This window comes from Lactuca sativa, chromosome 8 (genome assembly GCF_002870075.4).
Source record: "Lactuca sativa cultivar Salinas chromosome 8, Lsat_Salinas_v11, whole genome shotgun sequence".
In the NCBI taxonomy this organism is placed as follows: Eukaryota; Viridiplantae; Streptophyta; class Magnoliopsida; order Asterales; family Asteraceae; genus Lactuca; species Lactuca sativa.
The window spans coordinates 14,333,447-14,405,535 of NC_056630.2; the positions used below are offsets into that span (position 1 = coordinate 14,333,447).

General features: G+C 35.9%; 2 protein-coding genes across 3 annotated transcripts; both read right to left on the reverse strand.

Annotated features, from left to right (window-relative positions):
* Positions 1 to 31,788: 31,788 nt before the first annotated feature.
* On the reverse strand, positions 31,789 to 34,564 carry LOC111876372 (uncharacterized Rho GTPase-activating protein At5g61530). 2 transcript variants are annotated; one of them, XM_023872884.3, is made up of 8 exons: positions 34,408 to 34,564; positions 33,693 to 33,764; positions 33,354 to 33,616; positions 33,197 to 33,278; positions 32,944 to 33,120; positions 32,604 to 32,848; positions 32,364 to 32,526; positions 31,789 to 32,168 (listed from the first exon to the last, which is right to left on the reverse strand). In XM_023872884.3, exons 2-8 carry the CDS (start codon positions 33,751 to 33,753, stop codon positions 32,023 to 32,025), a joined length of 1,137 nt encoding a protein of 378 aa, XP_023728652.1. In that variant the 5' UTR covers positions 33,754 to 33,764; positions 34,408 to 34,564; the 3' UTR covers positions 31,789 to 32,022. The 2 variants fall into 2 exon arrangements, with proteins under 2 accessions (XP_023728652.1, XP_023728653.1); XM_023872885.2 differs by having other exon boundaries at positions 33,693 to 33,757; positions 34,408 to 34,542.
* Positions 34,565 to 35,788: 1,224 nt separating this feature from the next.
* LOC111876373 (putative kinase-like protein TMKL1) lies at positions 35,789 to 37,977 on the reverse strand. The gene is made up of 2 exons (XM_023872886.3): positions 36,839 to 37,977; positions 35,789 to 36,765 (listed from the first exon to the last, which is right to left on the reverse strand). The coding sequence occupies exons 1-2, from the start codon at positions 37,323 to 37,325 to the stop codon at positions 36,179 to 36,181; spliced, it is 1,074 nt and encodes a 357-aa protein (XP_023728654.1). The 5' UTR covers positions 37,326 to 37,977; the 3' UTR covers positions 35,789 to 36,178.
* Positions 37,978 to 72,089: the final 34,112 nt, after the last annotated feature.

Here is a 72,089-nt window from a genome sequence, read left to right on the forward strand (position 1 = left end):
AGGGGAGGATTGTTGGGGTGCAAACCTAATCCCACATTGGTAAAATAAGAAACTAGATGCTTGCATATAAGGAAAGGGGTAATCCCTTCTATCACCAATTGGTTTTAGAAAATGGAACCTCATTGTTCTTCTATGTTGGCATGGTTGGGCTAGTAGCAATCCAAATGATACTTTTCTTAAATTGGTAGTCATGCTGTGTAAAACGAACATCTACGTTGTGGGAGACACTTTTAGGCGTGTTTTCCAAGTCTTCGCAGATCATCGAGAAGCTTCTAGTTGTCCATACCATGGTCCTACAACTTCCACATCGTGGCATCTTCTTTCATGCACGTTTCTTCTTCTCTTTTCCCTTTATGCAAGCTCCAGCCTCTAAATTTCCATCTTGTCCATTTTTAGTCCCTCTTCTTGAGAAAGTCCTTCATTGGCTACAAAATAGATTTTATAGTAATTAAGCACCAAACATCTTTGTAATTAACCAAATTAAAGCTAAAATATACTTAAATAATGCATGAATATATGTATAAATATAGAAATATCAAATATACATTAATGATGTTGCATGCCTTATTTACTATGTCAAGTACTATATGTAAGTCGTATATACATTCATTAAATTGATATCTTAAAAGGTTTCATGATTGTGGATAAATGAATATGATACTGTGGAAACATTTTTCCTCATGAACTTATGCATCTACTTAGATAATTTAAAACTTTAGTGTCCAATAAATTTTGTGGTAAATTACAAAACTAATAATACAGGATCACTATCCTTAGTGATGGTATTCTATAAAGACATCACTTAAAAACGGGGTTAGCTACCTCATCTATGGTACTTGTAACGGTATCATATTTGTACCTTATAAAATATTGATATGATGAGTATGATGGGTTTTAGCCAAAAGAACATCCTATGTGCTCATGCAAACTTGATGCTTGGATCTAGGTTTCTCTATTATACATGCAATTCATCCAAGACTTACAAACCCTAGATCTAGTGTATATATTTCGAAATTGATACAAGAAATCAGATCTAGATGATTACCTCTTCTTCAAAGTTTGAATGTTATTGTCCTTGGAGCTTAGAGTCATAAGTGTCACTCCTCTAATGGCTTACAAACACCACAAGCAAGAGGATGCTGATTGAGAGAGAGGGGAGAGGCACAATTTCGGCTATGAAGACTCCTAGGGTTCCAGTGGCCGAAAATTGGATGTCTTGGGGTCCTATTTATACTGGTGCTGCTAGGGTTTCAGTCAAAACCCTAATGGATAGCTTAGGCCTTAAGCAATCCAAGGAAGCTTATGGAATAGGGCCTCTTGGCCGAAATTAGGATGGACACATCCCTAATTTCGTCCAAGCCTAGTTCCATGAGCCTTCTCAGCCCAATACTCAACTATCACACATTTGATAGTTTAAGTCCCCTTTATTTAATTAATATCTTTTAGCTACAAAATTAATTCTTGTCTAATATTAAATAAACTATATGATTTCTCCTTTAATATATTATTCATATAATATATTAATAAACCATAATAACCTCTCACTCAATAAATCATCCTATCATGTTGCTTTGGTGAAGGCAACCCAAAAGGACCATGCACAACCGGGTCAAGTACTTACCAAATATAGTTACGGGCTTAGACACTAATCCAACAGTCTCCCACTTAGATAAGTCTAGTAACTATAAATGTAACTACAATCCAATTAGCAATCATAGCTCTCAAAGACGCTGCCAAACTCTGATCTTATCAGTAACATGTCCTTTAGATAAGGGATCATATAGTCCTCCGTTCTAGATATCGTGCAGACAATTACATGGAACATAGTCATACTTATTGTCCAACAGTTGTTTCTTGATCTCTGATTCGTCTGACATAGAACTTAATCGAACACATCAATTCAGTCCTGACCGGGCCCGACACATAAGTCAAAACAAATCATCGAGGGGCCCTGATATCGCTTTTACCCTCTTAGGATAAAAGGAACAGATAAACTTCGACTTATACGCATTTACTATTCACTAATTAAATCATACATAACAATGCATTTTATAACATCAAGTTACTGATGCATTTACGCATTATCAATGCACAGCCAATTAGCAAACAATAAACCATATATCTAGGTTTTAAGACCATATGATATTATCGTCTTGCGATCACTCGAGATAAATTCCATGAAGTGATTCTAGCAAGTATGGGTTTAATCCAATGCTCAAATCAAGTTCATAAGCACTCATGAACGTTGCAGCAAACCTTTGCTATGTCTAATACACTTTAAATAATCTACACGCCAATTCATGACAAGCTTCTTTCATACCTACTCCCAAAGTATGAGTGATTCTGTAACATTCGAATAATCTTATTATTCAGGAAGTCAAAACATGCAAAGTGAAATAATAGGTAAATAATCAACATAAGACAGTAACATTACTAATAAATAATACTCTTTTATTTAATCATTGAATGTTAATTACAATTTATCTATTACACGTTCCTAAACTATCTAATCTAAAGTATATCATCCTTCAGCCCGATCCTCCTAGTGTGCTGCAAGTGCTTAACCCTACACAATCCCTTCATAAGCGGATCTGCTGAGTGATCCGCCGACGATACCTTCTTCACTACCGGGAGTTCTTCTTCCACCCGATGCCGAATAAAGTGATATTTTCTGTCGATATGTCGAGATCAGCCATGATCCCTCAGTTCCTTGGTTAAGGAAACCACTCCTTCATTATCACAGAAAATTTCCATGGGCTCCTTTATGGCTGGCACAACTCCAAGGTCTCCAATGAAGTTCTTCAAGCATATTACCTCCTTTGACGCTTCGCTCACCGCTATATACTCTGATTTGCACGTTGAATCAGCTATGGTCTCCTGCTTGGAACTTTTCCAAGTCACTGCTCCTCCATTTAGGGTAAAGACCTAGCCAGACTGCGAACGGTAGTTCTCTCTGTCGGTCTGAAAACTGGCGTCACTATACCCTCGCACCCTTAAGTCATCACTCCCACCGAGGACTAGAAACCATTCCATGGGTCCTCCGAAGGTACTTAAGAATATTCTTGATTGCGGTCGAATGTGCTTTGCCAGGGTTCCCTTAATATCTGTTGACCATGCTCAAAGTGAAGGCCACATCAGGGCGAGTACAAGTCATAGCATACATAATCGATCTAACTGCGGAATCGTATGGTAGTCGGCTTATTTCTGCTATCTCGGCTTTGATACTCGGGCTTTGAGTCTTACTCAAATTGGCATTACTTTGAATTGGTAACTCCCTCTTCTTTAAATTCTCCATACTAAAACGTTTTAATACCTTGTCCAAGTAACTATTCTAACTAAGTCCTATTAGTCTTTTACTTCTGTTTCTCACTATCCTTATTCCCAGAATATAGGCAGCCTCTCCGAGGTCCTTCATAGCGAAGCACTTCTCGAGCCAGGACTTGACTTCCTGCAGCGTCGGGATGTCATTTCCTATGAGTAGTATGTCATCGACATACAATATAAGGAAGCTTATTATACTCCCACTAGCTTTGACAGATACACATGATTCATCCTCACTTCGTAGAAAACCAAACTCTTTGAATTTCTCATCGAAACAAAGATTCCATCTCCACAGTAGTATGTCATCGACATACAAAGATGCTTGTTTCAGTCCATAAATGGACTTCTCAAGCTTGCACACTCTATCGGGATGCTTTGGATTGCCAAAACCCTCTTTTTGAGCCATGTAAACATCCTCAAACAACTTCCCGTTAAGGAAAGCAGTTTTGACATCCATCTGCCATATCTCATAGTCATGAAATGCAACAATGGACAACATCACCCTAATAGACTTTATCTTCACAACCGGTGAGAAGGTTTCATCATAGTGAGTGTGAGTGAAACCCTTCGCAACCAATCACACCTTATAGGTGTGTACATTCCCATCCATGTCGGTCTTCTTCTTGAAGATCCACTTGCACCCGACTGTCTTACGACCTGGTACATTGTCAACCAAATTCAAAACCTGGTTGTCATACATGGACTGAATCTCGTTGTCCATAGCCTCCTTCCATTTTGCATACTTCGGGCCTGTCATGGCTTCCTTATAGCTGTTAGGTTCGTCCAAATTCACTAGTGTACAATCACTAATGAACGTATTCCCTACTGTAGTAACATGAAAACCATAAAACTGGGGTTGAACTCTAACTCTTTCGGAATATCTAAGAGGTAAGGACTCGTCAATCGGTTCAACCGGACTTTCCTCCTCGAGTTGAGCGCCAGCGTTAGAGGTTCCTTCATCGCTCGACTCTTGAATCTCTTCAAGATCGATTTGCCTCCCACTGTCTCCTTGGCTTATGAGTTCTCGCTCTTAGAAAACCCCTCTCCTCGCAACGAATACAACATTGTCACTTGGTCTATAAAAGAGATATCCAAAGTATTTCTGCGGGTAGCCGATGAAAATACACCACTCACTACGAGGTTCGAGCTTGTTGTGAGTCTCTCGTCTTACGAAAGCCTCGCAGCCCCAAACCTTGATATGTTCCAATGAGGGAGCTTTCCCTGTCCACATCTCGTGAGGTGTTTTGGCAACCTTCTTCGTAGGGACTAAGTTAAGGATATGGGCGGCAGTCTCTAAGGCATAACCCCAGAATGATATAGGTAGCGAAGCACGATTCATCGTGGAACGAACCATGTTTATCAAGGTTCGATTATGCCTCTCAGCCACACCATTCAACTACGAAACGATTCTACATTTCTTGAGGTAGTCGTGGAATTCAAGACTTAGGTACTCTCCACCTCAATCAGATCGAAGCATCTTGATTTTCCTGCCCAATTGATTCTCCACTTCTTGTTTAAACTCTTTAAACTTTTCAAAAGTTTCAGACTTGTGCTTGATTAAGTAGATATATCCATATCTGCTATAATCATCGGTAAAAGTCACATAGAAGCGGCTTGCATCCCTTGTGGTGGATCTAAAGGGCCCATACACATCGGTGTGTATGAGATCCAATAAACCCTCACCCCTTTCACAAGTGCCAGTGAAGGGTGACTTAGTCGTCTTACCAAGTAAACAAGACTCTCACACATCATCGTCCCTATGGTCGAATGACTCCAACACTCCATCCTTGTGGAGTTGGGCTATGTGTTTCTTGTTGACATGTCCAAGACGACAATGCCACAAGCATGCTTTATCCAAACCATTGGAAGAATCAATACACAACACATCATTTCCTAAATTGTATACAACCATCACAGTTTCATATATTCCATTACAAGGCAATACTTCAAAATAAAAAACACCATTAAGATAAGCATTAATAGAACCTTTTACATTGTCCAATGAATATCTAAAATCTTGTCTATACAAACCATTAAATGAAATGATGTTTCTTTCCATATCTGGTGAATAGCAACAATTATTTAAATCTAATCCTAATCCACTATTGAGCATCAAAGAGTAAACTCCGATCTTGGTGACATGCGACGATCTTCTGTTCCCTATGATCAAATTTATCTTCCCATGCTCCACATCCCTATTTCTTCATAGGCCCTGAAAATAAGAACAAATGTGAAAACCACATCCTGTATCAAGTACCCAAGAAATAGCATGTGATGAATCATTAGATTTAATAGTGTGTATACCTGCGTAGGATGGCTTGATCTTCCCATCCTTGATTGCTTGCAGATACTCTGGGCAGCTTCGTTTCCAATGTCCTATCTTGTGGTAGTTGTGGCACTCTGCCTCCTAGGGGTTGGAGTTGCGTTTAGCAAAACCAACCTTGGTTCCACTAGAAGAGGTACCGTCTTGAGACTTTCCCTTATAGTGGCTCTTTGAGGGAGCCTTTCTCTTCTTACTCTTCCCCTGCCCAATTCCCAAGACTAGGGCAGCAGCGGGAGAAGGAGATGATGCAACAGACTTACCTTTGAGATTGCTCTCAGCAGTCCTTAGCAAGCCTTGAAGCTTGCTCAAGGTTACCTCTTCCTTATTCATGTGGTAGGTCATGCGAAACTAGTTGTAGCAAGGAGGCAAGAACTAAAGGATGAAGGCAATTGCCAGCTCTTCATCAAAGTTAACATTTAACTTTAGCAGGCGATCAACATATCTCCACATCTTTTGCAGATGAGCGGTAAGGGACTCTCCATTACCCATTTTGGCAGTGATCATCGAAGTGATGATCTCGTACCTTTCTTGCCTAGCGCTTTGGTGGTACCGGTCCAGCAAATATTGATGCATCTCATAGGGATACATGTCCTCATAGGACTTCTGTAGTTCTGCAGTCAAAGTCACCAGCATGATGCAATGGACTTTCGTAGCATCACACTCATGGGCCTCAAAGGTCGCGATTTCTTCAGCAGAGGCAGTGCTGATGTTGATTTCCTTCAACTTCACATCGAGGACATACTCTTTGTCCTCGTAACGAGTGACCATTCAGATGTTGCAGATCTAATCATTGAAATTGGACCCGTCAAATTGTTGGGTTTTTTTAGCATTCTAACACTCCTATGGTGTACATGCAACCCTATAAACCTTGGATCTATTTTTTCTCTATTATACATGCAAATATGAACTTTCCAAGGCTTTAATCCTAACTAGCATATTATGAAGCTCTTATACTACAAAGTACTAGTTAGATGACATACCTTTTGATGTAGCTTGATTTCTTCAAGCTTTAAGAGCTTAGCCCCAATAGTGTGGAAGCCTCAAGTGGAATAACAAATCACCAAAACACCTTGGAAGACTTTGAGAATAAGAATACTTTGGTTCTCTCTAGTGAAATCGGCTAGCCCTTCTTAGTGTACCCACACTAGTGCCCAATTTCACCAACCAATGACATCTTTATATAGTATGGAGACTAGGGTTAAACCCATGACCTTTCATTTCATATGATCCATGGGTTAAACACTCCATGGACTATCCATGAAAGCTTAGCCCAACCTAAATGAATTTGGCCCATTCCATATATATAAGAGTCCATGTTTAATTAGTTCATTTTGATCACTTAATTAATTATAAATTGATTCTTGATCAATACTAATTAAATAATATGATTATATATTAATATATTAGAACTTATAATATATTAATATAAATCATAAATGTACTATTCTCAAAAGATTATCCATATAAATTGTGTCGGTGAAGTGCAACCCAAATGGACCATGCCGAGTCGGGTCAAGTACATACCAAATATAGTTATGGACTTAGACATTAATCAAACACAAATATCACTCTCTCACACCAGTTCATGAGTGAGAACGAGCCGGAGAAATTTGAGCCGGAAGCGTTGTTGTTGACGTTCGACATCAGAAAAGGAAAAAGAACAAAGTTTGATTAGAAATGAATCCCCAATTAAACACCCAAATGAGAAATTAGGGCTAGGATCCAACAACATTATTTACAAGTTAGAAGAGGGAGGTCGTAATCTAACAAGTAAATAATTTGAAGGTAAGTGAATGACGATTCACTAATTTTCCACCATGAAAAACGAAAAAAGTGATTAAGTTTTAAATGTATAGAAAACTCCTAGATATTTTTAGATTCATTGAACTTTTCAATGACATGTTTAAATCTCGATATGCCCCTCAAGTTTGTGATTGGGATGCCCAGGATCACAAAGCGGGTGTGAATAACCATGCAAATGTACATGGTGCCCTCATTGTTACAGTCACCTATTCGATGTTCCGGTTAACCACACACGCTTCATCGAACTATGACAAACAATGAGTCACCCTTTTCCACCTTTGTTTAGAACCCAATTAGTGTGTCGGTTAACTACACACGCTCCACTAACATCTTAGCAAGGGTACAAAGTGTAATTTCATTGAATTGCATCTATTCACTTTTGCCTAAAGTAACTAAGACTGGGAATTTTGTAAAAAAAAAACATTTAGTTACTTTTATAGATTCATTATACTTTTAATGAGGAAAGAGTTGCCCTATCCTGCCCGTTCGGCTAACGACCCTCCACCAATCAAGGAAGCAGTGGGTGAGAGTGGACACCCATTAAACGGCCATTTTATATATTAATCTTATAATATTATAAAGTATATGGTTGAATTTTAAACTTGTAAAATTCTAGGGGTTGAAATTTAAATAGTTCAAATTAAACTTTTAATCAAAAATTTAAATTTCAAAACATGAGGGCAAGTTTTGAACTTTTTCAAAACACATAGGATCAAATAGCAAATAATTTAAATTAAACATTTAATTTAATGATTATCTAAATATGATTTATTCTATTTTAATCACAAGATAATTTTTCAAATAATCAAATAATCAAATTTTATCACATAAGGAATTTATTATTCAAATAAATGGTAATTATCTTTTGTTTTGGTAAGGAAAAACATATAACAACAATAAAATTCGGATTTTATTAGTCAAAAACGATTTTGGTAATTATCCTTCAACAAAACATCAAGAAATTCTGAAAATCCCTCTGTCTGACGACCCGACTCGTCGAGTCCCCTTATGGACTCGTCGAGTTCATCCTACTCGTCGAGCCCACATTGGGACTCGCCGAGTCTGTCATGCAGAAGACCCAAAAACTCGATTTTCAAGCAATAATGAAACACAAAGCATTAAATACAATAGAAGCCAATCAAGGCTATGATACCACTGATGGGGTTTAGCCAAAAGAACATCCTATGTGCTCATGCAAACCTGATGCTTGGATCTAGGTTTCTCTATTATACATGCAATTCATCCAAGACTTACAAACCCTAGATCTAGTGTATATATTTCGAAATTGATACAAGAAATCAGATCTAGATGATTACCTCTTCTTCAAAGCTTGAATGTTATTGTCCTTGGAGCTTAGAGTCATAAGTGTCACTCCTCTAATGGCTTACAAACACCACAAGCAAGAGGATGTTGATTGAGAGAGAGGGGAGAGGCATAATTTCGGCTATGAAGACTTCTAGGGTTCCAGTGGCCGAAAATTGGATGCCTTGGGGTCCTATTTGTACTTGTGCTGCGAGGGTTTCAGTCAAAACCCTAATGGATAGCTTAGGCCTTAAGCAATCCAAGGAAGCTTCTGGAATTGGGCCTCTTGGCTAAAATTAGGATGGACACATCCCTAATTTCGTCCAAGCCTAGTTCCATGAGCCTTCTCAGCCCAATACTCAACTATCACACATTTGACAGTTTAAGTCCCCTTTATTTAATTAATGTCATTTACCCATAGAATTAATTCTTAATTAATTCTTTTCTAATATTAATTAAACTATATGATTTCTCCTTTAATATGTTATTCATATAATATATTAATAAACCATAACAACTGGGACATTCTCGTCTCCACTACGGGTTCTCGCCATTTTGATCTTTACACCGAATAGGGTGAATTTAGATCTTTACTTAGAATAGACGTTTAAATCATCATTATCCCTCCGAAACGTTTACATGTTAGTTCTAATATCGTAGTCGTACGTTTAGAATCCTAAACACATAAGGTTTCCAGATCCAGTCGGCAACAGACCATAGATCCGAACAAATAACAACATACCAGGCACAAAGCATTTAGCACATAAAAGCATTTTAGACATAATTCCTAAAATCAGCTAGTGCTCACATCTCACAATCATCGCTTAGCATTCTAAGTTTAAGTCTAGAAATCCTACAAATTTCTAGTTCGCTTAAACTAATGCTCTGATATCAACTGTGACATCCCCATTTTCACGGCCAGAAAAGATCGATTTGTTTGTGCTTTATTTTGAAAATCAGAGTATCTTTTAACGAAATGTGTTGCAGAATTTGTTCCCAAAACAAAATATGATAAAAACTTATCAAAACATTTCCGTAGAAATGTATTTCATTAAAAGACTCGGAATGTCATGTTCGATACAGATCAAAAGCATAAACAGTACAACATAAGCCATACTACATTATTTCGTATTTACAGGCTTATAATCCCTTATCTCTCATCCAAACATCTATGCTCATGCGCCACTACCTGCAATACAAGAAACAGAGTGGGTCAGGCTTGGGAGCCTGGTGAGCACATAGGGTTTTCAACCCACAATAAATAATTTTATTATTTTCATCAACCAAACAAACCTGATTATTACATCCGTAAAACATCTAACACAAGGGACCTAGCCTAAGGATTTTCATCGGGATGACAACACATGCTTCGGGGGTTCCTCAGTAATTCATGTCAAATAAGGCAGCCATGTGGGGGATGGAGTACTGCTGGTGAGTACATAATTCAAATAAACACCTACATGTTGCGAGCCTGCTAGCGTTCCACTTGACTGTCTAGAATAGTTCGTGGTCGTCATCTATACTTCGTTAGATGACTAGATCATCAATAACATCTATACCGAGGCCTCTCATTATTTTATTTTGTCACACAACAACTATTACATCTACCCATGTTTTACCCGACCTATTTTGTAGATATAAAATACATATACAGTTAAAATCGTTTAAAACATGTATAAAATCATTCATCCAGCATAGATAACAAGTATACAGATAATATGCACACACAACACGTACTTTATATAAAATACTTCATATCTATGCGTAAGATAAAAGTAACTATGCACTCACTTGAAAAGGTGGTGACTCGGTACTCGAACAACACTTCGTTATCGCAAAACAATTTTCCCTTGACAAAACCTAGTATCAATACCACTAGGGTTTAGTCTAATATTTACCGAGACTAATTAATAGTCTATCCATTATTACTATTATATAAGCGTTAAGCAACACTCTTATATAACTCACAATAATAGCCCAAATAATTATTTTAAGGTCCTAATAATGTTACTATAATTAATTAGAATCTATATTAAAAATAGTGTAGGCGTAGCTCACTTATAGCGGGTTTTCTCAAAAACCGGGCTTCGCTTGGAGCAACGTTTCTAAACCGAAAGACCCTTTTTCTCGAGACTCCGGGAGCCTCGGGGCTTCCTTCGGGTGGTAGGGGGTTTACCTAGGCTTGGGGGGGGGGGGGGGGTTAGGGATCTTAGAGAGAGAAAGAAGTTAGAGAGAGAATTGGAAAATGTGTGATTTCTTCGGCAGCCCTCGCAGCCTATTTATAGGCGCGAGCCTTCGGTTGTACGTTGGGTGTACAACATCACTATGCGGGGCGTAGTTGGATAGGGACACCAGCTGGCTTCGTACGAGGCACGTGGCAGGGTTTCGATGGTGCGACGTAGGCAAAGCTGGACCGAGGAAGGGTAAGGCATACGTAGCGCATTCCGAGATCAGATGTTGGGCGTACCGAGATGCGACGTGTCTTCATCCGAAGCGAGTTCTGAGACCATCATCGAACGGCTGTGGTTCGGCCGTGTCACCATCTTCGCAACAGGTCTCGCAAATTTACTTTCCGACTTCTAAAAATCATAACTTTCGCATACGAGCTCCGTTTTTGATGTTCTTTATATCCACGCGTAGACAGAAACGTACTCTACAATTTTCATTTAGACTCCATCGGCTAATTTTGACTTTATTTTAAAAGTTATATTTTTAATAGGCCGGGACAGGGTTGGTCCATTAAAATCCATAAATCCTTCATCCGACGTCCGTTCTCGTCTGTCTTTATATTGTTAGCTACTATTAATGAGATCTTCGATTCTCGTTTAGGTTGTGTTAGCTAAAAATCGCTCGATCTAACATTCGAACTCCGGGTTGTATCCCGCTAAGCCGAAACTTCGAAAAATCATAACTTCTTCATACGAAGTCAGATTTGGGCATTCTTTTTATGGACGCTCTCGGTTTAACATATTCTATGACTTTCGTTAAGATCACTAAGTCTAAAAACCGCTTTATCGTAAATTCACTATTTACGCTTCCCGGTACCGTGTCGGTTCCGTCGCGAAACTTCGACGGGTCATAACTTCTTCGTTATAACTCAGATTTTGGCGTTCTTTATATGTACGAAATCCTTATAGCACATACTATAACTTGGTTAAGATTAATCATTCTAAATAACATTCCATCAAAAACTCATTTTTGATGCTTATTGTCTCTAAATTGGCTAGCCCGAATTTGCGGGCATTACAATTATCTCCCCCTTAGGATGATTATGTCCTTGAATCATCAACGAAACAGGGTAGTATAATGACTCCATACGTTATATCTTCATCCTTGGTAATAATCGTAACTTCTTTGTTCCTTCGAATAAGTATCTAACTCTTGGACTTCTTACTACATACAGTGCTCGATCTTGCACCCGCTCTTCATACTATGTTGTAACCTTCGAGTTACAAACTCAATACTTATTGGAGACTCTTTCTTCTTCTTAATGAACTTAAGATAAGTTCTCTAATTACTACAATGGACCGACGTGTCATATTCTAATGACCTATCATCGTGTGACAACGTTTAGACTCAGGTCTCTTAGAGTCGAATTCCATAATGGAATATACCCCCCTCCTCATGTCCTAATGTGATATAATCACCTTTTAGCATGTAGCATTTCTAGCTACAAGTTTATTACTTTAACAACGATCACAATCGCATTGATTATCTTTCATTTTAAACTTCTAGCTTAAGTTGGATGCTACATCAAACTTGCTTCTCTGAACCACGTAACACACTCATCTTAGTCGGACTCGATATGCTATGGCCTCTAGGGTCAGAATAACAATCATCTTCCCAATCATTACCGAAACGATGGTAACGGCATACTTGAATAAAACAAAATCAATTACTAGCTTCTTGGTAACCTTGTGACTTTCCCTGATCCAAGTGTGAGTCCTATGCTTCTAGTAGTATAGGCCTCTACTACCTTTCACACCTACTCATACTCGTCCCAAGTATTGTCTCGTAGTTCACCCAAGTCACCATACAAGAAAATCACATAACAAATTGATACATCAGATTATAAAACGAAGGTTTTATATTATTCCTTGAAATGATTACATAGGTGTTTAAGTTCAACCTATACTATGCCTCTAATAGGCTATACCACGTGGTACTATCTACACGACTACTTCATAGATCCTTATTCCTGATCCCTTTCATTGCCATCTGCTTTGTCAAGGATCATATGGAACACTCTTGCCTTTGGTTTTGGTGGAATATTGGGCCTTGTCGCTTATTTCTTCTTTGGGAAATCCTTAGCAACACGCCCTTCTTCACGACATTTATAGCACACCCTTTTGCTGGTGGTGCACTAATTGGCGTAATGCCCGGTCTTCTCACACTTGTAGTAGGTCACTTCCTCGCTACATTTCTCGAAGTTCTTCTTCTTTCACTTCTCGCACCATTTCACTTCGTTTCCTCCTCCACTAAACTCCTTTGATATGAGTAGTTAATGTGGTTCTACCGTGGAAGAAATGGTGTAATCCACGAAGAGAAATAGACAACTTGTGTTACTAATCAACAATCAAATAAGGTTTACAAATCACCTACAAGCAATTAAAAAATGAAACCCTAAATCTTGAAATCAAGTTCCAAGGAGAAACAAGGCCATACACTAGGTAAAAATGACAATAAGTTCCTTAAATTGGCCAAACAGTAGCTCGCCACTACATTCGTTGCTAGATCAAGTCACATACCATGTAGCGTTGAAGGGGGAAACTAATTAATGACTTGATCAACTATCAGGCCATCCAACATAGACCTGAATTTTCTTCTTCCTTCCGGAAATGCTCAAATTTGCGAATGGTTATGAATAATAATTATTACATATCACCAAAACGAAAATAAATAAATATAAATGACATAACCAAGTTACAATGGCATGACAATTAGTCTAAAAAATCACATACACCGTGTTATTGTCCACTAGATCAAGGCTAAGCATACAATACATATCAAATTTGGTTAGAAAGATACGAAATACATTGAAAATCCAAAACAAAGACAAGACATACAATTGGTATATACAACAAAAGTCAAAATTATATATTAAAAAAACACCATTAAACTCATATTTTTGTTCAAGAAATGTCATTTTGACATGTTATTGCAAGTCTAATCGATTTACATGTTCGAAAAACACCATTAAACTCATATTTTTGTTCAAGAAGCACCATTAAAGTTACATTTTTATATAAGATTTACCATTAACTATTTCTTTGTACACATGTAGTCACTTTCATCTTTTCCAGTCTAATTATTTTTTCGGTCATATTCTCCGAACGACACAATTCTAAAGAAAGAAAACATCATTTTACCTATTCATTTTAAAAACATTGCAAAGTACATGGTCTTATCCTTTTCACATCTGGTTAAAACGCCCCGCCCCTCCATTTACTACCACCAAAATTCGTCTTGTCGTCGCTCACATATTTTTCTACTCTTCTCCCTATTTAGCTAGATTATGAAAACCATCCTCACACACATCACTTTATCACACTCTTTCTTTTTGAACAATGTCAGTGATAATCATCTTCGTTCAAGGATGCAATTACATTGTTGGAATCTGAGCTTAAGTTTAAACTAACTTGAGGTTTGAATCAGTTTTTTGGTTGGAATGTAAGTTTGAGTCGATGGGAGGTTTTAATCAATTTTGTTGCATGTTGAGGTTGACTGTAGATAGTTTTTTGGTGGTGGCGAATGATGGAGATGAGTGGTTGTGGTGGCAAATAGTGTTGATAGAAAGTGTTTTTTCTTTTGTTAGAGGTGGATGGTAGGGGTGTAAGTGAGACAAACCAACTCGCGAGAAACTCGAGACCGACTCGGAAAATACTCAAAATTAACTCGACCTTAATCGAGCCGAGCTCGAGCTCGAGCTACTCGAGTACCTTATCGAGCCGAGCTCGAGTACAAAAATACTCAACTCGTAAGGCTCGCGGGCTTAGGCGAGCTTAGTGTAATTTACATATATCCATTTCTTTATAATTGTTCATTTATAACATATATGTCATTTCTTTATAATTATTCATTTATGACATATATGGTTGATGTTATATTGATATTAGGTGATTAATAGTGGTTTTTTTTGGTAGTTTGGACATTTACATGTGGAATGTTTAATATTTTCTTACTCAATTTAGTGATTTAGATTTTTTTTTTAAATATTAGTCGAGTCGAGCCGAGCCGAGCTCGAGACTGTCGAGTATTTCACAAGCTCGAGCTCAAGCTTAAAATCAAGGCTCGAGTCGAGTTCAAGCCGAGTTTCAAGCTTGAGTATTTTAGTCGAGCCGAGCTTCGAGCTTGGTAGTATTCGGCTTGACTCGGCTCGTTTACACCCCTAGTGGATGGTGGTGATGGGAGGTGAGTGGTTTATGTGGGAGTGGATGGTGTTAGTCACATAAAATTAATGAAACATGGTTTAACGGTAAATCATATATAAAAAATATTAACATGTGATATCGGGTCAATATAATAGATTTTGAATAGTTTTAAATTTAACCGTACAAAGGAATATATATATATATATATATATATATATATATATATATATATATATATATATATATATATATATATATATATATATATATATATATATATATATATATATATATATATATAATGGTTGCAAAAATCGCTAATCGGCCGTTAATCGGTGGACTAACGATTAGGGATTAATCGGCTAGGCGGGGATTAATCGAGAGATTGATCGGGGACCATTAATTATTAAGAAGATTATTCAAAAATTTATAAATCTAATTTTAATCCTACAAAAAAAGTGATTAATCGGCAATTAGGTCCGATTAGGGCCAATTAGGTCCAACTTTGACCTGTGTTGACCAAACCCGATTAGGTCCGATTAAGTCTGATCAGGTCCGATTAGGCCCGATTAGGTCCGATTAATTCCGACTTTGACCTGTATTTACCAAACCCGATTATAGTGACCGATTAGCAATAAATCTCATCGGTTGATGTCCGATTAGCGATTAATCGGCCGATTAGGCCGATTTCTGCAACAATGATATATATATATATATATATATATATATATATATATATATATATATATATATATATATAATTATTGTGTTATTGTATGCATGAATGTGGGCCAATTAAATTTACTTATTTTAAGAAAGTGATTAATATATATTATTGAATTAAATATAATTGAAAAAATCATCTTAATTATTACAAGGGTAATTTAGTCAATTAATATAGATTTAATGAAGGAAAATTGCATTTTTTAAGGGATCATAGATTCTATTAATTTTAAAAATCCGATTTTTCGAATTATAATTCTTTTAATTCAGACATTCTGACAGAATATGTTTATGAGTATTTTCAAAAATAAAAATATTCTTGAACCATAAATAATAAAAATATTCTTGAACCTATTTCTTGATGATGACTTTAAAAACTTCTTGAAAAATAACAACTTCTTGTAGAATAACAAAATGTTGAACAATCAATTGAATAATAAAAACAAAAAATACATTATTTCTTATAGAATGCGGGTAACAATTGTTAAGAATTACATTTATTGTTAAAGAATAAAACTAAAAAAACAATCAAAACGGGGAAGAAAACATCAAAATCTAACAACGACTAATACATTCTAAAAGAATAATGTGGTCCTTTCTTCAAGCATCAACTTCTGTGATTCCAACAGAATTGGAATTCGTCATTCTATTCCAACAGAATTGGAATTCGTCATTCCATTCCAATAGAATTGGAATCTCACCAATATCATCCATTGAATCATTTACATAAATGAATAAGAGTATTCCAAGATTCACAATGTACAGAAAGCCATACAGGATCTGAAATAACAAGAAAGATATTAAGCCAACAACAAATTTATGTAATTGTCAAATACCAAATGCAAGTAAAAAATCACCTGGGCAGGATACAGCTGGCCTCCTGTTACATATTGTATGTCACCTTCCTTCTTTAACAACAAAATAGATAAATAATGTTTAAAATATATATGAGAAAATGAAAGAAAAACCATTGAAATATGAATTTAAACCTTAAAACGGGTTCTTGAGCTTTTGTTCTATTCTTTGACATTTTATGGTCAACCCATTGAAGTCTGAATTGAGTCCACCAAAGTAGTCCTGTTTTCAGAAATGGCATAACGAATTACAATCGGGACCTGTATACTAAAAATAATGGAGAAAATGTTTGGTAGATTGTTTTAATAATTATTGTTTTTTTAAGACTTGTGAGAAAATATCAATAACTACATCATACGTTGTGATGAGTGAAACTATGAAAGACATTGCATTGTACCCATTAGGTTCACTGAGTCGAAATGAAAACACCACTTAACAATGTCTTTTTAGTATAATAAATCTAGAAAAGTAAGAAACTTGCCATGATTTATGAATTCAAGCTCGATGATGTTGCTTCCAGTGCCACTAAAGCGGCTGAGACTATGAGTCGATGTACAGATACTGATCTCGATTTGGCCTCTGATCGTTTCAACGGATTCGGAATTTGGATCGTTCGGGTCGATTATGGACCTATCGAGAATTGAATTTGCAGGAAGAATTCTTTCTTGGGTGTAAGAACCCACCTCCGGTCTTGCGTAATCCACGACATCTCCAACTTTGCAGAAATAGGTTCTTATTGAAAAAAAACGCAGAAATCGACACAGTAGAACCGTAGGCGATGGAGGAAGAAATCGACATTCGAAGTAAGGAAGAAGACATGATGATCAGTAAGGAAGAAAGGGAGAACATCGATTACCACCACTAAGACCACCTATGTTCGATGCTTGATCGCTCGATTCTTCCCTCTCCCGATCTATGAAGAAGACGATGAAGGGTCGTTGGTGTCGATTTGTTCAATTTAGGGTTTTCAGAATCGGTTTTTAGATAAAGAGGAGAACGCGATTTAAACTGGAGAGATACCATGATTATAGGGATTATTTTTGGAATTTATTTTACAAATTACTAAATTACCCTTATTTATTTATTTAATTATTTAATTTTGATTGGCCCACATTTATGCATACAATAACACAATACTTAGTTAAAACATTTGAACCTAGCTCTCTCTCTCTCTCTCTCTCTCTCTATATATATATATATATATATATATATATATATATATATATATATATATATATAAGTAGTAGTCCAATTACCAACAAAGTTATATTTCCTTGGCACATTGTTTTGAAAATACATATTTTTAGCAACAATTTTCAAAGTCATGAATAAGACCATCCGTTATACCCACCACATACCACATATATGGTGGGTGCCACATCAGCACCACAGTCCACTACCACTAACATGGGATACCTACCACTAACACACCACTCCACATCATTATTTTTATTTTTTTTAATTCAAAAATACAATAAAATTACTTTTTTTTAATTCAAAAATTACAATAAAATTACATTTTTTATAATTAAAAAGCATTCGTTTTTTTAAAACTATTTTTTCATTAATTATAAAAATAAAGTAACAACTTTAAACTACATTACTTAGTTAATCTAGAAAAAAAAAACATTACATTAATAAGAAAACGAACAAACGTACATATAAAAATCATAATCGTCGTTCATGCTATGTTGGTACAAATGTTCCGCGACATCTTCTCGAAGATTGAAACACGTTTCACTGTTATGAATTTCAACAACTCGCTCTAAAAAAGCATTCGTTCCGGGTACGAACTCCTCAATTGGAACGACAATGTCGTTCGGATCATACGTGCAAATCGCTCGACCTTCATCTTCAATAATCATATTATGCATTATAATACATGCTAGGACCATTCGTTTAATTCTTTCTTTATCCCAGAGTCGTGTAGCATATTTCACTACATGTCATGTTTGCTTAAGGACTCCAAATGCCCTCTCGATATCCTTTCTCGCCGATTCCTGTTTTTTTGTAAAAAATTTTGCTTTTTCACTTCGAGGAACCTAGTATGCCTTCATCAATGTAGAATAATCCGGGTATATCCGATCACCAAGGTAGTAACCGTATTTGTACGTGTGCCCGTTTACCGTGAACGTCATATCAGGTGCTTTGCCGGTACAAATATCGTTGAAAAATGGAGACTGACCAAGAACATTAAGGTCGTTGTTAGACCCCGCTACTCCAAAAAAGGCATGTCATATCCACAAATTTTGAGATGCAACAGCTTCTAGGATGATAGTTGGTTCACCTATATCTCCTCGAGTGAACTGACCACGCCATGCAGTTGGACATTTTTTCCAAGTCACATGCGTACAATCTAGACTGCCAAGCATACCAGGAAATCCATGCCTCTCTTCATGAGTCGAATATAATCTCTCAATATCACGTTGAGTAGGTTTACGCAAATATTCTTCGTGAAAAACCTCATAAACACATGCAGAAAACCAATCTACACATTCAACTGCGGTCCTCTCGGATACTTTCAAGTATTCGTCAGATGCATCAAATGCTATACCGTATCCCAAATACCTAAGAGCAGCCGCACATTTTTGTATACTACTAAAACTCATTCTTCCTCTAGCGTCGGATTTTTGTTTGAAAAAATCATAACGAGATTCTAAAGCATTACTAATACATAAAAATATAGTCTTATTCATACGGAAACGACGTTCGAACGAGTCGTCATTATAAAGACAATTAGCGGCAAAGTAATCACGTACCAATAAGTCGTGTGCGGCTTGGTGATCACGATTGACGACCGCCCTTGTACGCGCTGCATTCGAACTTTCTTCGGCATGAACGTGTTGCACAACATTGAAGAATGTCTCGACGAATTCTACGTCGTCATCCGAGTCAAAACTTTTTAAAAATTCCATATGTATTGTGGGATCCATGTGTATGTATTTTGTGGTTTAGAGAATAGAATGTGTTGTAATAGAATGTGTATGTGTTTTGGTAATAGAAGTTTATTTATAATTGAGTTTGAAAAAAAAAAATAAAAAAAAAACGTCCAAAATAGCCGTTCATCGGCCAAAAACCAAACAACCAATCAAATGTCTCGTTTGAATCCGTTGTCCCGAGCACGAGTAACCACGAGCACGACCTACCACGAACCACCGGGGCGGTGTGCACGTCCGTGGTTCGTGGTCACCTCAACCACGAAGTGCCTCGTGGTTAGTATACCATACGGCCTAATAATTTTGAAATCAGTTAATATCCGTTGGTTAAAGATGCACCGTGGCACATTGTTTTGAAAAATACAGATTTTTTTAGCAATAATTTTCAAATTCATCAATAATGATTTTCAAGTCAGTTAATATCGGTTGGTTAAAGATGTACTGTGCCGTCCTTACTATTTCAAAGTTTGAAATTTAGTAAAAGGGCGAAGAAAAAAATAAAATCAAACAAATTTTATATCATTAAAACAAATAAAATATTTCCCAATGATCCTGCCGTTAATGGTGGTTATTGGTCGTTGCTTTTACTCTCAACTCATATGACGTTTTTGTCCGTTTTCTAGTTGGGTTTCTAGTTACATCTTTTTAAATTTATTAATTTAATAATTCATTTGATGTGAAATTAGCTTGGATTTTCATGTATAAATTCAACTATTTAATTAGTTTCAACAAATCCTTGAGAAGGAGATTTCACCCACCGAATCTTTTTGCTCGCTTTGTTTAAATAAAATATTTATTTTTCATATTTTCTTACGTTTTCATATTTGTCGGCAGAAAATAACAATTTTTTTTTTCCTTTTTAAAATTTGCAATACTTATATTTTTTTCTTAAATAATCTAACAAAATATGCTATGAACTCGTGTTGTTTGTTTCAAACTGGAAAAATATAATTTTGTAATGATAATATCCGTATTAAAACATAAAATATGGAGCTAGTTAGTAAAAATAAAGATGATTGATCTCGGTTCGTGAATGAATAAGATTATATTTTCAAACACAAATATATTTTAAGTGACATAAACATCATAATTTTGTATTATTTTAATGAGGTTGGAAAAATCTTTAAATTGCTTATCATAAATATTTTTCTTGAAAATATAAACAAACTCAGGTGCATCAAAAATGATTGATTATATATACAATTAAAAGACAATAGGCTTATAAACAATAACCGGTTGAGTTGGTTACTGTTCATCGGCTCAGGCTAAAAGTGACGGCTCATCAACTCCATACTCCATTGTTCGTCTTCTTCAGCTTTGCCTCCTGGCTATCTCTCTATTCCAGGTGAAAGCTTACAACACCATCTCAAAACGTATTAACTCATCAATACATCCATGTTACACAGATTTTCCTCCAATCGACACCTAAATACCTTTTCCTCACAACACCTATGGTTCGTTGATGCGCTCCAAACTTCCAAAATTGACAACTTGATTTGTCCATGTTCATTCAAGATTGTAATTAAGGGTTATCGGCAAGCTTATTGCAACTTGCTTCATTTTGAATGTTTGTATTCCGTCATTTCTTCTTTGGTTTGCCCTAATCTTCTTTCTTCAATGAAATTACATTTTTTTGTTTATGTTTTGATTGTTGTTAATGTTTTTGGTTTTAGCTTTCTGTTTTACCAAAATTATGCGATAGTATGTGCATAAATTGTATTTCGATGTTTATTGTTTGATTGGTGAATTGTAACTTACGATTACCATTGCATTTAAGTTATAATAGATACAGATACCTCTCGAATACCCAGTTATCTTCATTAATTACATGCTCTGGTATATGTTTTTGGCAGTGGCTTTCACTATTTTTTTAATGGTAAATACAAATATATACTAAACTAGTTTATAACCTGTAAGAATCACGGTTACAAAATTAATTAAATTTTCATAGTGAGAACATTTGTAGGCATAAAAAGTAGGAATCAATTTAATTTCTCAAATTATTAATCAATTATTTTAAATAAATTATTAATTAAAAGATATTTTTCTGTTATATCAAATTATAATAGTTAATTTAAATAAATATGTGAAATATTATATCATGTATAATTTGTATTAATTTTATTTTAATTTTATTCTATGTTATTAATTTAATTTAATTAGAGTGAGAAATTTAAAATTTGAAATTTGAAATTGAGAATAAATAGGTTGACAACTGGGTTGCATTAATTAGGAGGCTTAATATGGTGACAAATGACAAAAGTTAAATAAAATATGTATTAATTACGATGCCTAATAGGATGACATATGTCAAAAGGAGATTACAACTATTCTTTTATTAGAATAAGGATTGTATTGACTTTTAGGTTATTAGGAAAATGACCTTACTTTGGTTTTTGCAAGACACTTTGGCATAAAGCAAGGCTCTTTTTTTATATGCATTCCCACGGTTTTTATTATAAACTCAAGTTTTTGTATTTAAGTGCACATTTTTATATAATTTTTTAAAAAATCAAATAATTTTTTAATAATCAACTATACATTAGTTTTTTATTTTTTAATCAGCTAGTCAAATACAAAATTTCAAATGGCTTATTTTCTATATATAATCTTCATATTTCTTCTAACAAGCTAATTATTTAATAAGAAAAAAGATAATTAAATTTGCTTTGCAATTGTTATGAAAATGCCTTTCTGGGGTGATTCACGATTTTTTTATTTAATGTTATGTTGACAATGTGAAACTTGAATTTTGAAGTATGAAAGTTATATGATGGGTTAGTGTATCACACATTGGTGTGATTTGGCCCCTTATGTTTTTTTATATATGTTGGAGTTTATCTCTCTTTAGAATGGACTCTTTTGGAGAGTTAATATGAGGCTGCACATATATTTACATGGTATTAGAACTCGTGTATGCACCCCCATGGCTTGAAACGTCTTTATCTATCCCCGTCAAGTCTTCGATTCTAAAGTGGAGTGTTAGTATATCACACATTGATACGACGCAGTCATTTATGTCTTTATATATGTTTGAATCTTCTCTTTCTACAATCAACTCTTTTGAAGAGTTATATTTACATGATGTTCAAGCAGTTGTAATGTTGTGTATACATATTAAATTAAGCAAAACCTTTTCTCTTAACATATTGTAAAATTATGTGTAAGATTCTTAAAATTACACCTAAAAAGTTATAAACATCAGATACGATGTAACATACATTATATGCTTTCAAGATATTAGAAATTTTTAGTTTGCAAATACAACAATTTTAAATTTTTTTTTTAATTTTTTTTTGTAGTACCAATGAACAATACATACACCATATGAAAGGAATAGGGATTAAAACAAATTTTTAATTTGTATATGTGGCTAATGTAAAAAAACACGAAGTTATGTTTTCGTATGTGTTTTGTATGATTAATTATCAACTAAATAAACTAATGGTTATTTTATGTTATATATGTCATATTTGTTGTGTTTTAATTGAATCGTTTTGTGTCAGTAAAACAAAACACAATATCATAATGCATCATATTTTTGTAATATAAAAAAATATTTTTTTCACATTTGTGTTATATAAAAAATTTATCTTGTTATGTTATATAAAAAAACACACTATACAATTGTCCAACTTAAAACCCATCATTCTTTTAAAGCTATTAGCCAGAGTACTTATTCACATGTCATTGTTCTTTTCAAGGAAATTATTTTGGTCCTTCATACATCAAACCTTAATCAAATCTTTCACTCTCTTTCAAATGTATGTCCTAATATTTTTTTTAACAACTGAATTATTTTATTTAACAAAAACTAGCAAGCATTTAGAAAAAACAATTACATCAAGACAATTTCAAGAGAATTTTGAATCCAACTTATCCAACTATTAGAACACTTACTATTTCTTCCGCTATACCAATTAACCTAAATTCGTTTCTTCCACTAAGTATGAGTAGTTTTGACAAGGACGCTAATTCCGAGAGCTTGAATTTGAACAATCTCATTAGTCATTAAATCACCATCGTGGCTAGTGAAGAAACCGGTAACCGTAAATCGATATTCTGATTCTTTCGACTATGCCCATTATTCATTTCAGTAAAGAAACAACAACAATATTACCCAAGTCTCATATAAATGGGGTAAGGGGAGGTAGGATAGTCGACACTCCCGATAAAGAGACCGTTTCCGTAGAAGACGGAAATAATATAGAAATACAAAAAGATATGAGATAAGATTAAATGGAGGCTCCCACGTTGGATTATACCTGCAAACAAAAATATCAAGTCGTAATGAAGAAAACAAAGGAGTTTGTCAGAAGGAAGAAACTAGTAAGCTAAAAATTTGCATATAAAGAGGAGCAAAGGTTAACAAGAAAACACGAGAGATTGAGAGGGTAAACAACTAATGATATCAAGTATCAACCCAAACAAAAAAAGCTAGATTGCTAGATCCTATACTACCCAAATACTACTCTACAACCTTAATCCTAAGTCTTCATAGTTTCCTATCTGCAATCTTTTTTATTATTCGACCCGGTAAAGAAAGCCAAATATTAATTGGGTTATTCAAACCCTATGCTCACATTCTTCACCCTATTCACCAATCGAACCCCTTAAATGATCTTCCAAAATCCAACTGGGTTATCAAAATCAACATTCTTGAGAATTGGGAGGATAAAACCAATAAGGGCATTGAAATGGAGAATGAAATTAGTAGGTTGTTTGTAATTGTGTTAAACGAGAGAGTGCCCTTTGTTGTTAATTTTTTAATATAAAAAATAAAAAACATATATAATAGTATAAAATAACTTAAAAGGATTTTAAAAAAAATCTGACCAAACAGACAATATTTTTAAAACCACATGAAACAAGCGCGTAAAGATTTTCATAGTTGTCTTCAACCAGTTATATATGATAAAACACTATTGCCAAATGTTTTCATCGTACTAATGACAACTATTGGCGTGTTTGGCATGAAGCCTTTTAAAAAAAGCTCGGAAAAAAAGTCATTTAGCATAAGGTGCTTCTAGTATTTTTTTTGTTTTTTGTTTTTTTTAACTATGAATCCAAAATTTACTTTAAGTTGCTTTTGAGAGCTTTTAGTTTTTAGTTTTTAACTGATTTTTCATATTAAAAATCTAACAGCTATTTTTGTAAAATACTTTTGTATAGATAAAAGTTATAGCTTCCAGCTACCAATTATCAGCTGCGGTAGCGGAAAGCCAATATAGCTAGTTTTGCAAAAGACATTGTATACTATATTAAATCAAATACGATAGTCCACTAAATATAATATTTTAACCTAACTAATTTAACCAAAATGTTAGGGCTTGTTTGTGTTCCTAAAAGGAAGGCTACAAGTTTACCGGTTGAAAATCGCCGTAAGCAAAAAACTCTATATCCACCTCCTACCCTTCCTATCGAAAGCGAAGGACGTTGTATGATTATATGTTTAACATATATGCCAATTGTTATTTGAGTTCTTGTCGATGTTTCTTTAACTTCGTCTTGCTCTAATTGTTCCTTTTTTCGTCCCACCTGTTGCTCACATTGTTGTTGTTGCTGTTTCGATTGTTGTTGCTGCCACGAGGCTAGTTTCCACTGGAGCGAGGAGGAGAAACACTTTGATCAGAATAGAGGACTTGCAGAGCGGAAGAGTGATCCGAGTGGGTTGGTTGGGATGGTCGGTTGTGATCAAGATGTGTTTCTTCAAGAGTGAGCATGGAGCGAGCTTGGTTAAAACTTGGCAATGGGTCATGGTGGCGAATAAGTGTGACAATGTTGTCAAACTTTGGCCCCAATCTGTTGAGAATGTGGGTAACCAAAGTCTTTTCAGGAACCGGGAAGCCAATGTTAGCTAAGAGATTCGATATGGAACCAAGTTTGGAGAAAAATTCACCAACGGTTCGATAACCAAGAGTTAAGTTCCGAAGTTTGTTTTTGAGTTCGATAGACCTAACTCTTTAGTGTCTCGAAATAATTCTTCAAGCGTTTACCAAAAATATATAATATTATTTCCAAAGCCACAAGATATGACCGATTCACTGGTGTTTCAAAATTTAATGTTGGTTCATTAGATACATATAAACCAACACCCAGGACTCCCATTAAGAGAAACATGGAACCTCCCGCCGTGTACAAAATAAATTTTGTGGCTGAGTAGAGACATTTTTTTTCCTCCCCATATAGATAGAAGTAGATAAACCGAAATTAATTCTAATTCCCACATGATGAAAAAGGGTAAAAGGTCCCGAGAAGAAAATGATCATATTTGACCACTACACATTGATAACATCAAGAAACAGAATAATCGAGAATCCCGAGTAACAGGCCAGACATCGGTTGCTTCTAAGTCGTTTTTGACAACCATGTTGAGCAATGGTTGAGTGAGAGTGCCATAGATCCACATAGATACCAGGGAAGCGAGATTTTCCAATTCCTCATGGTTCTCACCTTTGGGGACGAAGGTATCGTCGATATGCCCGTCGACTCCATAATCTTTGCAGTGAGTGGGAAATAGTACTCTCTAAGCGTCATAATTCATTCGACTTAAATCGAGGATGAGCGAGATATACGCTTTGATATTTATGATGCTATATGGATTGAGATTTTCTGTAAGAGGGGGGATATCGTCGTTGGCCATTAAAAAGAGTCGAGGAAGAAGAAGCACAACAAGAAATAAGGCTTTAGCAATGCCACTATTAGCGACAACAGACGCTTTAGCGACGACATCCGACAAACTCTCTTTTTGTCATCGCTAAAAGTGTGTGTTGTAGATTATTGGCGTTGCTAATAGCCTCCTACCGGCAATCCGAGTGTCCCACATGAAATTGCATCATGGTCGTTCGGTTTTAAAATGATTCATCGGTTAGGGTATAAATTCTCATGAAGCAATAGGGACGACGACATGTCGCCGCTAATGTTGTGTGACCACCATAGAAGAGATCTTGACCCTACGTTTTAACCTAATCTTACAACTTACACTTATGTAGAAATGACGCGTCTTTTTCCCTCCAAGACATCGTCACTATTTCCCTATGGTCGCCGCTAAAGGTGTCGTTCCTTTTGTTCCTTCGTTCTTCCCAAAATAGTTGCTACCCACTGCCACTCTCTCTACATTTTTCTTTGGTGACTAGACAAGTTCACCGACAAAGTGTGATGATTGTCATCGGTTCATCTACCACTCACTTCACCGGCGGCGCCACTTCTCTCCACTCCCACTCAGCTTGTCGGATTGTCATCACTCAACGTTGTACGACAAAAAAATCAGCTTCTCCGGCCATCTCCAGCGACAGCAACGTACTCGATATCCCTCATTTCTATTTCTCTTCTGGGCCTAATTTCATGAATTTTGATGTTATAAGGACCATTAAAACCACCATAGCATCACTGCCACATCATGGTTGTTTTCCGGCGACCGCCACCCTCACAGCACCATCGTCAGATTTTTCATTTCTCCGGCCACAGGTGCAATTCTTTGCCCGTGTTTGTATTTGGTAGGGTATGATGAATGTGAATATATGTGTGTGTGTGTGTGTTTATATTAAATGCATAAATATGTATATCTAGTGAATGTAAAATGTATATCTGGTGAATGTAAATGTGAATATATGGTGATTTTGAAGTTTTTGTATATGATTTAGGTTTTTGTGGTAAAAGTATATATGCCTAGTATTTCTTGTTTTTATGTTATGTATGATGTTATTTTGGATTTATTAGATAGTTTTATGAATGGTATTGACTAGTATTTCTTGTTTATTAGATTGTTTATGTAATGTGATATATTTGATGTTGTATGTAATGTGGTATGTATTGTTTTATGTTATTTGATGTTTTATGTAATGTAGATTTGTAGATTATGATTTCTGTATTTTTTAAAAAATTTGCATTTATAATATATATATATATATAAACTAATATCATATGTAAATTGTTTAAAAAAAATAGTTGCGACAACTTTTGTGACGACATGCACCAATTGCGATGACACCTGTGCCTCACTGAGAAGCTTTTCCGGAAAAACTCCAACCGTTTGCCGGAAAATTAATAGAGGCGACACTAATAACGACGACCGGGGCTTTTAGCAACAACATCTGTCAGAGACGACACCAATTGCGATGACATTTGAGTATTAGCTACGAGGTAATACCGACGACCCTTTTTTGTTGCTAAAGGTATTAGCTACGAGGTAATACCGGCTACCCTTTTTTGTCGCTAAAGGTATTAGCCACGATTTTAGGCCTCAATTGTGATGTTATTTGGCAAAGGTAAGGTTTTTTGTTGCGAAGAACGAGAGTAGCAGAGAGTGCAGTCGGCGCCGGAGAAGATGGCAGTCGGGGTGGGGTCATTAGGGTTTAGATTGCTAGTTTGTCTGTGATACCATATCAGGGTGGATAATCTCTCTTGCCTTCCATTCTATTCACGTAATGTATAAATACATAGAATAATAATACAAATGGGCCTATCTACACAAATAGGTTAGGCTATCTAATATGGGCTAATATACGATATACAGTAATAGTTCAGTGTTTGGATTTCAAACCTAATCTAAGTACTCATGTTGAGTGCATGAGAAAGCTTAGGATCGACACATCACACATGTTTGTCTGGAAATAGTTTAATTATGTGTTTATTGGTAGTAGTCTAGCTCATTTGTTATGCTCTAAAAGGGGTCAATTTTTGAACAATTATCATTTAAATTTGAAACATGTGTTAATTAATGTTATAACAAAAATCCAATCATAATATTAATTATAACAATCTTGCGGTAAAAAATTACGACAATGGACCAAAACTAAAAATATTAATCATCTCGAAAAAGACTTGCAACAATGGACCAAAATCAAAATTGACGTTACTATTTATATAGGCAAAAGGCAATAGTGCCGACTGTGAGATATTTGTAGGATATCGTATTTGATTATCTACTAGTGTAGTGCTCTTGCCACCAAACTAATCAACCATAATAAGTTATAACGAAATACAAATACAAATTTTGATTATTCTGAAGCGAATTGGAAAATACTCCTAACGATCATTAACGTACTCCCATGTCGATCCGCCACAAACAACTACTATAATATTACTATTTTATGAATTCATTAAAAGAGCTCTTGAAAATATTACTATTTTATGAATTCATTAAAAGAGTTCTTGAAAGAAAATGATATCAATCGTACAAAAGTCTATCGATAATAAAAACAACACGTATCCCCAAATTAATAACAAACAACAATAGTTCGCGGGCTAAAATTGCATTATAAGCACCTTCGTATACTACACAAGAACTTAGCGATCCTATTTTTTTAATTTTAAAGAGTAGACAATGGCAATATTTCATAAAATATAACTTAAAATCTAACAAGAAGTTTAAGATTATGTTTTATCCAAGGTTGTCAAGATCCCGATCTTGATTGTAGGACCGTAAGATCGCATATGGGATCGTAGGATCGAGATCCGATCCAATCCTACCACTCTATGAAAATTGACAAATTTTAATCTGAATTCTCATTTCTCTACCCATTTACTAATTAATCCAGTCGCCTAACCCACATGTCAATCAATAATACCTATTTTCTGAACCGTAAACTGATTGATATTGCTTCTTACCCTTATTGATTACGCTTCTTATCAAGAGCGGTATATGTAAAGTGGTTGATGAATGTGAATTTTGCATGAATTAAACTTATAATTATGTTGTTTTCGGTGGGTCTTAGGATCTCGATATCGATCTTACAATCCTGATTTTGTAAACCTGAGAACGATCCTACGTATGATCCCGATCTTCACAACCTTGGTTTTGTCATTATAGGGAGTACCAGAGTACCTAGCTGACTCTTTCACAGCAAGTTGACTAGTAGCAACATATGTGTTGAAGGCAACAAGTAGTGGAACACTTAATAGTGCACTGCAGAGATATTTTCATATGGAAAGTCTAGAACAAATATATATATATATATATATATATATATATATATATATATATATATATATATATATATATATATATATATATGTGATTCGCTATTTAAATAAAACTGGTATATAGAAACCAAATAGTCAAAAATAGTAGTAGGAGGTCGGATCGTATAAGTAAACCAAAAAGATTTAAAGTTCTTACAATTGTATCCGACAAATACTAATATCATGAAATATTTTTACAATTGTATCATTACTAATACTATCTAAAACATTTTTTTAAGATATAACATTAAATATCACTTAAAAATTAATCACTCATTTTTTTATTATATGACACAAATATATCACTCAAAAAATATATAAGGTTATTTTTTAATCCGTAATTAAGTATTTCAGCTATAGAGATATAAAAGGTGGGCTTTAAAAGTCTTGATTTATCTTTAACTTTTTTGTCAAACAAATTAATGTAGGTCACAAATAAATTTTATATACTGCTTGTAAAAGAATTAGGTTGGTTAAGTAACCCACGTTGACACTATATGTACACGCCATTGAATGTTCACAAACATCGTAGGCAAGTGGGATATGTGTATGTATATTGGCATCCATATTTACAACTTCTCCAACACATTTTTATATCCCTCCCTTATGAGGGGGTACAGATGGATAACGAACATAGACATAAACACTAAGGCCGGACAGAGTGGGGAGTGGGGAAGCCGCGGGAAGGCTTCCCGTATGGTGAAACACCACACCGGGGGTGCGGGAAAGAAGCAGCAGGAAGAGGGTGGGGGGAGAGAGTCCCGCTCTCTCTCTCTCTCTCTCTCTCTTCTAACGATTGGCTGTGCATTTTTTTTCTTTTTTATTCCAAATTGGGGAAATGGGTTTTTATTGGACCAAAAAGTGAGGGAAGGGTTTCCTATCCATCCCTTGAGTTTTTAGTGAGGGAAAGGAAAACGAGGGAAAGAAGGGTATGTCCCACCAAAAGTGAGGGAACCTTCCCTCCCACACCCTCCAGTCTAATACCCACTAGATAATTTAATGTCAGAAAGTAGGAGGCTGATTTAGTTACGCTGAAGTAGTTGAATAACTAATAGGATTTAGTAGAAGAAGGTTGTTCCATTATATGAAGAGTTTTAAGACGAGTTAGAAAAAAAGTAAAACCAATTAGAAGATCATAGATTCTTGACTTTTAAAACGACGCAAAAGAACTCATGTCCTTAAAGGATTTTACGTTGCTCGATTGTTGTAAGCTTCAACATAAAACTCCATGATCTAATGCAGGTTATCATTCGTTCCACCAACTATGGAAGAACCGATAAATTCAAAATGAATACATAGAAACTGGAAGAATGCAGACGGAGAGAGGAGAGCAGAGAGAATTCTTGGTCTCTTGTGTGTGGAATTTAGCTGCAAGAAAATTGTAATCTTATCCTTAAAAACCCTAGGATACACCCAAAATAACCGCGAGAGCCATAGTACATCGTCACGGTATGAAGTCACACATTAATTGGATTGGTCCAACCCGATCCGACCAGAATTTTGCTAAAATTAAAAGTTCCTTAACTCTCAGCTCCCAAAAAGGCAAAGTAAATCACGTCATTCCACAAACCTCTTGTCTATTCACATTTGTGGGCTTGAACCATACCTTATCCTCCACTAAAGCATTCGAAGGCTTAAGGTAAGAAAACCCTTTTAAACCTATTGTAGATTTTTCCCCCAACTACATGGGACTACAGAAAATTGCCGCTTCCAATTCAATTTTCTAAGCCAATCTATACTATCAATGTAGACTTCTTTACTTTGTTATATCTAATCTTTTATAGTATATCTTTAACTTTCAGAGATTGCACGTGTAACCATTGAATATATTTTGATTATTGTGATCATCATAACAATTATCCATGATACTGTATTAAAACATTGCCTATAATTAAACATCTTACTAAAAGTTACATTATTAATCAGACTTATAAGTTGTACAAAAGGAATTAAGGATATTGCGTCATCTAACTAGTAATCATCAGAGACAAACAATACACAAAAATACTGCATGCATGATGCCAACTTAATATTTAATCCAAGAAAATAAGAAAAGGTTATTTTGTAATTATAAATCCAAGTTTAATAAAATGTTACACTTGTTATGCACAAATTCGTAGTATATTGTTAGCTGTAATTTGATTTCTAAATATAATAGGCTCAAACCAAACCACATAAACCGCACAAAAAGGAAAACCAAACATCATAACCTTTATAATATACAAACTTGTAAAAGAAACCTTTTGCTTTGCATACATTCCTAACCTAAAAACATTATGTAATGAACCTCACAGAATAGAATATACAAATCACCATCAATCCAAAAAGAAAAGCTCCAGTTTATGGTAAGTTTGATGATATGAGAGAATGAATTTTATTGATGAGAAAATTGAATCAAATTTGAAAATGATGAAGAAGATATGAGTCACCTCCAAACAGTCTCATTTGCATCAGTGAAAATGGCATTGTGATGTTCTATCAGACACTGTAAAACCTCTATGCCACTGAAGTCGATTCGCACCCCATCATCCAATGGGATTGCTGAGGAAACATCTGAATCTTCACTCTCATCTGGATGGAATTTTTTACACCAATAAAAAAAATTAAAATTAACTCCCAGATTCTAGGCTAAATGCATGACATAATACTATATATTATAGCATCATTACGAGTAAGATGTAGAGTTTACAGCTTAAAAGTAGAATATGGTTTAATAAACAAATGAAGAAAATCATATTGTTATTAAGGGCATTAGAGAACACAAACCTGCAAGCATATCCCATTCGTTATAGTTTTGTACAGAATCAAGATTTGCATTGGATTGAGTCTTTGAGGGCTGATTCCAGAACTGTTTATAAGTTTCTGGTGGTTGTCCCTTCTGCCACATAATGATAGGAGCCATCTCCATAGCAAGGCTTCCAGCATCCATCTAAACAAAATTTATGATTACTACAACGCCTAATCATTTATTTATTTGTAAAAAAAAAACAGAGAGAGAGAGAGGACCTTGTTGAGAAGCGACTTCTTGCTAACACGTAGCAATAAAGCAGTAATGAGTTCAAGTGTCATGTAATTGACTGTGGGAAGCTTTTTCAATATGCTTCTCATTAGTGGGATGCTGGAACGGGCCCCACGCACTTCATTGTGGAGGTCTGGAGTGATTAATGGCTGAGGAAGGCTCGCAAGGTAGCACTTCACAAGGGCAGCAACGTCAATTGGGTTCACATTTTCAGGTAGTGGTGCATTCAAGTCTGTTGTAATTAGTTAATTACATTTACATTTCACAAATCACAACGAATTATTACAAAAATATTGATGAAATTTGGACTAGAGTTGGTACCCTTACCCTGGTTGTATAATGAAACCAACTGCTGAATGGCTTTCTTGTTTCCTTCAGACTTGAATAAATCAGGTGAGTTTAATCCTGATAAAACAAGATAATCTGCAGATTTTATTAACAGAAAAGGAACAGGCTTGCTGGATTCTTGCCTCTGTACTGTAACCTCTATTGGAACACCAAACACTGAACAAAACAATTTCATGTCAGTTTAAAAGACTTTTCTTTGACTATTTATGTAAAAATATAAAAACAAACTTACCATCAGTGCTTGCAACACCCTTTTGCCATCTTTCAATATCAGTCAACAGAGTTTTGCTCTTTTGGGCAGTCTTCTTTGCCACCTGGAGAAAAGTCAATGATAAAATTAAACCATAAATAATTAAAAGGTGGATTAGTATTTAGTAGTTAGTAGTTACCTCTTCTACTTTAGTTTTCCCTACAACAACTTTCTCTTTTGTCTCTGAAACACCTTTTCTTAGAAAGAAGCTTGTAGTAGCAGCAGCATTGACAAGTTTTTCCTGCATTGCTTGCCTTGTTGATGGCTGTTGAAAGAGAGACCATCTGTTTTTCACCACAGAGCCAAATTTTCCTGCAGCTTCTGAAACATTGCCTTTTGCATCTTTAGCAACTTCACCAACAAATGTTCCTGCAGACTGTCCAGCTTCTTTCAGTTTTGTCCCTGCATTGTTTGTTTAATTTATGAAGAGAAACTCAGAATTGTCAAGTGAAAGAGCACATAAGTTAAGTTAAGTTACCTGAAGATGAGAAGAAACCACTGGCCTTCTCTTGCCATTGAGGCGAAACGACTGAAGGCATTAAGCTGATTTCTTTTACACCAATGTAAAAGAAAGATAATCAATCAGTGAATAGAATAAGTAATTAAAAGGTTAATCTTTTGTGACTATATGTTGACAAGAGTTTTTATCACTAAGGATAGGATCAAAGTTCCAGACGATGTATATTTATTAACTTTCATATGTTTCAGGCAAAGCCATGTAATTTCTTGATCACTAGACAAACAATCTAGAAAGAAGAGCAGTTTTTACAATTTGAGGCTCTCTAACTTGAAAAAAGAAAGTAACATGATCATTGGGTTGTTATGATTGCTTTCAAAATATCCACACAGCGTACGTAAGTACTCTTGGAACAAACTAACTAAATCAATTTCAATTTTTCAATATCAAACGGAGATAATCACATCAATGATCGCCGCAAAACTTCGAATTCCACAGGGAAAAAAAAGAGTCAAGAAACTGAAGAACCGATTAGTCACACCACTTGTATTCTTATTCAATGATGAAATATGTGTTTGTAAACAAACTGAAAGCAAGCGATCAATCTTCAAACGTATATATAGAAACGCATATATATGTATAACAACAGATATCATTAAACAGTAAGGATCAAAAACTTACGAAGAACGAAACCCTAGAGAGTTGCGAAAACAGAATAAATGAATTGAGGGTTTACCTTCCGATTTGCGGTTAATCGATACTAAGATTTCTCGCAGCGAATCTTGAGGAACAGCTAAAATCAAAAGCTTTTAGAGAGAGAAAGAGAGAAAGACGTGATCATTCGAGTTCTTTTGTGGGGGAAAGTGACAGTAGGCAAGAAAATAGACCATTGACTAAAGTAGGATGACGAGTCAGCAGAACCAACGCCAATAAGGCTGCTGGTGTAGGAGTTTTTGGTGGACTAGAGAATATGGTAACGTAGCTCTATTTCTGGATTTTTCCAACAGATTAACGGTAGAGAAATTATTAAATAATTTTTAATTTCTTGTTTAGTTTTTGTCTTGAAACTTGGTATTTTGTTACATTTACATTGGATAAATGTCTAACGAATTTGATATCATAAAAGAAAATGTTTCGAAAGGGCTTTCCTACTCATAATGATACCAACATAATTTAATCAAAATTTACAAATCAATAGTATCGACTAAAGCAATTAAGCAAATATCTACTCTCTGGATTTAAGTTCATAAAATTCACACATGTACTAGGGTTTGAAATTCTCTTTATTCGTAAAAATTTGAATGCTTTTTATACTTGTACAACTCTTAGAGATTTGGTTGATATCCAAACATCATTAAACTAAGTAATTATCTAATTAAGATAATTAATTGTCTTCATATAATTATCTTCCGAATTTAAAGCTTTTGGCTTATTACAAAATAAGTTCTATCTCTATTGGTTTCTAATTAAACCATCAAGTATTGATAAATAATTAAACCCTAAAATTCGAATGGTTGTATTTTTTTTCCAAGATACACAATTTTTCCCTCCAAATAACTGAAAAGTGCGTGTTTGTAGAGAACTTTTACATATACATTAATTTTTTTTTTGTTGCAACTTGTTTGTCTCGCCATAAAACAATGTATTTTTTGTGTTTGTATATCTAAGTTGTTTGGAATTAGGATATAGTTTTCCAGGATTATCCTAAATTTGATTTCATGATACCCGATGCAATAGGGTCAAAATACAGATTTTGAAAATTTTACACACAACCCCTAAAATTATCCAAGTTACTTATTGATATTTCTTCCCCTGCTTCTCTAACAATGAGATCAAAGCAAAGCATCCAACTTTTTTAATCTTCAAATGTGCCAATGCTCATAAGCGGAGCTTTATTAGGGCTAGGGGGGCTGTGGCCCCCCCGGAATTTTTGGTTATAAATAGTCCTTTTAGTTTCATTTTATATATTTTAGGCCCAAAACTATAAAATTTTGGCTGTGACCCCCTGCTTACCAATTTTTATACATATTATATTTCCCGCTCCCCCGAATAAATCGTTGAAGCTCCTCCCCTGGCAATGCTAGCAACTATTCTTTCAACATTCAAAACATCATTACTTCAATACCTAACTTATATAAATTAAATCGTATTTCTAGTTACAGTTAGCTGACTTTAAGCTTTGTTAGCTCAATTCAATTTACAACAAATCCTCCAAATAACACAAATCTTCTTTTTATCCATACCAAAGATTACAAAAAATGTAAGTTTTTGTTAAACGGATGTCTTTTCCCTTATATTTGCATCAACTCCATGGATGTAGGCATCCTATTCCATTGATGCTCTCACAAGATTCTTCTGAGATATGACCATATAAATCATCTCTATCAAATCCCAACTATTTCAAGAAACCAATCCTCTTATGTATCATGGAACACCAATATGTTGAATATTCAAATTGTCAGGATTCTGGGATATTTCAAACATGATCATGATAGTCCCAATTGCTGTCAAATTTCTTCAAGTTTCTTACAGATTTGCTTTATATCAGGCCTGAGAGAAGGCGATGGAGAACAACAATCCATTGCCATCGTGAACAATCCAAGAACACGTTCTTCATTCATCAAACTTCCATCACCATTATCTTCATCAACGAGAATATCAGGATGATACAAATCTGATATCCGGTTATCCAAGATTGCAATCCTCAACGAGGTTGCCAAATAAGAATCTTGATTAGGGTTTCCTTTCTTGTTTACTGCTTCCTTTCCCGTAAGTAATTCCAGTAAAATCACTCCAAAGTTGTAAATATCAGTCGCCTCATTCGTTTCTTCCATTTGCATCAATTCAGGTGCTTTATACCCTTCAATATCAGCTTCTTCGAGCATTTCTTGAGCTGCATCTTGTTTCAAGAAAGTGTGTAGACCAAAATCCGACACAAATGGTTGGTGATTTTGACCCAAGAGTATGTTCTTTGACTTGAGATTTCCATGGATTATCGGTTTTTGAAATCCCGTATGTAGATAATCTAATCCTCTAGCAATCCCCATCGATATCCTACAAATGGCTGTCCATTTATGACATTCGTCTTTTCCATCTGCCAAAAATTTTGAAAAAAATTAGCATCTCAATAAAGAAAAAACGGAAGGGTAGAAAATAAAAAAGATTACCTTTGATGAATTGAGCCAAATTTCCCATTTCGTAAAAGGGATGAACAAGAAGCTTTTCACCTCTACGCCCAGAATAGAACCCACAAAGAGGAACTAAATTAGGATGCTGAATTGAGCCCATAAGTTGTACCATAGGCATCAAATCTTGTACCTTTTCTGTACAAGTTGGTCTCAAGAATCTCAAACATACGATTGAATTATTCGTTGCCAAATTAGCTTTGTACAAAGTCCCGTATTTTGATTTCCCAATAACTTCACCAGGGGCATCGAGTATATCAGCACAAGTCAGATCTTCACCACCATTAAACCTTATTAAATTCCCATTTATTTCCATTTCTGTACTACTTTCAAAGCTTGATTCTGTGTCCCGAGATTCATCATTTCTGGACCCTTTTCTTCTACAGACACAAATCAAACCCAGGAAAATGAACACAACCAACGAAATTGATGAAGTCGCAATAAGAATAAGCTTGTGGCCCTTCTCCATTTGGGTATACGATCAAAAGCTCAAAGAATCAAGAACATTCAAACACATAAAAAAGGGTAAAATGGCAATCGGTGTGGTGTCTAAAATGCTAGTTCGACATGGGTATATAATAAAAAGCTCAAGGAATAAAAAACAATCATATACCCATGTTCAGAAAGATCGAAACTTTTCAAGAAAAATACTATGATCTTTTTACCGTTCTTGATGAAGGTGAGAAATGCAGGTGCAATGAACAAGAGACATTCGGTTTATTCAAACAAGAAATAAGGATTGAGTGTAAGTTTATGGATATTCTCTATGTGGGTATATGATCAAAAGCTCGAAAATATTCAAGAAAAGTTGGAACTTGTTTAGGTGTTGTTGGAAGAAGGTGAAATTCGTTCACGGGTTTAAGTATTCTCACCCACTTTGGCTGATTTGAACAGATAAGAAATGTGGATTTTTTGGTGTCATGACAGAAATAGAAAGTGCTAATAATTCTGTTTGGAAGATGGACTTTCAGAAAAGAGTCTTCTGAAGAAAGAGGAAAGAGACAAGAGGAGGGATTCTTGACTAAAGAAGGAGATTGGAATGTCTAGTTTGAGAATAAGGTTAAGGAATCGGATTCAGTTTCAAGTTTCAAGTTTCAAGTTTCAAGTTATCCAAAAGCCATAACATATAACTTAATTTGGTTTAGAGTCTCCATCTTTGAATTAATGATATCTTTAATTATATGTGCGATTTCAATCCACGTCTATTGACGTCGAAAATAAATGGTAAAAGTAAAACAAAGTACTTATTCATAATTCTATTGATTGAACTATTAATTGTTTTCTTTTCCATTAAGTTTTTCTTCTCTTTAAAATCGTTATTTTTATTATTATATAAATTTCACAATGTTCAAAACAATTTCAAAGACGTTATTGATTTTTGATGTTACAAAGTTTTTAAGCTATGACTATTTATGTTTAACAACATATTTTAGAAACTATGTCGTTTTTATGGTAATAACTTTTTAAACACGAGTTTCATAACATAAAACTTATTCATATTTTATATTTATTCTCAAAAAAGTAGCCACCATCTTAGAAAGTTTTTTCATCTCAAACCCATTAGTTAATACTTGATATGTGGCTTCACAAAAGTCAATCATTTATAATAGCTATCAAAATAGTTTGCATTGTTGGCAGGGCGTTCCAAATATATTTTGGGCCCAGGACGAAAAAAAAAAATGGATCCTTAAAATACACAAATGTTATCAAGTTTTTTATAATAACTTCATAATCGAAAGAAAATTACTTGTACTATCTTTTAAATATAACATTTTTTATAAAAAAAATTGGACCCCTTTAAAAAATGGACCCTAGACGGTCGTCCTTATCGCTCACCCTTTGGAACGGGCCTGATTGTTGGGAAAATATTTCGAAATTTGTATGTGATATTGATATATTACGGTCATAAATAACAATTAACCATTTTCTTCTATATTCGGTTTTTAAAGTATAAAGATAATAAAAATAAAACGTGTAATTCATAAAACCAAATTAACATTACAGAGAAAAGAAAAAAAAAACATTAGTTCGAAGGGGATTGGGGAAAACAAAATTAATGACAAACTAATAAATAAGTCAATAGTTTCATTGGGAAATGGTAGTAAAAAGGTATTATAACACATTAACTTTCACTAAATATTAATTTATCCTTAATTCAAAAACTTATATCTTTATTAAAAAACACCTACAATTTGGAATTGAAATAATTTATAAAATAAAAATCTTAGTCAAATTGTTTAGTGGAGATTTGGATAGTATGAGGGTAGTTGGAGGCATGTATTTTAGGATGTTGGTTGGACAATATTCCGTTCAATAATCAATATGATTGTTGAAATGATCCCAATATATATTTCTTTTTTATCAATTTCAAGTTTTATATATATATATATATATATATATATATATATATATATATATATATATATATATATATATATATATATATATATATATATATATATATATATATATATTGTTAGGTTCATATGAGACGGCCTAATTTTGTGACACCGTGAGACACAATCCTAGCCACTCATTTATTAGATAAAACAAAAACATTTTAAAATGCAAAATAATTGAAAAAATTTCGAAAAAAAAAATTTCCAATATTATTTTCGGAATATATGTTTTCCAAAAAAAATACCAAAATAAATACAAAAAAAAACATTTTTTTACATATTTTAGTAGAATATTTAGAATATTCTACATATCTGGCAAATCTAGTAGAATATTCTGAATATTCTAAAAATCATATTAGAATATGTACAGTATAATATTCTATTAAAATATTTCATGTATATTTCAAAAAAACGGTAATTTTTTATTTATTTTTAGTTAAACTCCGAAAACAATAATTAAAAAAAAGAATTTTTGGATTTTTTCTTTTATTTTACATTTTAAAATTATTTTTAGATTTGGTCTCACGGTCTCACAAAATTAGCATGGTCTCAAATGAACCTGAACCTATATATATATATATATATATATATATATATATATATATATATATATATATATATATATTGGCTTTGTTAGGAACAGTAAAATTGATGGTGTTTTGGCAGTAATAGTCCTCCATTTATAGTGGTCTCTCATATTTTAGCTTTGTTGCTGTGCATTCTTTTTCTGGGTAGTTTTTTTCATTTTCTACAAACATTATCGAGACGTGTTTCTCACCTATTTTCTTCACCGATTTCCTAGTCAATCACAATTCGATTGTTGTTCCAACTCCACCGCTTTGACTCATCAATGTACAGGCGATCTTTCACCACCACCAGCTTTAATCCTTACTTCCACCGCCTTACTCTACCGCTTACTTTATCCTCTCTCAAAATCGCTCCTCTAAACCTCTCTCAAAGCGTCAATCTCGGTCACCCATCGATGCTTCCTCGATCGCTCACTTTATACTTTGTCAAATCCACTCTCCTACCTTCACCGCCGACGGTCGATGTTGTTATTCACCATTGATGATGGCGATGCAGCAATATATCCACTGCCTTAGTTTAACCCCCACCGCCTATCTCTCTTCTATGTACATTCTCAGATGAAAAAAAGCTTTCGTATCTATACCTGTGATACAAAGGAAACTGAGTGGGTCAGGCTTGGGAGCTTAGTGAGCATATAGGGTTTTCATCCTATAATGTTATATCATATAAATATATATAGAACATCCAAAATTATATAATTTCACCATATAAAAGCAACTCTTATCCCACCCCAACGATCCTCACAAAGCCACGATCTAAACTCTCGTATATAAACTTTTCCTCTTTTTCTGATCCCTACTCACGGATCTAAACTAATCTCTCCACCTGATCCATACTCTCGGACCTAAAACTAACCTCTTTCTCTAATCCATACTCCCGGATCTAAACTAATCTCTTGGTCTGATCCATACTCCCGGATCTAAAACTGTGCCCAATCCATACTCCCAGACTAGGGACAATTAACTATGTCTTAATCCATACTCCCGAATTAATAACAAGTTTACCTATTGGTCTGATCCATACTCCCGGATTTAAAATTGTGCCCAATCCATACTCCCGGACTAGGGACAATTTACTATACCTAAATCCTGTTCTGATCCATACTCCCGGATCTAAACTGTGCCCAATCCATACTCCCGGACTAGGGACAAGTTACTATGTCTTAATCCATACTCCCGGATTAATAACAAGTTTATCTCTTTTCCTATTCCATATTCTCAGATCTAAATCCAATCTCTTGATCTAATCCATACTCACGGATCTAAAACTAACCTCTTGATCTGATCCATACTCACGCATCTCATCTACCCATGTCCTACCCAACATATTCATAGATACAAAATATATATATAGTTTAACTCATTAAAACATAAATAGTTCATCCATTCCATACTCATCTCAAATAAACAAACAATATATAAACACATAGCACGTATTTCATAACAAATACTTAATATTTATGTGTTAGAAGAAAGTAACCACACACTCACACATATAAACATCTTTATATTATACACATAGCACGTATTTCATAGAAAATACTTAATATTTATATGTTAGAAGAAAGTGACCACCCACTTACTTGATTAGAAGATGATCGGACAGCACTACAGCTCGTCAAGTAGATATTCTTCGGTGAAATAGGGATCACTTCACACACCGGGTTTCTCGCGGGCAGAGCTTCGGCTCGGAAACTCTTTTCTTCTCGGGATCTTCGTACTTTGGGACTTGCTTCGGGTCTTGGGGTGATACTGGGGTATCGGGGGTTAAAAATGCACGTAAAACAATGTAATAAGGGAGAGAGATGAGAGAATGAGCAACCAAACTTGGCTGGCCCTTCAAATCTATTTATAGGGCAAAATCTGCCCTTGCCACATCGTGGCACCTTTTTCCACGTTGTGGGCTTGGTCGTCACTGCATGCGTCATCACAAGTTGCATCTGGGGGACTCCCAGAGGTGTCAGAAGACTTGCCACGTCGTGGTATCTGACAGTTTTAGGGTTTCGCGCCCCAAACTTCAGAAATTCATAACTTTCGCATACGAACTCCGTTTTCGACGTTCTTTATATCGACGCGTAGGTGAGATTATGCTCTACAACTCTATTTTAGACTCCATTGGCTAATTTTGACTTTATTTTTAATATATTATAAATATATTACTTATATATTATCTTTAGTAGGCTAGGACAGGAAAACTTCGTTCAAAATTCATAACTCCTTCATTTGAACTCCGTTTTTGTCTGTCTTTTTATCGTTGGACTACTATCGAAGACATCTTCGACTCTCGTTTAAATCACTAAGGATAGATATCTATCTACCTTAAATTCACTATTTACGTCACGCTGGGTCACGCTGGGTTGTGCCGGTTCTGTCGCGAAACTTCGACAAGTCATAACTTCTTCGTTATAACTCGGATTTTGGCGTTCTTTATATGCACGGAAACCTTGTGACATATACTAAAACTTGGTTAAGATTAATCCTTCTAAATAATCTTCCATAAAAAAGTCATTTTTGATTCTTATCGTCTCTAAATTGACTAGCCCGGATCTACGGGCGTTACAACAACTGCTAAGGTTATTTCATTTATTGACAGTATCGTTTTCAAGAGTCCACTCGCAATACATGTCAATGAGTTTTTAGAGTACACCGGTAAACTCATCGTTCACAACACCTTCAGGTTGCGAGCCTGCTAGTGTTCCATTGGACTATCTAGAATAATCTGTGGTTGTCATCCATACTCTACTAGATGACGGGGCCAGCATTTGGGAACAAGGCTTCTCACATCGTCCACCTCTCACCCTTATCTCATGGTTTATATCACCTCTCAACTCATCATCCAACTCATATTTCATCTACCCATGTTTTACCCAACATATTATGTAGATATAAATACATATACAGTTTAAATCATATAAAACTTGTATAAAATCGTTCATCCAGCATAGATAGCTAATATAAAGATAATATGCACACATAGCATGTATTTTATATAAAATAATTCATATATATGTGTAAGATGAAAGAGACCATGCACTCACTTGTTAAGGTGGTGATTCCGAACTCAGACATCGCTTCGTTACTCTTAACATAATTTTTCTTTGACAAAACCTAGTATCATTACCACTAGAGTTTAGCCTATTATTCACTGAGACAAAATAATAGTCTAGCTATTATTACTATTATATAAGCGTTAAACAATACTTATATAACTCATAATAATAGCCCAAGTATTTATTATAAGGTCCCAATAACATTACTATACTGGATCATAAGCTATACTAAAGATAGGTTAGGCGTAGCTCACTTACAACGGTTTTACTCAAAACTGGGCTCCGTTGGAGCAGCGTTCCCGATCCAAAAGGCTCTTCTTCTCCGAGCCTTCGGGCACTCCGGGACTTCCGCCTCGTGCTAGGGAAGTTTCCTAGGCTTTTCGGGGGGCTTCGAGGCTAGAGAGAAGTTCTAGAGAGAGATGGAAGTGATGGGAGGCGTGAGGAATGAAGAGGGTTTCACCTATTATTTATAGGGGGCTGGAGGGTCACTCACTTCGTGATTTTTATGATGCTCACGTCATGAGCCAGCTGGAGACACCCAGGCACAGCCTGGTGCTGACACGTGGCATCGCACACAGGGTGGAAATCAGCCGATTTTCAAAAATTCATAACTTTGGCATACGAGATCCGTTTTCGACGTTCTTTATATCCACGAGTAGGTAAAAACAAGATCTACAACCTTCATTTAGACTTCGTTGGCTAATTCTCGACCAATCTTAAATTTAGCAGTAGGAGGAGAATATATTGTTAAATGTCCGCGTAAACTTCATAACTTCTACATACGGACTCCGTTTTCATCTATCTTTTTATCGTTGAGTTTCTATTAATGAGATATTCAACTCTCATTTAGGTCGCGCAGGCCAACAACCGCTCGATCTAAAATTCGAGTTTCGGGTCGTGCACTGTTATGCCAAATCTTAGAAAATTCATAACTTCCTCATACGAAGTCAGATTTGGGCGTTCTTTTTTGTATGTTCTCGGTTTAACATATACTACAAATTTTGTTTAGATTTCTAAGGCTAAAAAGTCCTCCATCGTAAATTCACTATTTACGTCTCCCGGTGTCGTGCCGGTTTTGCCAAAAAACTTTGATGGGCCATAAATTCTTCGTTATTACTCGGGGTTCGGTGTTCTTTATATGTACGGAACCCTTGAGACATATTCTACAACTTGGTTAAGCTTATTTATTCTAAATAAACTTTTTTTGAAAAATCATTTTCGACCCCTATTATCTCTAAATTTACTAGCCCGGATCTACCGGCGTTAGAATTATCTCCTCCTTAGGATGATTACGTCCCGAAATCATCAACGAAATAGGGATCACATGATGACTCCATATGTTATCTATTCATCCTAAGTAATCACCGTAACTTTGATGTTTCTTCAAATGAGTATCTAACTCTAAGACTTCCTGACTACAGGCGGTGCTCGATCTGGCACTTGCTCCATATCTCACGTTAGACTCCAAATTATGGCCCTTCAAGTCACAATCTCGATCCTCACTGGATATGAATGTAAGATAAGTTCTTTTATTACTACAATGGAACGATGTGTCATATTCTAATGACCTATCATCGTATGTTGCAATGCTTAGACTCATGTCTCTTAGAGTCTTCTAGAGCAGACCATACTTCCTTCATGTTCTAATCTCATCTTAAAAAGTAGCATTTCTAGCTACAAGCAACCAATTCAATACCTATACCGATCGCTTTGATTAATTCTTCCAGCTTAATTCAGATGCTACATCGAACTTGGTTCTCGAAACCACGTAACATACCCGTCGTAGTCAGACTCAATTTGGTATGACCACTAGGGTCGGAATACCAATCATCTTCTTAGTCATTACTGAAATGATGGTAACAACATATTTGAATAAAACGATATCAATTACTAGCTTCTTGGGTAACCTTGTGACTTTCCTTGATCCAAGTGTGAGTCATGTGCTTCCGGTAGTATAGGCCTCTACTACCATTCACACATACTCATACTTGTCCCAAGTATTGTCTTGCAGTTCTCCAAGTCATTATCGATGGGTTTTATGCATAATGTCACACCCCAAAACCGATAACGGCGGAATACGTTTCGGGGTGGAGGACGTCATGTACAGTATCATCACAATTGTAAAATAGTAAAAACAAGAAACATACAACCATTGCATTACATAGTGAGTTTAATTACAAGTGTGTTTTGTAATGTTTAACAATCACCAAAAGTATTACAAAAATAATAGATGGATCTTGTATGCTTCGCCTTCTCCAAAATGCCGCGCCTGTACCTGTCTATCTCTGACCTGAGGATACAAGTTGTTTTGAAAACGAATATCAGCATAAAGTTGGTGAGTTCATAAGAGTTTAGTGTGAGTTTTTGTATAAAAAGCATTAGAACCAATAGTATGAAAAGCTGTAATTTACGTTCATAAGTAGTAGAAAAGCCTAGAAAATCCTATATTTTTCCAGAAATACTTTGTAAGTGAAAACCTTTAAGAAACATGTAATTTTCATCATTGAAGAAACATTCATTGTAACAGTATAATAGTGGTGCAGACTTTCTTTAGTATTAAATACTTGTTTACTTCGGGATATTAACTTTAACTTTTGTCTAGTATTTTAGTGTGGTTATAGTGTATTTTTTGTATGTTACCGATAGTGTGAGTAATAGAGGACCCCATGACCTTCCCGGTCATGCACAGTGTAGTGAAGTAGTGGCATCCTTGGGCCTGTACGGCTCGGACTGAAGTTAACAGTCGGGATGTAATAGCGTCTGCCCCGTATAGATCTATACATATAGCGTCGTCTTCCTGCCAGAAGACTCTGGGTGTAGTGCGTAGCGAATAGAGTATCTCGTAGTGGGTTAGTGTGTTATCTCTTGATTAGTGCTTTCTCTTGTATTATAGCGTAATAGTCTTTTGTATACTCGTAGTATGTTCTCGTATTAGTATATAGTATCATTATAGAGTGTATTATAGTGTGTAGAGTAGTAGCTATAGCGAGTAATAGTGGCCTTAACTATACCTATTACAGTTAACTTAGTGCGTATGATTCTTGTCAATTTAGTGGTTTAAACATTGAATGAAATGAAAATACTCGTATCCAACACTAATATATATGATATATAACTAAGAAATCAACGACAGTCGGACGGATAACAACTACCCTAAGCCCACAATCAAACAAGAACAGGAAATAAGGCGAGCTATCGGTCCTAAGTCCTTCAAGCCTTAATTATATAAATATATTGGTGTGGTTACATTTTATAAGGAATTTATTTAATAAAAATCTTGTCAAAAGGGAATATTTAGAAAATTTATCTTTTATCCGAAATGGTTTTGAAAAACGAAATTCCTTTTTATAAAGCATAGTGGTAAATCACATGTGATTTGAACTACGGATTGTGAATCACATGTGATTAATTTCCGTAACATGAATAAATGACTTGTATGAATTTCCATGAACATGTATAATTGACTTGTATCCCCCCTAAAACATATAAAACATTTGAAAGGTTCATTAAAGGGGTATGAACTCACCTGAAATCGCGTAAATCGGGTAAAAGTGTCGACTGAGCGTTTTGTACCAAATAACGACTTGTGCACCTTTTAGGCCCCTAATGTCATATGAAATATGTATTTTACAATAAATTAATCATTTTATGCTTTTCATTAAAGTATTTGGGCATTCTAGCATTGATTCGGGGTTTTAGGGCCTAGAAGGGGTTCCCGGGAGTGGTACAAGGCCAAGAGGGGTTTGCGGGGGAGTCCATGAGTTCACTCCCTTGGAGTTTACGGCCCAAAGGCCACTACTTGGGAGTTTACGGCCGTAATCCCCCTAGGCTTGGCCGTAAACTCATGTGCTCCTCCAAAATTGCAAGTTAAGGCCTTATTTCACTTCCCTAATTTACTAGCAAGTGACTTGGACTAATTTGGAGGTTTAAAACCCTCATTTTGTGACATTTTGGGGATTTTACGGTCCAAAATTGTGCTTGGGCCATAAACTCCATTAAGTCCCTCAAAATGGATGTTTAAATGGTCCAAAACACTTCCCTTCACCTTAGATAAATTTTTGAAGACCTTAGGTGGAGTTTTGGGGGCATTTTGACATAATTATTGGGTGTTTACAGCCCAAGCTTAGACTTGGCCATAAACTCCTTATTTTGTCTCTAAATGGTGTTGTTTAATGTACTTAAACATTTCCTAGGGTCATAGCTAAATTCCTACATGCCCTAGATGAGTTTTTGGGACTTTTATCAAGGGTTTTTGGGTGTTTACGGCCTAAGCATAAGCTTAGGCCGTAAACTCCTTTTTAGGCTTCAAGAACTTAAGTTTTCATGTCCAAACTCACCTAGGTAATTCCCTTAATTATTGTACAAGCTTATGGGAAAGAAAAATGTGTTATTTGGCCAAGTTTTGGGTGTTTACGGCCTAAGGGGCTTCCTAGGCCGTAAACTCCCTTGAATCTACTAAATCCTTTGATTTTTGGCCTCTAAATGCTATGGACTATGATTAGAACAAGATAAGGAAGAAATCCTTACGTTTGGGAGCCAGAATTCGCGGTTTTGGAGTCGGGTTCGGGTCTAGAGAGAGAAAGTAGTGAGAGAAAGTGAATGGGTGGTAAAAGAGTGTTCAAATGGTGTTTACTCTCATTTCATATGCCTCGGGTATTGCACCCGATACACGGCTACCCGATGCTAAAGTTTAACGGGGTTAAAACTTTTTACCCGGGTGAAGTGGTTGAAAAGTAATATAACTCTATTTAGTTAAACGGGGTTAACACTTACAATTTATAATTACTTATGATAATGTTAGGACATATAAATAACTAGATATTTGTTTATTGGCGACTCCAAACTTTACGGAAAATAATATATAACGACGAATTCCGTTAGTGAAGACGGGATTTTGTAACGGCAATAATTTGGGTTGTCACACATAAGAACAATCCTATGTGCTCATACAAACCCTAATGCTTGGATCTAGGTTTCTTTATTGTACATGCTTTGAATACAAGACTTACAACCCTAGATCTAATAGCTTGAAATCCTTGTAGTCTTCTTGATCTTGAGCTTAGAGTCACAATTGTAACTCCTCTAATGGTTCACAAACCCCACAAGTAAGAAGACAATATGAGAGAGGTGAGAGATAATAAAATCAGCCCTAGGGTTCTCTTGGAATCAAGTGTAGCCGGTTTTCATAGCCTAGGGTCTTATTTATATTGCAGGCTGCTAGGGTTTCAGTCTAAACCCTAATGGACAACTTAGCCACCAAGCAGCTCAAGGAACCTTCTGGAATAAGGCCTTGGACAAAAATATGATGGATCCCCATCATAATTTCGTTCCCCCTATAGTCCATTAGGTTTCCTAGCCCAAAACTCAACTATCACACATTTGACAGTTTATACCCTTTTATTCAATTAATCTCTTTTAGTCACCATTTAATTCCTAATTAATTTATGGCCAATACTAATTAAATAAATATGATTTCTCCTTTAATATATTATTCTTATAATATATTAAAAAACCATAATATTCTCTCTCTCCTTAAATTTCCTTGTCAAGTTGCTTCGGTGAAGGCAACCCAAAAGGACCATGCACAACCGGGTCAAGTACATACCAAATATAGTTACGGGCTTAGACATTAATCCAATAGTCTCCCACTTGGATAAGTCTAGTAACTATATCATGCTGACAATACTTATTATCTAGCAATTGTTTCTTGATCTCCGATTTGTTCGACATAGAATTTAGTTGAACACATCAACTTCATTCTGACCGGGCCCGACACATAAGTCAAACCAAATCATCAAGTGGCCAAGATATCGCCTTTATTCTCATAGAATAAAAGGAATAGATCAACTTCGACTCATATGCATCTATTATTTACTAATTGAATCATGCACAACAATGTGTTTTATAACATCAAGTTACTGATGCGTTTACACATCATCAATGCATGACTAACCAGCAAACAACAACCATATCTCTAAGTTTTAAGACTATATGATATTATAGCTTTGCGATCACTTTAGGTAAAGCACCACGAAGTGATACCAGCAAACGCGGGTTTATTCCAATGCTCAAATCATATTCATAAGCACTCATGAACTTTGCAGCAAACCTTTGCTATGCCCAACCTTTTAGACAATCTACAAACAATTCATGACAGCCTTCATTCACACCTACTTCCAAAATATGAACGACTGTGGACTGTTCGAATAATCTTATTATTCAGGAAGTCAAAACATGCAAAATAGAAACAATAGATAAATAACCAACACAAGATAGTAGCTTTACTCATAAACAACACAACTTTATTTATTCATCAAAATGTCAAATACAAAATATTTATTACGTGCTTCTTATCTATCTAATCCAAACTTATATCATCCTTCAGCCCAATGCTCCTAGCGTGCTGCAAGTGCTTGACCCTACTCAGTCCTTTCGTAAGGGGATCTATCGGGTTTTCTTTTGAAGATACCCTCTTCACCACGAGGAGTCCCTCTTCTACCCGGTGTCTAATAAAGTGGTATTTTCTGTCGATATGTCGAGATCTCCCATGATCTCTCGGTTCCTTGGTTAAGGCAACCGCTCCTTCATTATCACAGAAAATTTCCATCGGCTCCTTTATGGATGACATAACTCCAAGGTCTCCAATGAAGTTATTCAACCATATAGCCTCCTTAACGCTTCACTTGCCGCAATGTACTCTGATTCACACATTGAATCAGCTACGGTCTCCTGTTTGGAACTTTTCCAAGTCATTGTCCTCTATTTAGGGTAAAAACCCAGCCCAACTGCGATCGGTAACTATCCCGATCCATCTGAAAACTAGCGTCACTATACCCTCGTACCCTTAAGTCATCACTCTCATCGAGGACTAGGAACTATTCCTTGGTCCTTCGTAGGTACTTAAGAATATTCTTAACTGCAATCTAATGAGCTCTACCAGGATTCCCTTGATATCTGCTGACCATGCTCAAAGCGAAGGCCACATCAGGGTGAGTACAAGTCAGAGCTATGACAATAGTCAATTTCGGGTCAAGTCAAAGTCAAACAAAGTCAACGAGTCAAACCGGACGACTCAATTAACCCTTGTATATTAGGGTTTGCGTTATGTAATTACTGTACAACTCGCTATTTTAATGAGAAAACATCATTTGGAAAATTCGTGTGTTTAATTTTCCTTAGCCTTGATAGTGCTAAACAATGAACCAAAGAGATAAAACACTATTGCACACTCATCGGGAGTGTGTAGGACACTAAAACATGGCTAAACGGGGTTTACGAACCTTGCGTTGCGAAGTCGGATGCTCAAAAAGGTCATAAATGGAACCTCTGTAAATCTCTTTCACTTTATCTCTCTCTATTCAAAATCTCTCTCAAAAGTTCCCGTAACTTTTCGTAATCATTTGGGTCATCCCGACCCTTAACCGGGTCAAAAACAGCTTGAAAAGGGGTAAAAACGAGTAAAATAGGCTTAAGGACCCGAAACCTACCTTATAGGGCCGAACCCTCTTAGAGCCGAAAGTCCCCTTAAGGACCGAATTGCTGAGAAGCAAAACCCCAGGTCCGAAACCGAAGCCTCAGGACCGAACCCGAAGCCTTCGGGCCCGAACCTCACATGAAGAACCGAAGCCACCTTCGGGCAGAACTCTCATACCTTCGCTCCATTTCACCTTCGGTCCATGACCAGAAGGGAGCGAACCTCGGCCAGGACCGAGTGGTCTCGCAGGAAGCCCAATTTTTCCCGGTTTTCGACTACGACTTCATTTTAAGCCCATTTTTCATCATTTTAACGCGGTATTTTCGCCCAAAACTTTATTTTAACATATAAGGCCATATATTTGTTAATAAACCATGTTTTTAGGGGTAAATCTTATCCAAGAAGAGTGGGTGAAGTACAAGAGGTGGAGTGTTGACTTTTCTTTAGTTTATGACACAAGCACCCACCCATACCCACCCCATGACCAGCCACATTCCTCCCACCATACCTAGGTCATGTCAATGTACTTTCTCATAATTTCTAGCCATTTCCCACATTCTTAGGGCTAGAACATCCACCCTCTCTCCTCACACTTCATTCATTCTCTCATTTTACACCAAGAATCACCCTCCAAACTCTCTCATCCTTCTCTCTCAATTTCGAGAACTTCAAGGCATACTCCAAGGCTTTTTCCTTCATTTGGTAAGTATCATCATCTTTCTTATGAGTATTACTCATACTTCTACTCAAAATCATAGAAATCTTACACAAACATCGTCACCTTCATGTTAGGTTCTCGATTCTTCAAGGCATCTTCTAAGTGTTCTTAAGTTGAACACTTATTTTCTTCAACATCCGTCCACTAAGAACACATAAGGTGAGTTCATACCCCTATCTTTTCACGTTTTCTTAAGTTTTAAGGGGGGGGGGGGGAATACAAGTTAAGACACCAAGAACACAACTAAATTCTTCTAACAGCTTTCATCAGAAAAGTTGGACTCCATTCACGGACTGTTTTGGTCAACTTAAACATTTTAGTTTTCAAGACTGTACTAGGTGCAAGTAGTTCAAGTTCTCAGCTTTAAAATGGCTACTTGCACACCTCCATACGATTTTCCTACAAATTATGGTGATTTTTACAAAACTGTCTAACATTTCATGAGCAAATCCGGACCAGTCTGTGATTATGGACTTTTTCACACATGTTGGAGATCACTAAAAATCATGAGGAAATTTATGAACAAGACAGACTCATTTTCCAAACTCTCAGAGTTTACGGATTCATTTTTGGACCTTTGATGATTTTTCTTCAAATTTTCTAAGGACAGTAATAGAAAATGTTATCATCAGAAAAATGCTATCAATTTCACTTCACCTTGTAACATGTTGAGAAAGGTGTATATCTTTATGTGATTATATGTTATTGCAATATATGACATTTTGTCCTAGTATATAGACATGCATCAATTGACAAATGGATATATATATATATATATATATATATATATATATATATATATATATATATATATATATATATCCATTTGTCAACTGATGCATGTTGAGAAAGGTGTATATCTTTATGTGATTATATGTTATTGAAATATATGACATTTTGTCCTAGTATATAGACATGCATCAGTTGACAAATGGATTTATATATATATATATATATATATATATATATATATATATATATATATATATATATATATATATATATATATATATATATATATATATATATATATATATATATAGAACATAGAGAATAACAAATTGTTGTAATCAAAATACATCCATTACATACAAACATTTGAATAAACTATATTAAGTATAGTTTATGTATACTACTACTACTACCCATGTTTTGATAAACTATAATAGGTATAGTTTATGATACATTACATAACCCACTCATTACAAAAAGGGTACATTTATACAAACGGGATTTTCATTACATTACACGTAAATTCGTTAATGACTTTTGTGAGACATTCGCTTCACTTTACCAATAAGTCCTGCATTGTAACCAGAGTCTCCTGGAGGGAGAGTGTGATAGTTGTATATAGATCTATATTGGGCTTGAAAAACTCACACCTTATTTGCGTGCAACAGCTAGACCGGCAGGTCTGGGGTGACAAATGTCATAACATTTCCGACGCCCGAAGAACGTCGTTTCAGGCCACCTAGGTCATAGTATGGTTATAATAACTCACATTAAGTATTAACAAACATATAATTTACGGGGATTTCACTGAAATCAAACGAGTTTATGTCGATTTAAACTTGCATTATTACTATAAGTAAGGAAAGATACTTGTACATTACGGTCTTTGGGATTTTAAGACTACATTTTACGTATTAAGGAAAATATTGGATTTTTTGGAACGAATACCACTTTTACAAGAAAAGGTTTTTCATAACTACATATCAATGCTTATAAACTCACCAACCTTTGTGTTGACACTTTTTCAAACTACTTGTATTCTCAGAAAATCACTAAACAGGTAATCAAGTGCTTTTGAGGATGGGACGTTAAGGCGTCAAATATTTCATTTTTGTCAACATAATGTAATTGACTTGGAAACATGTAAACTCATACAATGATGTAACTCTTTCAATTATATTTATGTTGGTTGTACTTACTTTAATCACTATTACAATGGTTGTTATGATACTATACATGAAGTCCTCCACCCCCGGACGTTTCCGCCATCCTTGGTTTGGGGGTGTGACAGATTGGTATCAGAGCACGGTTTATAGTGAATTAAGTATATCAAACCACATAAGATATACAAACTATAAACACATTTGGGACTAAAAGTCTCTGATTTGAAACATTTTTCAATTGGTTATACTTTTAGAAAATAAATAGTTTTCTTGTTTAAAGTATACATGCATGCATTACATACTCGCATAGTGTCATAACTAGAACATAAAGTAAAAGAAGAGGAGTTGTACGCTATGAGTATGCCTTGGTATATGTGAATCAAGTTTGGGAGGGATATAGCCTGATCAACTACATCTGTCCGAGAAGTGACTTACACATACCGGGGGATAGTCATAGTGGCCAACAAATCTAACCACCTAACTACACTCTAGACTGAACACTCTAAGAACCAAATCTAAACACTTAAAATACTATAGGAGTATTTGTATGTTGCTATAGCACAATATTATTATTATTATTATTATTATTATTATTATTATTATTATTATTATTATTATTATTATTATTATTATTATTATTATTATTATTATTGTTATTATTATTATTATTATTATTATTATTATTATTATTATTATTATTATTATCCGTACAGGCTTCTTACACCCCTATTTTCGCACAGACGACATGGCAGGATTCCACTTACCAGGAGACCCATACTGTCCAAATCAGGGAAATGTCGGCTGGATCGAAGAAGGGCCCGAAGGACTGATCGAAGAAGATCCCGAAGAGGATCCCGAAGAAGAACCCGAAGAGGAACCCGAGGAGGACCCAGAGGAAGAAGGAGAAGAGGAAGAAGAAGAGGAGGAAGACGTCGAGGTAGACATGGATGAAGACGAAAGTGAAGAAGAACCAGAGGTCATCAATCCTCCCTATATAGCCAGAGTTCCCGCCAACCGATACGACTACTTTGGACCCGTACCTCGATGGGCGACCACGATTGAAGGATGGAGTCACCGTCAATGACAACGATCAGCATACGGAGGTCAACGAGGTTTTTATGACCTCAGCCACGGAGGACCAACCGATAGAGCTCTACCAGTCATGACTCAACGGATAGCGATCATGGATGATCGCGTTAGGGTGACGACCAATCGAGTTCGGGAACTAAGTGTCATCATAGAGTCTACCACTGCTCGCACCAGGGACCTAGAGAGGGACTCCCACTATAGAGATCAACTCATTCAGGACATTCTTGCTGCTCGAGCAGAAGCAAGGGAGTATCGGGAAAGGTACTTGGCGCTTGAGGAGAGAATGGTTGTAACCGAACGGAGATTAGCAGAACTGCAAGGCACATCGACATCATCCCAAGCTCCATCAGGGAAGGATCGTCGTGAGTAGGACTCATTACTACTCACACATCTTCGTAGTATAGGTTTATGAGCATGCATTGGTACTACTCTTTTGTATGTAGGTTGACCCTGCGATTAAGTGATTACACTATTCAATGGGCTTTTGCATTGTCAAACTATCTTTTACATTGATGTAATGTAGACCCTTGTGAGGTCAAAATTTCCCCAAAACAATATGTACTAAAAGTTTATCAATGAATTTGGCATGCATTTTACTTCATTTGATGTTGACATGAGATTTTACTATGTAGTATTATAAAAAAATTTCAACTGATAACTCTAAGATTTAGGTGTGTCTCGCCGTTATGTGTGATTTAGAAATGACTGGCCTAGAAATGGTGAGTCCGCCTTAGGACTCGTTCCTTGTTTGGTTGTGGACTTAGGGCAAACTCATTAGGATCAACAGCTTATTAAAATTTTAAATTGCACATAACTGGGGAACATCGGGTGACTCTTGGGAATGGGTCAGACACGGAACCGAACACATGACTCCGTTTGAGTCACCACTATTTAATTCATAAGTTTAATTGCATGAACTTTTTCTATGAATTACTTGCTAATGCAATAAAGTCAGGAAATACTATACTAAAAAACTAATGAACTAATTCCACGACACTCAACTTATATCAATTACTAAAAGACTTATACTCATTTCATCATTGAAAACTCTATGACAGAAAAATGCCACCTCGTAGATCTGCTAGACGCACTGAGAGAACGCAAACAAATTCACCCCCGCCGCCTCCCCAGTAGGATCCTGTTATGTTTCAGGCTGCGGTTACAGCCGCAGTGGCGGCTGCCATGTCCTAGATTAGCATTGACGGTGCCAGGAGGACAGGGAGCGGTATTAACATCTCTACTCAAGGAGATAGCCAAGGGCGTTCGAGAGAATGTTCCTATAAAGACTTCACAAATGGCAAACCTGATTCTTTCAATGGAAGCGGGGGTGTCATCGCATTGATGCAGTGGTTCGAGAAGACTGAATCCGTCTTCGAGATCTGTGCGTGCCCCGAAACAGACAAAGTCAAATTCGCAGCCTGCACTTTCTCCGGCAGGGCCCACACTTGGTGGAACAGCCACGTAAAATCACTGACACTCTTCGTGGCTAATTCGTTAATTTGGGAAGAATTGAAAACTATGATGTTGAAGGAATATTGCCCAAGGGTGAGCCGCAAAAATTAGAACAGGAACTGTGGAATCTCAAGACGACGGGCTCTGACCTTGCAGCTTACACCACCCGATTCAATGATCTAGCACTCCTCTGTCCGGAAATGGTTACACCGGAAAACGAGAAGGTGGAACGATATCTCTGGGGCCTATCACCCCAGATTCAAGATAGCGTGCTGGCCTCAAGACCAACCACTTTTTACAGTGCCAAGGAGCTGGCACAGCAACTCATTGATCATCGGACCAGCCATGTCACGGTGCCAACCACCTCCGATCAAGCAAACGGAGGGAACAACAAGAGAAAGTTCTGGAACAATAAAAAGAAGCAATCGACGCAGGAACCCGCAAAGAAACAAAAATTGTTGCCATCCATGCTGCCACTACTCCCTCCACTCCGGCCCCACGGAAGCAATACACTGGAACTCTTCCCAAGTGCAACAAGTGCAACTTCCATCACATCGGTGCTTGTCGGGAAATGCGTTGTAGTAATTGCAACAGGAAGGGGCACACTACTCGATTCTGTAAAGTGCCAGCCCAATCCGCCCCTCAAGCCGCCCCGACCACCAACACCGGAGCAAGCCAAACCTGTTACGGCTGCGGAGAGGCAGGTCACTTCAAAAGAAACTGCCCAAAAGCACGAAACACCAATGCTGGAGGTGCAGGGAGAGTCCTAGCTTTAGGGCATGGAGAAGCAGTCAAGGACCCCACGGTGGTTACCGGTACGTTCCTTCTCAATAACTCTTATGCATGCGTACTTTTCAATTGTGGGGCAGAAAGGAGTTTCGTGAACCACCAATTCAAACATCTACTTAAACAAAATCCCTAGTCATTAAAAGATTCATACCTCGTAGAAATGGAAAACGGAAAGGTTGAGCGCGCTAATGATATTTACATAGGGTGTACCCTCACTCTAGACAACCATTCGTTCAAAATCGATCTAATGCCGATCATAATAAAAAGTTTTGACATAATCATTGGTATGGATTGGTTAAGTTCAAATCGTGCTGACATTTTATGTTACGAAAGGGCCGTCCGCCTTAATTTGCCAAATGGCGAAACGCTTCTTGTCTACGACGATAAACCCAGTACCAATCTACAAATCATTTCTTGCGTCAAGGCTCAAAAGTACCTCCGAAAGGAATACCACGCCTTCTTAGCCCACGTAGTAGATAAGAAACAAGGGGTGATGGATATCAAAGACATCCCAGAAGTGTGCAACTTCCCTGACGTATTCCCAGAAGATCTTCCAGGTGTACCACTCGCACGACAAGTTGAATTCAGAATCAACTTGAAATTTTAAGCAACGGGTTCATCAGACCGAGCTTTTCATTCTGGGGAGCACCGGTCCTATTTGTGAAAAAGAATGATGGATCCTTTCGCATGTGCATCGACTATCGGGAGTTAAACAAACTTACCGTCAAGAATCGATATCCCCTACCCTGAATCGACGACCTCTTCGACCAGCTTCAGGGAGCAAGCTAGTTTTCAAAAATCGACTTGAGGTCGGGTTACCATCAACTGCGAGTTCAAGAGGATGATATTCCTAAGACAGCTTTCAGAACGTGCTACGACCATTACGAATTTGTGGTGATGCCCTTTGGACTAACAAACGCACATGCGGTATTCATGGATCTGATGAACCGAGTGTGTCGACCCTTCTTAGACACACTACTAGAAAAAAGACCTTTAATGATGTGCAAACAATGACAATCGCTGATAGAGGACGCGCATTTGTGGGTGCCCTAAAAATGATCTCTTAAAATTTAAAGGATTTAAAACACGCATTTTTGCGTGCCCTAAAATTAGTGTCTAAAAAAAACATGGAGGGCACCTATAATAAAACGTGTATCGTCTAAGGCTGTCGCTTTATAAATTTTAATAACAGCGCGTTCCATCCGGAGGGAAAAATGAAATCCCAACTACTTAAAAACCCCGCCTTCCTTTTTTAGGGCTTTTTTCAAGAACTTGCCCCGCCTTCCTCTACTTCACGTTCTCTCTTCTACATCTCCACCGACCGATCACTTTATCCTTCCCTTCTCTTTGCAAATCCTAAGTCGCCGCCTTCACCATCAAACCCAAGGATCTGAGAGTCTGGAGTATGACTGATGATATCTGATCACCGACGAATCTATAATAATTCTTTCTCATACTCGAACCCTAGATCTCGCCTCCTTCCATTCTACATCTCTATGACGACCACGGTTCAACAGAAACTCCACCATTCTACATCTCATACTCGAACCCTAGATCTCGCCTCCTTCCGTTCCTATATCTCTTTGGCACTTACCGATTCTTTTCCCTTCCCCGAGACAAACGTTGGTCACCTAAAATCAAATCCTCTAAGGATACCTGCTCCACCATTTTATTTAAGGTGATTTGGGTGGTTTGTCTTTCCAAATTTTTGTTAAAATTCATTTTATTTTTTAAATATGCAATCAAGTACTTTCCCATAAGATTTTGAATACGCAAGTTCTTCCAATCGCTGCTTGTTGTTATCGGAAGTTCAAGCAAATATGTATATATCACAAGTTCTTCCAATCGCTGCTTGCGCACGTTTTTATGAAAATAAATGAGAGTGCAGCAATTTTTCCTCTTTAAATCACCAGAGCACGATTCCTTCTTTTTCACCTGGTCGACACTTCCCTACACCGCCACTTCTCTCCTCCTCACCGCGACCACAAGAGCATCATCTCGTCTTCCCAATCACCCCTTCCTCATTGTAAATTTAGTTAAGAAGGTACAAGATTTCCTCAAGTAATTGATCATTCTCTTCATCTCTTCTTCAATCCAACTTTCTGTGGATTTTTTGTTATGATTTTCTAGTTCTTCAATTGGCCTTCGTCTAGTGTTTTTATTAATTCGCTTCCAAATCTTCATTGTCTCTCATTATCTGATATGAATCCTCCTTTCCTTTCTTTCTATTTCTTTGTTGACTATTCCATTTGTGGTTTGTAAGTGCACATAATGTGTTCGATGTATTGCCTCATTGACATTCTTTATCGTTTTTGACTTAAATTTCTGTTCTGATCCTTACCTGTCAGTTTATATATTGATTTGCAGCGGGCCAACTTTTGGAGATGCAGAAATAGACAGAGCATCACTGAAGATTGGAGAAAAGATTGCATCTGGATCATGTGGAGATTTGTACGTGTACACTGTTTTTTTTCCAATTGCATTCCTAATTCTTACAAGTATCTTAATATCAGTTATTTTGTTTGTTGAAAGATTCCATGGAGAGTACCTTGGTGAGATGTTGCTGTCAAGATTCTTAGATCTGAACATTTAAATGATGAAACATTGGGGAATGAATTATCTCATAAAGTAGCAGATCCAGGCTTTATTTATTTATTTATTTATTTATTTGCATTTAAGCATAACTAATACAAGGAAGGGTAAAGGGTGTACTATGAAGCCTCCTCTCTCTGTTTGAGTCTTGTCTCCATTTACATGTTAGGAAGCTGTCAATGGTAGAAAATGAAACATAATCAAATTTTATTTATAATTTTTTTATTGTTTTATGACAGGTGTGAGTGTGAAGAAGAATGTGATCGTGACAATCTCTTCTTGTGCATGGGTTTGGTATGAAGCAGATGGTGAAATTATGGCTCTACTTGAATGGCTGGAAGATGATGATGCAAAAGAGAAACAACTGAAAGAAAACATTAAAAAATGGCAAAGGAACAAATCAAATGATTTAAATGATGATCACATTGTGGGTCAAGTTGCACTTCAGTTCAGGTCATCGGTTCATTCCACAAATGCAAGGGCAGAATTGGAAAAGAAATTTGGGGAAATATTCCGGTGTGAGTGCTTGGAATTAGTGGGACCTACATGACACCATTGTTTTTCATGCCACTCCACATTTTCAACTAACGAGCCAGCTCATCAGTGTGACACTGAGGGTATAATTGGAAAAAAAAACATGTGAAGTTCATGGGGGTATAATCGGAAATAACTGCTTGTCTTTACCAAAATTAACTGGGAAAGCTTATGAAATTCTTCAGTTTCTTAAAATAATTTTCGTGGATATTAAAGCCGCTCTTCCGGATGAATCTTTTAGACCTTCAAGAAAAGACCCCTTCAGGCTACGAATTTGGCGTGCGTTTCTAAAATCAGCTAAATAAATTAATGAGGTAAGCTTGTTAAAATTACCGTTTTGCCCTTGTTTTAACTTTTTCAATGACTTTTTAGAGTAAAATACAATTTTGGCCCCTGAGTTACACACCTTTTTATCAGTTTTAGTCCCCTGAGTTGCACACCTTTTTATCAGTTTTACGGTAAGCATTTATTTTTTAAATCTACAACTCTAGTTTTCCCAAATGGATTATGTATGCAATATATGGTAATAATGTTTGGAACATTACATATATACATTTAGGTTTACAATATCAAAGGATGACACAGTTATTCTTGATGGGGCTGGCGACAAAAAAGGAATTGAAGAAAGATGTGAACATGTATTACAATAGCTTGTTAACAGTATATTTAATTTATGTACCTGAGCTTCCTAACATGTACTATTTTGTGTTTCTACAGTTGAGATCATCGATTGAATTGAGCACTTCTAATTATGATAAGGAGAAGCTCCAAGAGAGATTAGCAAAACTTTCTGGTGGTGTTGCTGTTTTGAAGGTACGATTCTTATTTTTGTTTTATTTCTAAATAATTTTGTTATGTAAATGATGTGTTGCTGTGATTGGTCAGATTGGAGGAGCGAGTGAAGCTAAAGTTGGTGAGAAGAAGGATAGAGTTACTGATGCTCTAAATGCTACAAAGGTTGCAGTTGAAGAAGGAATTGTGCCAGGTAGATTAAATCATGTCCACACATGCTATTTACTAAGTATTTATTTTTAATCGTGATAATGATATCAAAAAATATATAATATAATATAGATGGTGGTGTTGCTCTTCTATATGCTTCAAAGGAGCTTGATAATCTTGTTACATCTAATTTTGATCAGAAAATTGGTGTTCAAATAATTCAAAATGCTATCAAGGTAATTCCCCTTCTTCCTAATAAAAAGCAGCTAGCAGTTTAGTTTTATTGTATATCTATTTTTGTTGCTGACATTTTATTGTTTATTGGTTGTGTATGTGAAGGCACCGATGTACACAATTGCTGCGAATGCAGGAGTAGAGGGTTCTGTTGTTGTTGGGAAACTATTGGAGCAAGATAACCCTAACCTTGGATATGATGCTGTTAAAAATATAAAATTTTCTTTTTGTTACAGTCAGCAGTCATGATCAGCTGCAAGTCACAAGTGGATGAGCTGAGAACTGTAAAGGACTACTGGAATTTACTTGTGTACACTGACTTTAGAGGCTATAGTCCACAGACACGGGATTCTACGTCATGTTGGAATCCTGATTGCATGAATTCATGGGATTCAATCTCATTGAGTTTCTACTATTGAGTATATGTGGGAGTGAAAAGCAAGGGGTAGTTTTGGTATTTATGATTAGGTGGGATGACATAAGTTCTTAGAAGAAAAATTCATTCTCCCTTTTGTTTTTAAACAAATTCTTTATAAATAATAACTCACTTTTGTTGACATCAACATAATGAAAAGTCATTCTCGTTGAAAACCGTGGCGGATGGCCAGGTGCTTTTACACTCGGTAAGTTCGTTTTTCTAAATTCTTATAGTTTTTTTTAATCTGAATTTGTTTTTTTAATGCTATAGAACTTGGTTAATTCCCGAGCTTTGAGAATTCCATTCCCGTGGTTGGTCTTTAATGAGAAGATCAAAGTGAACTTTGTTTTTCTCCTGACTGTTGTTTCCGATTCCGTCGGTGGAAGCATCTCAAAAGGTGATATAGTGAGTCTATTACCTTTTCTTACTCCATTCCTTTTTGATTCCATTCCATTTCATGATATGAAACAGGATGGGTCACTTGAAAATGTTGGGAGGATACTTGGAGTTCTTCATGGAACCTTCATTGGCTGAACTGTATCACAACTTAAGAAAAGATCTCGATGAGTTATTCTAGTATAAAGTAAGTAATGTATCCTCTCTTATTTATTATTACTAAAATAATGATCTGGAACACTTATTATATAAAGCTATACATAATCGGTGTGTTTTATTATGATTACAATAGTAATCTGAGCTTTTTGAATAAAGTAGTTTTTTGATACTTCTGTTTATGTTAGTGAGTTTCCACGTGCAGCTGATGAAAGACCATCATCATTGGTATGTATAGCTTGAGTGCATCTGTGGCTTAATCTTAATAATAATTCAGTTTTATATTATCTTATTGTCAAGTTTGTTTAGTAAGCTTAAGAAGATTAAACATGGTATCCTTATCTCAGTTGCAGTCAAACCACAAGCTTCCGGGGCCAATTCAGTTGCTGAGACATTTTCTGAATTCAAACACCTTCTTCTTGTGTATAAGTTCAATAGCAAATTCAGTACTTTCTTGTGTATAAGTTCTATTAGAAGACAAAATATTTTTGATCCCTTTGAGATTTATCCATTTGTCTACTATTGGAATGATTATTTGTATGACATTAACAAGTGCAATGTATTATATTTTTTGTATATGGTATTTTATTTTTTATTATGAGACAAGAAATGGAAATTTAATTTGAAAATTAGTAAATCTATAAATATTTTTTTTAAACATTTAAAATTATGATACGCAAAAATGTGTGTCATCTTCATTTATGACATGGCCTTTCTTGACAGGGGCTTTCTTGATACGCATTGCGTGTCATTAACATGCGCGTTGTAAGGTTACGACACGCGAATGTGTGTCGTCTTCCTTTATGACAGGGCCTTTCTTGATACGCATTGTGTGTCGTAAACGCGCATCGTAAATGAGTGTCGTAAATGCGCGTCGTCTCTCTTTATGACAAGGCCTTCCTTAATGCGCATTTGCGCGTCGTCTGAGCCCTTTACGGTGCGCAATGAGCGTCGTAAAAGGCTATTTTTCTAGTAGTGACAAATTTGTGATCGTATTCATCAACAATATATTGGTCTATTCGCGAAGCAAAGAAGAGCACAGCCAACATCTGCGACTAGTATTGGAGACTCTAAGAACTGAGAAGATTTATGCTAAATTTTAAAAGTGAGAATTTTGGCTCCGAGATGTGCGATTCCTTGGCCACGTCGTTAGCGAGAAAGGGATACATGTGGATCCCTCAAAAATCAAAGTGATCGAAAACTGGTCAGCACCTACAACGCCGACAGAAATCCGACAATTTTTAGGGCTTGCTGGATACTACCGAAGATTCATCCAAAACTTTTCCAAGATCGCTATACCACTCACCACCTTGACTCAAAAAGGTGTGATGTTTAAGTGGGGAGATAAACAAGAAGTCGCCTTCCAAACGGTAAAACAAGTCATATGCAGCGCATCGGTATTGTCTCTTCCAGAAGGAACCGATGACTTTGTGGTATATTGCGATGCTTCAAATCAAGGTCTCGGATGTATGCTCATGCAAAGAGGGAAGGTCATCACTTACGCGTCAAGGAAAATTAAGACACACGAGGTTAATCATATTACCCACGACCTTGAACTGGGAGCATTAGTGTTCACCCTTAAGATCTGGAGGCACTACCTCTACGGCACAATGTGCACTATCTTCATCGATCACAAAAGTCTTCGGCATATCCTCAATCAAAAAGAGCTCAACATGCGGCAAAGAAGATGGGTAGAGTTGTTGAACGACTACGAGTGTAAAATTCGCTATCATCCGGGCAAGGCAAATGTTGTAGCCGATGCCTTAAGCAGAAAGGAATATTCGGGTCGCCAGGTGAAGTCATTAACAATGACAATCCATTCGCACCTATTCACACAAATCAAGGAAGCTCAACTTGAAGCCTTGAAACCAGAAAATGTGACAAGGCATTGAGATGGATGGATAAAAACCTAGAAGTTAAGGAAGATGGAGCTCGTTACCTCATGAACCGGATCTGGACACCGAAGTTTGGTGGGTTCCGAGATGTTGTCATGAACGAAGCACACAAGACTCGATACTCCATCCATCCAGGTTCAGATAAGATGTATCTATCAAGAAGTTATACTGGTGGCCGAACATGAAAGCTGAGATTACTACTTATGTGGGCAAGTGTCTGACTTGAGCCAAGGTCAAGGTGGAATACCAGAAACCCTTAGGACTACAACAACATCCTGATATACCGGAATGGAAGTGGGAACGAATAACCATGGACTTCATAACCAAGCTGCCTAAAACATCATGCGGATTTGATACCATATGGGTAATCGTCGACAGACTGACCAAGTCAGCCCACTTCCTACCAATGAAAGAGACCGACAGGATGGAGAAACTGACAAAGCTGTACATCAAGGAAATTGTGAGATTGCATGGGGTACCAAAGTCCATTATCTCAGATCGGGATACTCGATTTACCTCGCGATTCTGGCAATCACTTCAGAAATCCTTGGGAACTAGGCTAGACATGAGTACAACTTATCACCCACAAACCGATGGACAGAGCGAGCGAACCATACGAACGCTAGAAGACATGTTGAGAGCATGTGTGATAGCTTTTGGTAAAGCATGGGATACCCATTTACCACTTATCGAATTCTCCTACAATAACAACTATCACACCAGCATCAAAGTCGCCCCATTCGAAGCTCTTTATGGTCGCAAGTGCCAATCACCCCTGTATTGGGAAGAAGTAGGGGACACACAGCTAGCTAGGGGGCAAGTCCCTAACAGCACCCTCACTGGTCCTAAAATCATAAGGGAGACCACATAAAAGATTGTTCGAATTCGGGAAAGACTGAAAGCATCCCGAGATCGACAAAAGAGTTACGCGGATAAGCGACAAAAACCCTTGGAATTTTAGGTCGATAATCGAGTACTACTAAAAGTTTCCCCTTGGAAAGGAATGATACGTTTTGGTAAATACAGGAAACTAAACCCAAGGTACTGATGGGTTTTAGCTATAACAACATCCTATGTGCTCATACAAACCCTAATGCTTGGATCTAGGTTTCTCTATTGTACATGTAATTCACCCAAGACTATAAACCCTAGATCTAATATATGATAATCAATATAACATATGAATTAGGGTTTAGATCATACCTTGATTGTTATGTAGTAAAAACAATCTCAAATCCTCCTTGTAATGACTTTAGAAAGCTTAGAGTCACAAATGTCACTCCTCTAATGGTTCACAAGCACCAAGAGCAAGAGGATGAAGAGGAGAAGAGAAGGAGGCTGCCCAAAACATGTGGAAACCCTAGAGAACAAGTTCACCACGTTTTTGGGGCTTAAGGGTTCTTTAAATAGTGAGGCTATTAGGGTTATCTAACAAGGAAACCCTAATTTGGATGCTTAGGCCCTAAGCAACCCATGAACCCCTTTTTAATAAGCCTTGGATGACTTCTAATGGGTTTCCCCATAGAATTCGTCCAACCTTATATTATAAGGTAATCCATAGCCCAATTGCAATTATCTTATAATTACAATTCCAGTCCCTTAAGGTTAATTAATCTCTTTTAGCCACAAACTTAATTCTTATTAATTCTTGACTAATATTAATTAAACAATATGATTTCTCCTTTAATATATTATTCTCATAATATATTAATAAATCATATTTAATCCTTTCTCTCCATAATTCATCCTATCAAGTTGCTTTGGTGAAGGCAACCCAAAAGGACCATGCACCATCGGGTCAAGTACATGCCAAAATAGGTATGGACTTAGACACTAATCCAACAGTCTCCCACTTGGATAAGTCTAATAACTATTACGCGTATGACTTTAGATCCTGATCTGCAATCGTAGCTTTCTAAAGCCGCTGTCAACTCTGATCTTATCAGATACGCGTGTCCTTTAGATAAGGGATCATATATTCCTCCATTCTAGATATCGTATAGACTGAGACATGGATCTAAATCATTCTCTCTGTCTATGTGTTGTTTCCCGAATTCAGATTTATAACGACTGACAACAGACTACAATTGAACACATCAATTTAGTCCCGGCTTGGCCAAGCGCTTAGATGCCATCACTAAATCATCGAGGGGCCCACAAATATCGCTTTTATCCTACTTTGGATAAAAGGAACGAATAAACTTTGACTCAATGCTCGCTTGCACTCACTCACCAAATCACACACAACAATATGTTTTATAACACCAAGTTACTGGTGCGTTTACATATTATCAATGTGTAACCGACTCGCAAGATACAACTCATACATCTCGGTTTCAAGAATATAAGATATTATCGTCTCACCAATCACTCGTGATAAAATCCATGAAGTGATCCAAGTGAGCGTGGGATTAATCCAATGCTCAAATCATATTCATAAGCACTCATGAACGTTGCAGCAACCATTTGCTTATGTCTAATGCTCTTTATACAATCCACACACCAATTCACGACAGTCTTCATTCATACCTACTTCCAACATATGAACGACTGTGGCCCGTTCGAATAATTTGACTATTCTTAACTAATTAAATTATTCAGGAAGTCAAAACATGCAAAGTGAAAAACAAGAATAATACTAATCCCATATGGCCTCAACCTTTGAGTATAAATAAAACACATTTTATTTATCACCATATCGATTACTCACTATTTGTCGTTTCGGGTAATCAACTTCTTACTTGAATTACTTACCACACTTGTCCCATGCTCTTAGCATGCACACAATGTTTACATACCGTTCTTGCTTTGTGAAATAGATCAAATGAACACATTTCCAATCATACTCATTTCACAACTCCTAATCCTTTCCATAAGTGAAAGAATATCAAATTCTTTCCACTTATAGAATATGCTAGATTCTAACATTTTATGCGATGATCCTTTCGTAATGTCATAGCACAAAAGTCACAATGACTATTGCCAACGAAATTACAAAGTCCTTTATCAGAGATTGTTACAAGACAATTCCATGTGATGTCTTTCACTCAAAGTACATTCCTTTGAACATCCTTTTTGCATAAAAGTTTCTAATCTAGACATTGATTCTCAATATCCTACTCCCAATATGGAAACATTTCCATATTTTCCATATGACAACTCATTCTTAATAGAATCTTATCTATTCATAATAAAGTCGATATGGTCCATCCAATATCATACTTCCAACTTCTCACAAGCGACCAATCCTCGGTGAACTCTGGATTGTCCTGTGATAGTTGTTTAATTATCTTAGTCAAAACCGATTCTTGTCCTTTTCCCTCTAAATGTGTTGGACATTTGGAAAATTTTAGAATGGTCAAATATTATAGCATTTGCAATCATTCATATACCCGAAGCGTATGGGACACGATGCATAATGTCTTACATGAAGATTTAATACTTTATCAATCTTCTCCCATAATATTTTATGTGCTACGTTCTCACATTTTGAAATATGAAGAGGAATGTCGTAATCATAATCGGAATTTAAGAACTCACTATGTATTCTTGACTAAAATTATTAACATTCCACAACCTAAGCCTTTAGATTTGAAATGAAGCATAATATTCTCTCCCATAATTATAGCAAAACAACTATTCAACCCTTACAACTTTGCAATGTATGACTCTTGTTTTCTATAATTAATATTGCTAACTTGCAATACTTTCCTTAATAATCATACAATCATAACATTTATGCTTCCACTATCATGATGATTATTATAAACATAACACTTATGCTCCCACTAGCTTTGACATGTATTCAGAAACAGCTTAACTTTCAGAAAAACAATACCTATTGAATTTCTTAAGTTCATGTTTCTAATACCTAATGCTTTGATAATCCTTTATCTAAGCTTATACACCTTTCATTTAGATAGCTCATATGTGTGTCTAAACAATTAAGACTAATTGCCAAATCTCACAATTCGAATCATGGAAAGGGATACCGTAACCATAATCGAATTCGAGAATACAATTTCACAATCACTATCTTCTTAAAATCTCTCTTAGTGAAAGCATTTCCTCACAGTCATTCTTATGAAGGAGGGAATCTTATGACACTCAGATTTTAGTGGTGTATGAGTTCCTATCCATGTGAATTTGTTAAAACCAAAGTTTATGACAAATTCAAACTCATATGGACCGAACTTTTTCCTGATCTTGATCTCTTGCCTTATGGTAACACGGCTGCCCACCATGTCTTCCAAGTAGTTAAGCAACTCACCATTTCTTATCAATGTACTTTTCATTGATCAAGGTGCTTGCCTTTTATGCATTCAAATGAGAACTCATAGGGCTCACATGCATAATTAACTCAATTGGAACGATACAGAAACAAGATAATGTCAACACGATAGGTTGTAAACCTCAACTCGTGTGCTAGTGATGATCGATAAGGTTTATTCTTGATTAGTTATTGAAACTTTTCAAGATCATTAAGACTCCCACTGACTCCTTGACATTTAAGATTCTTTTGTCAATAAACATTTCTTGACAAACGAATATTCAAGAGTTAGTGTAGTTTTTATCAAGACAAAACACCATATAAAATTGGTCCTAGTTGGTCTTTGTCTTATCCAAGACATCACAACTTACCAATTCCAAATGTGCAAGAATAAGAAAATCTTTTTCCAAATTCTACATTTGATGAATGTTATGAACCTTCTTAAGACTTGTCACTCAATGTCACAATCTTAACTCTAAGACTTGTTTTGGAACGAAGTATGATTGACTTCTTGATTTAACCATTTCTTCAATTCTTAATTCCTCTTTTTAGACATACAATTGTACTAAGATTTACTTAGAGGATTAATTGAGATATGGTTCTTAATCATTAAGACCTATCATAATAAAAGGTACTCTCCCTTCTTCTTAGAATAGAGAAACTTTTATCTTTCTGCCTACTTGATTCTTCTTAGTCGTTCTACTATTGATTTAAACCTTTTCAATCAATTCATAATTACACTTAATCTTATAAGTATAATTATATTTACTAAACCTTTAGTAAATCATGACGGATATCTTTGTTACTCTTGCGGTGGACTTGATCAACACTCAACTTTGTGTACTCGATCTCCTAGTCCTTCACTTGACACTTTGTCAGCGAATTAGTCTAATTTCCAAATATGAAATTTCTCATTCATCATGCAACCAAGTTGCGTGATTCCAAATTTCTGTCCAACTGAAACTTGGGCGATGAGAAACTTTCCCTATTTGGTAAATTCTTGACATTTCCACAATTATCATAATTAAGAATCACATCCATTCGTTGTAGAAATATGCAAACATCAATTTTTCATAACGATTTCATTGCAAGGAAATAAATAAATAAATGAGTCAAATCAAAATTTATTTTATTCATAAAAGCAGCGGAAAACATTTGTCCTTACAATGCAAAATCAACTGAAAACTATGTAGTCAAAAGAAAAATTCCTAACAACTCTATCATAACTTTCTAAGCTCAAAATCTAATCTTCAAATCCATGCGATCGAGATTCATTTCTTTGTGATTAGACTCATTTTGCTTTTCCATCAAGTTTCCTCTCTTTTCACTGATTCTGCAAAACATTCAAATGCAATCTTATCACATCATGTATTAAGAATCAACGAATAAGAACTTAATGGAGTTAGATAGTGGATTTTACTTGAAGCACAACCATACTCTTTGACTCTCCCATCTTCTGGACTCTTCAGGCTCTTAGGGCAGACTTGTATCCAACGCCCTTTCTCTTGGCAGCAAACGCAGGTCGGTTCTCCTAGAACATCCTCGGAAGCATGGTTGGTTGACTTTCCCAACAAATACGCTCCATTGATTTGCCAAATCATTTCTGATTCAACAACAATGAGCATGTAAGTTAGGTCAATGAGTTTTTCGTCATAATCCATTATATAATACTTTCTTTTGAACTCATTATATGATTCGGGAAGTGACTGCAGAACCCAGTTCACAACCAACTTATCCGGGAATGACGCACCCAACATTATTAACCTATCACTGTGTGATTTCATTCCTAGAACGTGGGCACACACGGGTTTACCATCTTCATGTTTCATTTCCAATAGGGCTTTAGTGACATTGAACCTTTCAATTCTTCGATCTTGTGGGTTAGGGAGAACAACGAGAGGAGGTGGATGAAATGAAGCATGATTTCTTGTTCCTCGATCGAATCGTGGAATATCATCTTCATGTGGAATGCTTGTTCCATGGGATTTGGGAAGACCATAGTTTTCGTACTTTGGCATCTACAAAACGGGAGAAAACAAATTCAAGTTAGTTGATCGATTGAGTCCTTAATAAATCACCCAAATGAGATATTAAGGCTAGGACCCAACACAATATTCCACAACTCGGGAGAGGGATGTTGTAACCCCGATTGCAGAACATTTGAAGGTAAGTGAATGACGATTCACTAATTTTCCACCATGAAAAATGAAAAACAGATTAAGTCTTAAATGTATTGAAAACTCCTAGATCTATTGAACCTTTTCAATGGCATGTTTAAATCTCGATATGCCCCTCCAGTTTGTGACTGGGATGCCGAGGATCACAAAGCGGGTGTGAATAACCATGCAAATCTACATGGTGCCCCCACATGTTACAGTCACCTATTCGATGTGGTGGTTAACCACACACGCTCCACCGAACTATGACAAACATTGAGTCACCATTTGCTACCTTTGCTTAGAACCATTTAGTATGTCGGTTAACCACACACGCTCCACTAATGTCTTTGCAAGGGTACAAAGTGTAATTTCATGGAATTGCATCAATTCACTTTTGCCTAAAGTAACTAAGATTGGGAATTTTATGAAAGCATTTAGTTACTTTTATACTTCATTATACTTATAATGGAAGGTTTCTGTCCTATCCTACCCGTTCGGCTAACGACCCTCCACTAGTCAAGAGTGCGGTGGGTAAGAGTGGATACCCATTCAATCGCCATTTTATAGGCAATTTCCTTAAACACCCCTTATAGAACAGCTTCGTGAATGAGTCCTACTAACGGTAAGACTGACTTTTACTTATACATATATATAATGTTAGACTTTTAATGTTATATATAGTATAGGGTGTATTTTACACTTTTAAAATACTAGGTGTTCTAATTTAATAATTATACTTTTAATTTAATTAAATTGTACACCAAAAATTTATGGATTTACTAAATCTCTTTTAATTATACACTTTAATTAATTAATAAAACCATAAGGGTGTGATTTGAACTTTTCAAAACTATACTAGGGTTTTAGAATTTAACATTTCTAAATTAAACTTGTAATCAACTTTTAAATTCCAAAACTTGAGGGCAAGTTTTGAAACATTTCAAAACATTAGGGTTTAACTTATTTAAATTTCAAAACCAAAACTTTCAAGTTCTAATTTAAACTATAAAACCTAAAGGGATTACTTTTGAAACTTTTCCAAACTTTGTCAAGAATATTCTAGATCACATAATTCAAATAAGGCAATTAACTATTAATTGGTGGTTATCTAATTAGATGTAGTTCAATTCTTGCAAGATAATGATCAAATAATTTCCATAATTTAACATTTAACAAATAAGGTAACAATTATCTAAGTAGATGACCAAAGTCTTTTATTTTGACAAGGATAATCATAAGGAATCAATAAAATTCGAATTTTATTAATTTTAAACAATTATGGCAATTATCCTAAGTCAAAATATGTAAAAATCCCGAAACTACCTCCTTCTGACGCTCGAACTCGCCGAGTTCCTCTATGGACTCGCCGAGTTGGAGCTACTTGCCGAGTCCACATTGGAACTCGACGAGTTCATCAGACAGGGGGCCAAAAAATCGATTTTACAGCTTGAACAAACAAACAAGGCATCAATACAATAGAAACCAATCAAGGCTCTGATACCACTGATGGGTTTTAGCTATAACAACATCTTATGTGCTCATACAAACCCTAATGCTTGGATCTAGGTTTCTCTATTGTACATGCAATTCATCCACGACTATAAACCCTAGATCTAATATATGATAATCAATATAACATATGAATTAGGGTTTAGATCATACCTTGATTGTTATGTAGTAATAACAATCTCAAATCCTCCTTGTAATGACTTTAGAAAGCTTAGAGTCACAAATGTCACTCCTCTAATGGTTCACAAGCACCAAGAGCAAGAGGATGAAGAGGAGAAGAGAAGGAGGCTGCCCAAAACGTGTGGAAACCCTAGAGAACAAGTTCACCACGTTTTTGGGGCTTAAGGGTTCTTTAAATAGTGAGGCTATTAGGGTTATCTAACAAGGAAACCCTAATTTGGATGCTTAGGCCCTAAGCAACCCATGAACCCCTTTTTAATAAGTCTTGGACGACTTCTAATGGGTTTCCCCATAGAATTCGTCCAACCTTATATTATAAGGTAATCCATAGCCCAATTGCAATTATCTTATAATTACAATTCCAGTCCCTTAAGTTTAATTAATCTCTTTGAGCCACAAACTTAATTCTTATTAATTCTTGACTAATATTAATTAAACAATATGATTTCTCCTTTAATATATTATTCTCATAATATATTAATAAATCATATTTAA

Excerpts from the sequence above, each read along its gene's own strand:
- LOC111876372 (XM_023872884.3), bottom strand. The coding sequence starts at position 33,753 with ATGCCTTCAGTCGTTTCGCCTCAATGGCAAGAGAAGGCCAGTGGTTTC. Across the intron at positions 33,617-33,692 it reads TGGTTTCTTCTCATCTTCAG|GGACAAAACTGAAAGAAGCT; the intron begins GTAACTTAACTT and ends CAAACAATGCAG. Across the intron at positions 33,121-33,196 it reads GGGTGTTGCAAGCACTGATG|TGTTTGGTGTTCCAATAGAG; the intron begins GTAAGTTTGTTT and ends TGTTTTGTTCAG.
- LOC111876373 (XM_023872886.3), bottom strand. The coding sequence starts at position 37,325 with ATGGAGAAGGGCCACAAGCTTATTCTTATTGCGACTTCATCAATTTCG. Across the intron at positions 36,766-36,838 it reads TTTGGCTCAATTCATCAAAG|ATGGAAAAGACGAATGTCAT; the intron begins GTAATCTTTTTT and ends AATTTTTGGCAG.